Below are 72089 nucleotides of genomic sequence, written 5' to 3' on the forward strand. Positions count from 1 at the left end.
AGGATTATGATGCACTGATTCAGTGTATTTTTGTGCTTGAATATTTAATGAGAGAGAGAGAGAGAAGTGCCCATTTGATTCGTGGGAATTGGGGTTTGGAATCATAATTGGAATAATTGATCATTGGGTGGAATCGAAATCCCTTTCCCAGTGGATTCAGTGAAATGATATTCTCTCATTTGAAGGAATAGCCATTCCCTCCCCTCATTTTGGAATGAAATCCCATTCCAATTGAATTTAATTCTGACCCCAATTTCTGTATGAACCAAACAGACCATAGAAGGTGCAGAAGATGACAGGTGGGTGATGTCATTTATATTACCTATGGAAAGGTAGAGATGGGTTGAAGGAAACCCTTTGATAAAACCAAGTAAATTCCTTCTTCAGCCTATGGAGAGTAATTAAAAGGCGAAGATATTATTGAGTATCAACCAAGTGCATTCAGATTTAGGCCCTGTTTGGTTTGCGGGAATAGGGGTCTGTAATCAGAATTAGAATGGCTTCAACTGTCTGGTTGGGTAGAATTGGAATCTTATTCCTATTCTTGGTGGAATGGTGTTCCTCCATTTGAGGGAATGGTCATTCCCTCTCCTTCCCTTGGAAATGAAATTTTATTCCTGCTGATTTTAATTTTCATTTACATTCCAATTCCAACTACAAACCAAACAAACCATAAAATACTGTAAATTTTGAAATACACCAAAATCTAGTGTTTCATAACAGACAACCTAGAGCACTCAGCAAACATTAATTTAGTATATTTTAACAAAATCCTCTACAGTTCAAATTTCAATGATTTTGGAACACACCACACCAAAGATGTAAACAAGTCAAGTTATCCCTGAGCCACTCAAGTTAAACTCATTGAATACTCGAATTCGCATTGTACATAATCGAGTTCAAGTGAATAATCGAGTTGAGGTCGAGTATCATAATATACTCAGTTCAAACAATTCATATGTCTAGTATTTTACATAATAAAATATTAATTTTATAATATATTTTATTTATAATATTGATCAATATATTATGTTATTTAATATTTTAAGATTCTTTTTACCTAGGGTTGCCTATACAAGTCGAGTCAAGTACAAAATTGACTTACTCACTCCTAGTGTTTAAAAATTACCTTAAAATATCCCTAAGTTGTTTGACAATTTCCTAATTCCCTAATGTTAGCATCTGTTAATGGAGAGATGAAAAAGACTATTTTACTGTCATTTTTCTTTAAAATTTTAAAATGCAACATTTGAATATAAACTTGTTGTTAACCAAAATGCAAGCATCAAACCTCCCAGTGTCTCAGTGCTCCTGGCTACTAGCGATGACAATTGCTTCTCCCACCGTCAACCAAATCCAGTGGTTCCCTCTTCAACTCTTTCTCTCTCATATGTTATTTCTTCAAACCCTGAATCTCATCTTTTACTAGTTGTTTAGTTTCTTACATTTGTTTTGATTTGTTCTATGTAAAACGAGTTTTAACTCAATCCATCTTAATGACGTTCATTTATTAATTACCGTGTAACTCTGGACTCATCTTCCCACCTCCATATTTATTATGTTTCATGTTGCCTGATTTGTTGTTTAATTATATTTAGGTTCAGGTTTCTGTAAAATTTGATCTGGTTGTTTATTGGGTTTTGTCTTTGCCTTCTATTCGTAGCGCAGCGAACATGTTGAAGCATTTCATTGCGATTTCTTAGTATAAATAAAGCATATTGACTATTTAGTTTCATTGTCTAGAATATTGATCAATTCTGATTATCAACGTCGGAGATTGTTGAGTAGTGGCAGTGGTGGGGCATCTCACGGTCTTGTGTCCTCGAAGGAAAAAGAGGAATTCATGGTGTACTCCATTTTATTTAAGCTTCCAGAGTTCAGTCCATTTGAGCTCCATTTTCTCGGAGAACAAAAAATGGTGTTTCAATTCCACAGGTTTAGCACCATTTTTCCCATAAAATGATGGGATGCTCCCACAACGATGCCAATCACTTATAATTTAAAATCAAACATTATCTTCAATTTTGAGCGTTTGTAGTCTATAAAGTGGAAACACCTAATTTGCGCAACACAAGAAACGTTACTTTCGTCTTTCCATACTTTTTGAGGACCAAAGTGGCACTAGACCCAAAGGACTGTGTATTAATTGTGAATTTTTCCTAAGGTTGTATTTGAAAACGATGCAAATGGAGTGTAAGTCTCGGTTTAGGATAAAATTGCACTCTGCTTCACTTTTGCTTGTGTTTTGTAAGATTACATTTATGTATGGGCAAATGACAGACCAATGCATATTTATATTGATAATAAGATGTAAAAATATATCAATAAAATAGAAATAAATTTGCATTTAAATCGACTTTTGATAAAAAAAAATATATTCTTTATTAAAATTCATATTTGCATTCATTACAGCTAAAAGTCTATTTAATAAAAAGATAAATTTATCTGTGCAAAACTAACTAATTTTACAATTTATATAACCATTTTACACACTACACATTTACATTCACACTTACATCGTCTCACAATTATTTGCATCATTTTCAAACGGAGCCTAAAATTAAATTTTTATCAACCAAAATATTTTTTTGAGCATTGAAGTCAAATTGTTACAGTGAAACGGTTCCGTTTGCGGATCGTTTTTTGAAACATTAAGTTACTGACTCTATGCCTCACCGGTTTGCTGGTGGCGAGCCAGGTGGGTCCCAGCGTTGGGGTTCTTAAATTCATGCGTCGAACTTTAACTAAACCCATTCAATAGTTTCAATCCTTTTGACTTTTTGAACCTTCAGGCTCTCGCTCTTAGGATCTAGCCATCTAGGTAGGAACCTAGCACCTAGCTCATGTTAGCGTGCATCCTTTCTGAGCTTTGACCACACTTCCGACAATACGGCTAGTTGGCTACAAGTAGCAATTCGTGAATCGTGATTTAAGAGCATCATAATTGTAATTATTGGCAACTAACTGCAATAGTCGGTTTTCTGGGCTTGACTTCGAAACCTTGACCCGACAGATAATTCGGGTTTTTGTCGGATCCGGCAGACACTCGTCAACCTCAACTCATTGGAGTAAGCCCTACGGTCGTGCATTGGATTTTGATTCAACGACATATTGAAATCTCAACACCTATCCAAAAAAATGTGCTAGACGAAAGAGATGTAGGGATTCAGAGAAATGACAGATCCAATTGGAAATCCACCTTAAGCCAAATGCAATACTCTTGGTGAATTGCACTGGGTTAACAATTATAGTATTGGGGCCTGATGAAGGAAGATTTCGCCGAATTGACCCTTGTAACAGTTCGGGGTAGACTTCGCCGAACTGCCACCTTGTAACAGCTCGGGACATATTTCGCCGAACTGACCCACCTTGTTACAGTTCGGGATACTTTCGAGCTCAAGACCGCCTCGCTCAGCACTTCGCATCATCTTCTAGGCACCAAAGCCAAACAAGTCGTACCATGCCTGGCACCAGGGAAGTCCGTGCCCGAGGGCGCCACGCCTGACTGACTTGGGATCTGACGTTTTGGCAGCAGCACTCTAAACGGCCACCTGCCACCGCCACTGACGCCGCCATCTCCAGTTAGACGGTTAGGTAGTGACGGTTCTGTCTCAGTAGAAGGGACGACGGCCAAGTTGACAAGCGCAAGGGTAATCATACCCGATCTGACAAGGGCCTCGGGACGAGTATGCGAGCGACCATAAGAGCCCCCTGCCCCCCGACAACGGAGGTATGCAAACTTTGCGCTATCTGGTATTACCTTGCTTTTGAAAGATTCTAACTTGAGCTTCGGAGCCTCTACACCGGGTTCCCCCCGGAGCCTTCCCATCTCTCCCGTTTCAGAATCCCTACTACCCCATTCGAAAGCAAGGCAGCGGACAGCTAAGACCAGCCGGATTGCACTCCATCAAGGCCCTACCACGTATTGGACGTTGAGAGAATAGTAGCCTCTTAATAGACGAGTCTCATTTCAAGTGTCTAAACTCTAAATATACAAAAGAACATTGATCACATAGAATAATAGCCTATGTTTTGTCCATTTATTTGAAAATACAAAAACAAAAGTTCACATGCAAATATTGTTTTTTTGTAAATCAAACAAATGAGATATTATTATTCAAAAGCTGACCTTTGGCTCTATTAGGCCGTATTGAATAATGAATTTGAGCTGATTATGAATTCTTTGTCGAATTTGATCTTTTCAACTCCAATATAAGTCATTTCAGAGATGAAATTTGACTTCAAACTCCAAAATAGGAATTAGTCCGTGTTTTCTTTTCTTGTATGTGCAAACTTAAAAAGTGATTATTGACAGTAAGCAGAAATAGGTATTGCAAAGCACTACAAATTCCTTTAATGAAACCAGGTACCATTTTAATTTTTGGCAAAATTTATGGTGCATCTGTTTTGTATTGTACAACAAAAAAGATAATTGGTTGAAAGTATATTTTGTAAGATGTAATTCAATAAAAAGTAAACGAATTTTAATATGATTAATTGAGACGTAGATTTAATTCCTGCAGCCACCAACCACCAACTTCAAAAAGATAATTGGTGCTGCTTAATTTATTCCCAATGTACAGTGTCGTTTTCGACTCTCTGTACAACCGCACTTCGCAAAAGCAATTTTGACCCGATGGACCAGACCCGACCTACTCTTTCCTTATCGTATCCCCCCACTGCTCAACAACCAATTGGCATATAGTCGGTGACTCGGTGGGGAGCTTCCTTCCCCAGTCAACGCGGGCGCAGAACAGCCAAATTAATGCCTTTAATGGAGAAAACCAGATCAATCCACTTTCATCCATCTGTTTCTCTGTCATCTGCATGGGATCCATCTTCCTCTCTGTCGCCACCTTCCTCCTCTCCTGCTCAATTTTCTCTGGCTTCTCCTTCTCCGCCCCCGTCAACCAGGAGTTCATCTACCCAAACTTCACCGCCTCCAACTTCCTGTTCATCGACAGCAGCGGCGTTTTCTTAGCCTCTCGCAATGAATCCTTCCAAGCCATCATATCCCAATCAGGACAAAGCAAAAACAATTTTTACTTCTACGTCCTCCACGTACCCTCCAACACCATCATCTGGACCGCCAACCGCGACGCCCCCATCTCGGAGTCCGGCAAGCTGAGCCTTACCGTCAACGGTCTCACCATCGTCGGAGACAATGGCAGTCAAATATGGTCTACGCCGGCCTTGGGTTCACTCGTCACAGCCTTACAGCTGCTGGAGACAGGTAACCTGATCCTGCTTGATAAATCCAACCGTTCTCTCTGGCAGAGTTTCGATTATCCCACAGATACAATCGTCATCGGACAACGGTTCCCCGTCGGCAAATCGCTGTCCAGCGCAACATCCCAAGATGATTTGTCAACCGCTGATTACCGGTTTTCACTCACCTCCGCTGATGGGTTGCTGCAGTGGCATGGACTAATTTATTGGAGGCTGTCCATGGAGCCTAAGGCGTACAAAGATGTGAACTCTCCGGTGGCATATATGGCGATGAACGCCACCGGTCTATATCTGTTCGACGGCAATGGAGAGGTTGTGGTTCAGGTATCCCTATCTCAAGCGGATTTTCGAATTGCTAAGTTGGACTACGGAGGCCATTTTATTGTCCAGAGCTTTCTCAATGGCATGTGGAGCCCGGAACTCGAAGGGCCGGACAACGATTGTAAAATACCCTTCTTCTGCAAAAGACTTGGACTGTGTAGACAAACCTCTGGGTCGAGATCCAGTACCTGTTCATGTCCGCCGGGCTTTCGTGTCGATACCCAGACGAACCAAGGTTGCATCCCAAGTGACAGCCATCTTAGCCTACCTTCTACCTGTAATTCTACCGGAAATGGAAACAGTAGCCAATTGAATTCGTCAACAGCTTCATATATGAGTCTCGGCGCTGGTATAGACTACTTCGCCAATAGTTTCCTGGATCCATCAGCTTACGGCATCAATTTAACGGCCTGCAGAGATCTATGCACGGAGAACTGTTCTTGCTTGGGCTTATTCTATGACAGTTCTTCTAGTTACTGTTATTTGCTTAACGACCAACTTGGGTCTATTATATCGATCACTGGAGGACAAAATGATCGGTTGGGTTACATCAAGGCGCTAGCTGTATCTTTGCCGGATGATAACAGCCTTGACAATCAAAGGAAACAGATTCCGTTGGTTGCTTTGGTTTTGTTACCTTTTACTGGGTTTTCTCTGCTGGTAATGCTTCTGGTTCTGAGCTTCCTTTGGTGGAGAAGACGTGGTAAGCTTCCGAAAACTTCTGTGGTAAAATTAGGCAGCCTGAAATCCTCTCTTTCGGAGGACGAGCTTGAAGCACTTTCAATCCCAGGATTGCCGGTGAGGTTCGATTACGAAGAGATTGAAGCAGCAACTAATAATTTCAGCGAACAGATTGGGGCTGGCGGATTTGGAGCTGTATATAAGGGCGCCCTGCCCAATAAGACCCTCGTGGCTGTGAAGAAGATAACCAATTTAGGCGTCCAAGGGAAGAAAGAGTTCTGCACAGAGATTGCTACCATTGGAAACATCCACCATGTTAACTTGGTGAGGCTGAAAGGCTTCTGTGTCCAAGGCCGGCAGAGGCTGCTGGTGTACGAGTACATGAACCGAGGCTCACTGGACAGGATCCTCTTTGGTAATGGACCTGTCCTAGAATGGCAGGAAAGGGTTGATATAGCAGTCGGAGTGGCGCGTGGGCTGGCTTATTTACACAGTGGGTGTGATAACAAGATCATCCATTGCGACGTCAAGCCGGAGAACATTCTTCTGCATAGTCAGCTCCAGGTGAAGATCTCTGATTTTGGGCTTTCCAAGCTTCTCACCCCTGAGCAGTCTAGTCACTTCACCACAATGAGAGGGACACGGGGGTATCTCGCGCCTGAATGGCTGACAAGCTCTGCAATCACGGGCAAGACCGATGTGTATAGCTACGGCATGGTTCTGCTTGAAATTGTGAGGGGAAGGAAGAATTGCTTACTGAGAACAGGGAGTTCTAGCTTAGAAAATGGCAGTAGCAGCGGTGGTCAGCCATCTTCATCGTCCTCCGGCATTGAGGCTGTTTATTTCCCACTGTTCGCGTTGGAGATGCATGAGCAAGGGCGGTATTTGGATCTTGCAGATCCGAGGCTCGAGGGGCGAGTGACCAGTGAGGAGGTGGAGAAGCTTGTGCGCGTGGCCCTGTGCTGTGTGCAGGAGGAGCCAACTGTTAGGCCTAGCATGGTGAATGTGGTGAGCATGTTGGAAGGTGGGATGCCATTGGGTGAACCAAGGGTAGAGTCACTGAATTTCTTGCGGTTCTATGGGCGAAGATTTGTGGAGAGCTCGACAATTCAGGGGCAGAATACAGGGGCTGAGTTCATGCTTGACCCACAATCAAATGCTTCTGAGACAGGCACCGCCACTGCCTCAAATCATTTTTTATCTTACATGTCATCACAACAAGTCTCTGGTCCAAGATAGCAGAAGCGAAGGGTTTGGGTCATTGGGTGCGGCTTGTAAGTTTTGGTTGAGAGATGAGTGTATCTCAGAGTTTCACTGTTTTCATTATATTTTCTGTTGAATTGCATTAGAGGATTCTGTATAGAAAGGTTTTCTGGCTGTATGGGTGAGGACTGGCTCCAAAACAAGGTTTTCTGGCTGTTTGGGAAATCAATATGAGCCATTTTTGGCTCCAAAACAGCTATAAACCTGTCACTCCACAGATTATGATGGGTCTTTGATTGTAAATAATTCCTGTCCTAGTATACAAAGAATTAGTTAATTGGATACTTTGTTGGTGGTTATAATTGCATGACCAGATGTTCTTCATTTGTTTAATGAGTAACAATTAAGAATTCATCCACTCGTATGCATTTTAGCTTATATTGATTTCCCGCTTTCAGAAACTTGCTAATAATATTCAACCCGAAATTTATTATTCTGGGGCTCTCTCTCTCTGTCCTGATGACGTAGGTTTGGCCATCACAAGTCCATTTTCTGTCAGCGCTTGCTCGAAAGCTGAGATCTTAGTACTTGGAACTATGGGCTCCATGGATTGTTTTTGTTTTTAAATTTCTGTTTCAAGTTCCTCGTAATAATGTCTTGATTCTGCTTAATTTTATGGCTCCATGGATTCCTAAGACTTGTTTATTTACTTTAAGAAGCAGGATTTACTAGCCCACATTTACTTTAAGAAGCAGGATTTACTAGCCCACAGGCCCAAAGGCTGTGAGCCTGTGGGCCTGTGGTTGGCCCTTGGGTTGAAGAGAGATTTATTCGGTATTGAGTTGGAGCTCTTTCACATCAAGCGATTGAAATGGCAAAAGCCCTTAAACAGTTGAACCTTCTTACTTGTTGGGCTTGTGTGGATCAGGTTCATGGGTAGTGCCCTGGAAGGTTTGATTTATGCGGCCCAGTCAACAAGCCGTCCCGCCCAATTGCCCAAATAACACCGGTGAGTCAAGATGGCTCGTGCGGTCCAGTCATTTCTCGCGGGTTGGGACTCGGTAGAAATACGAGTTCGCTCGTTCCAAGTTCCAACCATGGAAATCTACCTTCTACCCAGAGATCGTTAACAAGGCAGTTAAGCTTTGAAGCAAATTGTTCTATTTGTGTTCTTTATGATCCTTCTCTGCATTCGCTTCCGTTTTGCCCTCTTACCGCTTGAATTTCCTCATCGGTGGAATCGCCTCATCACTTTTGCGAGAAGACAGATGCCCGGGCCAGCAGTCATTCTTCTCATTTGTGGCAAGCCTTTGTGGTTTCTGAGAATCATTACTTCTTCCGGCATTGTGGAATTGGATCCTGTTGGGATTGCTCGTGCCGTGTCATCATTCTCTGCTGGTGGAGGTGGAAGTACGATCATTCAACAGGTGAATACTTTCCCTACTCAGAGTCTTTTCTTAGGTACTATAAAGAAGTTAAGACTTTCCTGGATCTGCAACTAATCACTTGTCTTGAAAGATAGCTTTCTTAAACGTTGTCGGGTGTTTGATGTTATCCCAAACACAACAATTTACTACTTGGACTTCCTAGACCTGTACTTCCATTCTATTGGTATGAGAGCCAGATATAGCATATGGTTCTTGCTATAGAATGAATGGTTGGACCAAGTAACAAGCCACATGTCATGTAAGGTGGGTCTCACACTAGAGATAAAAGAGAAACAAGCGTAGAGAACACACATAGATTTACATGGTTCCACTTATATCTTACGCCCACGCGCAAAGGAGGAACAGAAATCTTCTATGAAATTGGCAATGGAGAAAAAATATAGATTTGTGCCTTCACAAAAACTCTAAGCCCCAAATACACCCAAGATCTTACACGTCTCTTACAAAACTAAGACTGTATATAAGAGAGAAAACCCCTGAAAATACATAATTCTTCATATTTGGTTTGGACTTATAAGATGAATATGGATCAGGTCCATATTACCATAAAAATTTGCCTTGTTTTTTGAACCAAGAAAGCAATGGTCTTCCCTCTCAACCAAAAGAAAAAATGATTCCTTACATATACAACTAATGAGTGAGGTCGTTTTCTTTCACCTTTAGTTCATCACCAACGAAACTAACCCAACAAAGAATGTCGCATTCATAGTGTGCCCACGGTATTTGCTTCTTAAAAGAGTGCAAGCGGTCTAAGGTGGGAGTACATACAACATCCCCAAGCATGGTCCTCACGGATTTGCTTCTGAGGTATTTTATTACATTTGTTATTTCCTGCTACTAATGTTATTGTAGCCTTTGCTGTTAAATCAATATCTTGAATTCTAAGATTGCAAGGATGCAATTGCTTAATCTACTACATTGAGGGTTAAGAATTCAAAATTCAGGTCTCGGCCCAGCCCGTGATCATACCTAATAATACACTGCTTGTTTGGCAGTTTGGTTGAAAGGATATTTTGGAATCACCAAACCCGGATGGAAATACTAATAGCTTTAAGTATGTCGCAAAACGCAAATAATTAGATTGTTCTTATTCTTAAGAAGAAATGGATAGGAATGTGGGTTAAAACCTATTGCTAGCCTGGTACCATAATGCTTTCAATACATGAATCCTTAAACTTGAAGTGTCAGGTTTTGATGGAGAAACATCTAGAATTGCAACATATATAAGCTAGAGAATTCTAAGCAAGAGAGACCTTGTTCGAACAACCAAGGGGGTTTTGATTTGACAATTTCTTTTATTTAAATAAACAAAAAGAAAAATGCTTATTGGCAGCTACCTGTTTCCAAATGACTACGTTTTTTTTGCATTTTGATTAGAAAAAAGTTTTTTTTTTTGCTTGTTGGCTTATTGCATTCCAGGAAATGTGGCACCTATAAGCAGTTTATTAGGTATTACCACAAAAAATGTTTTCTTAGTACATTTCAGGATGTTGAATAACTTCTGATGTGGGCTAGCCAGGCCCAGCCCATTACAGGCTGAGAGGCCCGGCCCACTAACGCCTGACAGCACCAGCCATAGCAGAGGGGAGCCTTGCTGCCTTCGTATGGAGCCAATCATGGAGCAGTTAGGCGTATTCGCAAGGACCTGTCGCCTGGCTTCGTACGACTTTCATCTGGTGCGTTCATCTCCACTTGCCCCCTGCTCGCTCAAGTATAAATATGAGGTAGCTCTCCCTTGACAAGGGGCTAGATCCCACAATCCTGATCCAACTCCTGCATTTACTTCCAGTGCCTTCAATTAAATTCTTGCACATACTTTGCTTCATTAGCATTTACCCTTGGGAATTTATTGCACCCAAGGACTACTACTGAGACATCGTTTGCACCTTTCCTTGCCTTGCACCTCATATTAACTTGAGCGTCGGAGCCTCGGCCTTGGGTTTCCACCTGAGGCCTTTGACATCTCTTGTTTTGCACTACCTCAGATCTCCAAGAACCTTGTCTCCAAGCCGACGACCTACAGTTCTCAGTTTTTATTGTACTCAAAAGGGAGCATCCCACCTCAGCCTACAATCCTTGGCCTTGGCTTACCCTCTTCTGAATTCTCAAAGCTTTCGGCTTGCCTTCGGAACATGGAAGCGAGTTTACCTTGTTGCCCACGGCTAATCCAGGCAGCAACAATTGGCGCTATCTATGGGAAGCATTGCTGAGGCGATTCCCTAGAACTCACAAGAAGAAAAGTCTCTAAGTCCTCTTAGGTTCAAAAATTATGGTGCGAAGAACCAGGAACAACCAAAACCTGGCCAACTACGAGAAGTTTCAGGCAGTCCTTGATCATTTAGAATGCCTCACTCAGTGTGTAGAAGGTCTGCCCTCGAGCAGGTGGTCCCTCTCGAGGCGACCACCTCGTTGGGCGAGAATCAGTTGACCGAAAAATCAGAGTCAGGTAATAGTCAACACCTCAGTCCACCTCGAAGGCATGTCCGACTTCCCAGCTGAAGAGAAGAAGTGCCCACACAATCCAAAGACAGCCACGACCTTTGGAGCAACATCACCGCCATCAACGTATTCGCAAGGACTTGTTGCCTGGCTTCATACGACTTTCATCTGGTGCATTCATCTCCACTTGCCTCCTGCTCGCTCAAGTATAAATATGAGGTAGCTCTCCCTTGACAAGGGGCTAGATCCCATAATCCTGATCTAGCTCCCGCATTTACTTCCAGTGCCTTCAATTAAATTCTTGCACATACTTTGCTTCATTAGCATTTACCCTTGGGAATCTAGTGCACCCGAGGACAACTACTGAGACCACGTTTGCACCTTCCCCTACCTTGCACCTCGTATTAACTTGAGCGTCAGAGCCTCGGCCTTGGGTTTCCACCTGAGGCCTTTGATATCTCTTGTTTTGCAATACCTCGGATCTCCAAGAACCTTGTCACCAAGCTTACGGGCTACAGTTCTCAACTTCTATTGTACTCAAAAGGGAGCATCTCACCTCGGCCTACAATCCTTGGCCTTGGCTTACCCTCTTCTGAATTCTCAAAGCCTTCAGCTTTCCTTCGAAACTTGGAAGCAAGTTTACCTTGTTGCCCACGGCTAATCCAGGTAGCAACAATTGGCACTATCTATGGGAAGCATTGCTGAGGCAATTCCATAGAACTCATAAGAAGAAAAATCTCTAAGTGCTCTTAGGTTCGAAAGTTATGGTGCGAAGAACCAGGAACAACCAAAACCTGGCCACCTATGAGAAGTTTCAAGCAGCCCTTGATCATTTAGAATGCCTCACTCAGTGTGTAGAAGGTTTGCCCTCGAGCAGGTGGTCCCTCTCGAGGCGACCACCTTGTTGGGCGAGAATTAGTTGACCGAACAATCAGAGTCAAGCAATAGTCAACACCTTAGTCCACCTTGGAGGCATGTCCGAGCTCCCAGCCAAAGAGAAGAAGTGCCCACACGATCCAAAGATAGCCACGGCCTTCAGAGCAACATCATCGCCATCGAAGGGAGATCCCAAGGGATGGTGGCAGGTATCTCGACTGCCTGGAGTTTGCTCCCGCGGTGAGAGCTGGCATCGTGCCACTCTCCCTCCTATCTCAAGTCTTCGGGACATTTTGAATGATTGTTACACCTATGAGGAAGTGCACGGCTCGGCTTCAGAGTGCTCAGGAATCCAAGTTGATACCCACTAAGTCCCTAAGATGGAAGCAGGGCCCACGCCCCTGTCGATCCGAGTTTGCTAAACTGTGAGCCATGCTCGAGACCATCAGAGATGAGCTCCACCAAGTCAAGGAGAGCTGAACTAATGCCCCTACTAGTCACAACAATTCTCTTGGCCGCATGGATGCATTCACCCCAGAAATCATTTCGAAACCTCTCCTCCCGCACTTCAAGTCTCCTACTTTGGAGATGTACGATGGCTCCTTAGACCTCGACAACCACTTGGAAAGTTTTAGAGAGCTCATGATACTCTATGAGTATTTCGACGTCATGACGTGTTGGACTTTCCAGGCCGCCTTCAAGGGGGCAGCACGCCGCTGGTTCTCTAGCCTCCCCCTGAGGTCAATTAGTTTGTGGGAGCAATTCACCAACATGTTCCTCGCCTGCTTCATCAGCAATAGACGGTGCCAGAAGATCGTCGTCTTGCTCATGTCCATCAAATAGAAACCGGGTGAAAGCTTGCGGTCTTATATCGACCACTTCAAAAAGGAAGAGGTCGAGGTTAGGGACCTTGACCCTATGGTCTCAATGCATGCTACCATCAATGAGCTCGAAGATGGCTCTGCCCTCAAGTGCTCAGTCACCAAGACCCCGCCGAGGACATTGTTGGAGTTCCTAAAAAAGGCCACCTCTTTGGCCAGGGACCACCAGGAGAAGGAGACCGAGTGTAGCGGCGGGTCCTCAGGGAGGAAAAGGAAGAATGAAGACTGCCAAGCTGATGGCAGCAAAGATAGCAGGAAGCCATCAGCCCCAACCATGGCTTATAACCAATATATGCCACTCAACTTCTCCAGGACCCAAATCCTGATGCAGATAGGAAAGGAGAAGTTTGTGAAGTGGCCAAAGAAGATGAAGAGGAACCCCAAGAGGGGGAACCCTAAAAAGTACTACAAGTTTCACCACGGTGTTGCCCACGACACCGAGGACTGCTATGAGTTAAAGAACGAAATAGAGTCACTCATCCGTCATGGGCATTTGAAGCAATTCATCAGGGGCGAAGATGGTGCTTCATCCTCCTAACAGCAGCAACTGCAGTAACAACACCAACATGTTGCCAGAGTCATCAACGTCATCGTCAGGGGCTCGACCTTGGGTGGGGACTTGGCCTCGGCCTGCAAGGCCTACGCTAGGTAGTTGAACATCCAAGGGCCAACCCCCAAGAGGCCAAAGCAGTAGGAGGATCTCTCCTTTTCAGACGAGGACCTCAATGGGATCACAGTCCCCCATGACGATGCATTGGTGATTTTAGCCATAGTTGTAAACTTCCTAGTCAAGAGGATTCTTGTTGATAGTGGCTCCTTGGCAGACATCCTCTTCTATGAAGCTTTTGAAAAGATGAAGATAGTGTCAGAGCACCTCCAACATGCCAACGTCCCACTGGTTGACTTCTCTAGCAATGTAGTTAGGCCGGAAAAGGGAAGATCACCCTACTAGTCACAGTATGAACTGAAACTAGGTAGTTATGAGGATGATAGAATTCCTTTTCGTGAGGATTGACTCCCCCTACAATGCAATCATGGGGAGATTGACCCTTCACACATTGCGAGTCTCCATGTCCTCCTAACACCTCACCCTAAAATTTCCAATCGAGCACGACATCGTTGTTCAGGGAGATCAACATATCGCTCATCAGTGCTATGTGGCAGCGCTGAAGGGCAAGAGTAAAGAAGCAGTGCCACTTGAGGGCCTGAACCTTAGGGAGGAGCTAACGAGCCGAGACCAACCAGCCAAAAATCTCATCTTGATTTTCTTAGACGAGAACGAGCCTGATAAGACAGTCCGCGTTGGGTTCAACCTTCCCCTAGAGAGCCTATTCGAACTGGTAAGTTTCGTAAAACTAACGTCAACGTCTTTGCTTGGTCCACCGCTGACATGCCTAGAATTGACCCTTCGGTCATTACTCACAGGCTGAGCGTGGACCCTAGCTCTAGGCCAGTTTGACAGAATGAGGAGCTTTGCACCAGAGTGATGAAAGGACATATGAGAGGAAGTTGACAAGCTACTCGATGCTAGATTCGTCTACGAGGTATACTATCCTAACTAGTTTTTGAATGTGATTTTGGTTAAGAAATCTAATGGGAAATGGTGAATTTATATTGAATTCACAGACCTTAATTGAGCCTGCCCCAAAGACAGTTTTCCTTTGCCAAGAATAGACCACCTTGTCGATGCTACTATTTCAGCCAAGAAGCTTAGGCTATATTTCCAAGCTCACACCATCATAGTGTTGACAAATCATCCCCTCAGAGCTATCGTCACCAAGCCTGAGACCTCGGGGCATCTGATCAAATGGGCCATCGAGCTTTCTGAATTTGACATATGGTACCAACTCAGGCCCAGCATTCAAGCACAAGCCCTTGCCGACTTTGTGACAGAGTGCACCTTCAACCGAGTTTTCCCCTAGGCCCTAGAAGATGAACCAGGATAAGGGTGCCCAGATGGAGATACTTCTCCTGCTTGGAAGCATTTTGTGGATGGGTCATCCAATGTCAAAGGAAGTGGCACTGGTCTTATCATCCTCACCCCAAACAACTCAACCATTGAATATGCATTGAGGTTCAACTTCGCAGCATCCAACAACGAATTTGAGTACGAGACCCTCCTCGCCAGACTACAACTGGCCAAGGACCTCAGCTCATCACATGTTGAAGCCTTCAACAACTCTCAATTGTTGGTGAACTAGGTGAATGGCGAGTACTAAGCTAGAGAGCAAAGCATGTCCAAGTATCTTGCCAAAGTCCAAGGGCTAGCCTACCATTTCTAATGCTTTACCGTATAGCAAGTCCTATGAGCTGATAACGCGAGGGACAATGCCCTATCGAAGCTGGAAAGCACCTCGGCCATGGTCCTTGGTCACACAGTTCATGTGGAGAAGATACCTCAGCCATGGTCCTTGGTCACCCCATCATCAACTTCCTTCTGACGGAATAGCTTCCAGATGACAAGAACGAGTCCAGATGACTCCGACGTCATGCAGTTCACTACACCTTGCTTGAAGGAAAATTGTACAGAAGATCTTTCACCGTACCATACCTCTGATGCTTATGCCTCGAGGAAGGGAGTACATACTCAGAGAAATTCACGAAGGCATCTACGAAAATCACCTCGACGGCAGGTCTCTTACCTAAAAGACATTGAGACAGGGATATTTCTGGCCAACACTTCACAAAGATGCAGCTGAACTCATGTGAAGATGTGATCAGTGCTAGAGTCATGCCAACATATGTCGTCAACCTACAACAACCTTCTCAGCCCTCAACTGGCCCTGGCCCTAGTCCTTCGCTAAATGGGGAATGGACCTCCTCGGCCTTTTTCCATAAGCAACAGGGTGCAGGAAGTACCTCATCGTCGTCATGGGCTACTTCACCAAGTGGGTTGAGGCTAGGCCCTTAGCCACTATCACAGCTTGGGCAATCCAGAGCTTCTTTTAGAAAAACTTCATCTGTCGCTTCGGCCTCCCTCGCATGCTAGTCACCAACAGTGGGAAGTAGTTCGATGGTGCCAGATTTCAGGAGTGGTGTGCCTCCCTCAACATCAAATAGCAATACACCTCGGTGGGCTATCTGCAGACAAATGGTGTATCCAAGGTCACCAACAGAACCATCTTAGTTGGAATAAAGACAAGGTTAGACCAAACTAAAGGCTTATGGGACAACGAGCTGAACAACATACTCTGGGCTTACCGAACCACACCTTAAACAGTCACGGGAGAAACTCCCTTCAGATTGATGTATGGTACGAAAGTGGAAATCCTAGTAGAGATCAGCCAACCAATGATCCAAGTCAAAGCCTACAATGAAGCAGAGAACAGTGAAGCCCTTAGAGCTTATCTAGATCTGCTAGAAGAAGCTCGAAAGAAAGCGTAGATCAATGTAGCTGCCTACCAGCAACATGTGGCCTATTACTACAACTTGGAAGTAAAAGAAAGACACTTTTGAGAAGGAGACTTTGTCCTCAGAAAGGTAATGGTCCCCGAACCCGAAGTACGAAAGGTAGGCCCCAACTAGAAAGGCCCCTACAGAGTCAAACGCGCACTCATATCCAGAACCTTTCACTTAGAACACTTGGATGGAAGACCCATCCCTCGGACGTAGAACTCAGAGAACCTTTGAATGTATTTTCAATAAATGTAACTACCTGTGGCTAAGTGGTGAATGAATGAAACAAAAGTTCCTCTTCAGCTTAAATGTTGAATGAATGTGTGTCCTAAGTCCTCAAAAACCCTTGGCTTCCTGATCGGCCGGCGTGTGAAACCATCCTCTAGGGACGAGCACTTGGAACAAACTAATGTAGAAGACTATGACGACCCTTGGATGATCACCTCACCAGAAACATGCACGCCAGGGCAAATGAGGCCCTTCACACCTCATCACCTCCTCAGTGGACAGTGACAACCCCGATTGCCTTGGCAATTCACCTCAGCTCGAGCCCCTGACTTCGTTGGTGTGACACCTCGGCCTTCTCTAATGACACACTTGGTGGGAAACAAGCTAGGTGAGCTGTACCCCGATAGCGTTACTCCACCTAGGCTCCTCATGTACTCAGGTACCTCGGCCCACGACCTCGGCTATGGCACTAGGTCGCAACTACTTAAAGCAAGTGTGCAATGAACTAACTATGAGCTATGAACGAACTATATGTGTTTTTGTGTGTTGTGGTCTCATAGTTCGGAGGGGCAGGGACCTCTGAAAGAAATACAAAAAGAAAAAGAAAAAGAAAAGAAGAGAAGAAAGAAGAAGGAGAAGAACACAACATACTAAAGATAGATAGCATATACAAAAAATGGCTTCATTCATCGTTGTATTTCTATATTGCCTTTACAAAAAGTTTGGTGGCCCCTCAAGCCGATCACATGTACATCAATGCATAATGAAAAAAAAGGAAAAAGGAAGAAAACTCCATTAAGTCTTTCCACCCGCCAGGGGAGGGGCCCCGCTAGCCTCCTCAGGGGTATTCGAGATCACCTTTAACGATTCGACATCAAAGTCTGACAACATCACCTTGAGGACTTTCTTGGTGCCCTCAATCCTATCCAGGTACATCCCAGATGCATAGTCGGTGAGCTCCTCTGCCCACTTCTCTGCCACCTCGGCCCTCCTTAGCACCTCAATAGTATTTCCTTTAGCCTCAACCACTTTCTTATTGGCCTTGACTACCCACTTGAGTGCCTCAATGGTCTTCCCTTAAAGTTCAATGGCCCACTCTGTCGCTTGGTTGCCTTTGTTTCCACCTCGGCCACCCACCACTAGGCCTTGAGACAATGCTCTCAAGGTGAACCCTCTCCTCTTGTTCCTTGGATAGGCCCCTCTACGCCTCCTTCAGCTTCTTGGCTTTTAGCTGAAGTGCTTGCTCGTCCTTATGGTCCGCCCTGCACTTGGCGAGCTTCTCCTCAACAACGGTGGCAGTCTTCTGGAGCTTCTCCTTCTCCTCCTTCAGTGTCTCCTTCTCCTTCCCAAGTTTCTCCAAATGAGCCAAGTTAAGGCTTATCCTGTTGCCCAACCCGACGAAGTGAAGGCAGGCCTACATTGTGGATCGTTAGAAAAAGTTACAACAGAGAAAAAAAAGGAACACCACAGTCAATGCAGGAGCTTACCTTGGTCAAGTATTGTAGCTTCTCATTGTAGACCGCTCATGGTGAGCTATTCATCATTCAGAAGCGATGTCTGGAGAGAATCGCACCGCTCACAGGGCTCGACTGACCCCTTCTTCTGTGATGAAGGGTGCCCAGATGGAGATACTCCCCCTGCTTGGATGCTTTTTGTGAATGGGTCATCCAATGCCAAAGGAAGTGGCACTGGTCTTATCATCCTCACCCCAAACAACTCAACCATTGAATATGCATTAAGTTCAACTTCGCAGCATCCAACAACGAATCTGAGTATGAGACCCTCCTCGCCAAACTACAACTGGCTAAGGACCTCGGCTCCTCACATGTTGAAGCCTTCAACAACTCTCAATTGGTGGTGAACCAGGTGAATGGCGAGTACGAAGCTAGAGAGCAAAGCATGTCCAAGTATCTTGCCAAAGTCCAAGGGCTAGCCTACCATTTCTAATGCTTTGCCGTATAGCAAGTCCCGTGAGCTGATAACGCGAGGGAGAATGCCCTATCGAAGCTAGCAAGCACCTCGGCCATGGTCCTTGGTCACACAGTTCATGTGGAGAAGATACCTCGGCCATGGTCCTTGGTCACCCCATCATCAACTTCCTTCTGATGGAATAGCTTCCAGATGACAAGAATGAGTCCAGACGACTCTAGCGTCATGCAGTTCACTACACCTTGCTTGAAGGAAAATTGTATAGAAGATCTTTCACCGTACCATACCTATAATGCCTCTGCCTCGAGGAAGGGAGTACGTACCTAGAGAAATTCATGAAGGCATCTACGAAAACCACCTCGACAGCAGGTCTCTTACCTAAAAGACATTGAGACAGGGATATTTCTGACTAACACTTCACAAAGATGCAGCTGAACTCATGTGAAGATGTGATCAGTGCTAAAGTCATGCCAACATATGTCATCAACCTACAACAACCTTCTCAGCCCTCAATTGACCTTGGCCCTTCGCTAAATGGGGAATGGACCTCCTTGGCCCTTTTCCATAAGCAACAGGGTGCAGAAAGTACCTCGTCGTCATCATGGGCTACTTCACCAAGTGGGTTAAGGCTAGGCCCTTAGCCACTATCACAGCTTGGGCAATCCAGAGCTTCTTTTAGAAAAACTTCATCTGTCACTTCGGCCTCCCTCACACGCTAGTCACCGACAATGGGAAGTAGTTCGATGGTGCCAGATTTCAGGAGTGGTGTGCCTCCCTCTGCATTAAATAGCCATACACCTCGGTGGGCTATCCGCAGACAAATGGCGTATCCAAGGTCACCAATAGAACCATCTTAGACGGACTAAAGACAATGTCAGACCGAACTAAAGGCTTATGGGACGACAAGCTGAACAATGTACTCTAGGCTTACCGAACCACACCTTAAACGGTCACGGGAGAAACTCACTTCAGATTGACGTATGGTACGAAAGTGGTAATCCTAGTAGAGATCAGCCAACCAATGATCCGAGTCAAAGCCTACAATGAAGCAGAGAACAACGAAGCCCTCAGAGCCTATCTAGATCTGCTAGAAGAAGCCCGAAAGCAAGCGTAGATCAAGGTAGTTGCCTACCAGCAACATGTGGCCTGTTACTACAACTTGAAAGTAAAAGAAAGACAATTCTGAGAAGGAGACCTTGTCCTCAGAAAGGTCATGGTCCCCGAACCCGAAGTACAAAAGCTAGGCCCCAACTGGGAAGGCCCCTACAGAGTCAAACGTGTCCTCAGCTCCAGAACCTTTCACTTGGAACACTTGGATGGAAGACCCATCCCCCAGACGTAGAACTCGGAGAACCTTTGAATGTATTTTCAATAAATGTAACTACCTGTGGCTAAGTGATGAATGAATGAAGCAAAAGTTCATCTTCAGCTTAAATGTTGAATGAATGTGTGTCCTAAGTCCTCAAAAACCCTTGGCTTCGTGATTGGCTGGCGTGTGAAACCCTCCTCTAGGGGCAAGCGCTCAGAACAAGCTAATGTAGAAGACTATGACGACCCTTGGACGAGCACCTCGCCAGAAACATGCACGCCAGGGCAAATGAGGCCCTTCACACCTCATCACCTCCTCAGTGGACAGTGACAACCCCGATTGCCTTGGCGGTTCACCTCAGCTCGAGCCCCCGGCTTCGTTGGTGTGACACCTCGGCCTTCTCTAAGGACACACTTGGTGGGAAACAGGCCAGGTGAGCTGCACCCCGGTAGCGTTACTCCACCTAGGCTCCTCATGTACTCAGGTACCTCGACCCACGACCTCGGCTATGGCACCAGGTCGCAACTACTTAAAGCAAGTGTGCAGTGAACTAACTATGAGCTATGAGCAAACTATATGTGTTTTTGTGTGTTGTGGTCTCATAGTTCGAAGGGGCAGGGACCTCTCAAAGAAATACAAAAAGAAAAAGAAAAAGAAAAAGAAAAGAAGAATAGAAGAAAGAAGAAGGAGAAGAACACAACATACTAAAATGGATAGCATATACAAAAAATGGCTTCATTCATCATTGTATTTCGATATTGCCTTTACAAAAAGTTTGGTGGCCCCTCAAGCCGATCACATGTACATCAGAGCATAAAGAAAAAAGAGAAAAAAGGAAAAAAACTCCATTAAGTCTTTCCACCCGCCAGGGGAGGGGCCCCGCTAGCCTCCTCAGGGGTATTCGGGATCACCTTTAATGATTCAACATCAAAGTCCGACCACATCACCTTGAGGGCCTTCTTGGTGCCCTCTATCCTATCCAGGTACATCCCAGATGCATAGTCGTTGAGTTCCTCTACCCACTTCTCCGCCACCTCGGCCCTCCTTAGCACCTCAATAGTATTCCCTTTTGCCTCAACCATTTTCTTATTGGCCTCGACTACCCACTTGAGTGCCTCAATGGTCTTCCCTTAAAGTTCAACGGCCCACTCTGTCGCCTCGGCTGCCTTTGTTTCCACCTCGGCCACCCACTACTAGGCCTTGAGACAATGCTCTCAAGGTGAACCCTCTCCTCTTGTTCCTTGGATAGGCCCCTCTACGCCTCCTTCAGCTTCTTGGCTTTTAGCCGAAGTGCTTGCTTGTCTTTATGGTCCGCTCTGCACTTGGCGAGCTTCTCCTCAACAATGGCGGCAGTCTTCTGGAGCTTCTCCTTCTCCTCCTTCAGTGTCTCCTTCTCTTTCTCAAGTTTCTCCAAATGAGCCAAGTTAAGGCTTATCCTGTTACCCAACTCGACGAAGTGAAGGCAGGCCTACATCGTGGATCGTTAGCAAAAGTTACAACAGAGAAAAACAAAGGAACACCACAGTCAATGCAGGAGCTTACCTTGGTCAAGTACTGTAGCTTCTCATTGTAGACCGCTCATGGTGAGCTATTCATCATTCAGAAGCGATGTCTGGAGAGAATCGCACCGCTCACAGGGCTTGACTGACCCCTTCTTCTATGATGGAGTCCTCCTCACAGACCGACCATTGAGGGCAAAAGACCTTTGATGAAAGTTTGGCCCCATCGGTGGGCTCTTGCAGAGAGGTGGGGGTAGATGAGGGCACCATGTGGTGTTCCTTGGTGGGAAGCTCCCTCGTCATGGCTTCCCTAACAAGATGCTCACTTGAGGCCACCTCTTCAACAACTGTCCTCAGAGGGCCTCCTCAGCAGGCCTCTTCTTACTTGCCCTTGCCCCCTTGGCGGGCTCCTTTGCGGCTTCCTTCAGCTTCAAGCCCCCTAGGTTGACCCCCTCGCTTGGGTAGGAACCTGTGTGGATGTCCTCTTAGCTAGGACCTACGGAACTGTCCCCTTAGTCGAGACCTGTGAACCGCCTCCTTGGCGGGGACCTACTGTGAAGATGCCCCCTTGGCAAGGGCAGACGCCCACCTCTTCTGCATGGCGCGAGCACACTCTATCAATGTTTGCTTTGTAACTATCGGTGCCTTTGTAAGTAAAAGAAAGCAGATGAGTATTACAGAATGAGGATGAGGAAAACGTGTTAACATACTATATGGTCTCTCCTACCAAGGGGGGCAATGCGAATCTCAGCAAACACTAGGGGAATCTCTTCCTTCGTCTGTACTGTCCCATCACAAGCAAATGAGCCACGATGGCAGCCTCCTCATCCCAGAGCGGAGGGGGACATCTCTCTAGAACTACATAGGCCTCTCCCCATTTCGACCTGAACCTCCAACATTCAAAGCAGGAGATATAGAAAATTTGTCCTTCCACCCATGGATGGACAAAGGGTTGTACACTAGCTTCCCTCTCTAGGGATGGGAGTAATATAGCCTCGGAAGCGTGCTTCCTTGGCACAAACATGGCACGAAACATTTTCGATGTCAGCTCCACATCTCGAAGTTGAGCCCACACCAACATAGGGGAATCTCAACAAACACTAGGGGAATCTCTTCCTTCGTCTGTATTGTCCCATCACAAGCAAATGAGCCACGGTGGCAGCCTCCTCATCCCAGAGCGGAGGGGAACATCTCTCTAGAACTACACAGGCGTCTCCCCATTTTGACCTGAACCTCCAGCATTCAAAGCAGGAGATATAGAAAATTTGTCCTTCCACCCATGGATGGACAAAGGATTATACACCAGCTTCCCTCTCTAGGGATGGGAGTAGTATAGCCTCGAAAGCGTGCTTCCTTGGCACAAACATGGCACGAAACATTTTCGATGTCAGCTTCACATCTCAAAGTTGAGCCCACACCAACATAGGGGAATCTCAGCAAACACTAGGGGAATCTCGTCCTTCGTCTGTACTGTCCCATCACAAGCAAATGAGCCACGGTGGCAGCCATCTCATCCCAGAGCGGAGGACATCTCTCTAGAACTACACAGGCCTCTCCCCATTTCGACCTGAACCTCCAACATTCAAAGCAGGAGATATAGAAAATTTGTCCTTCCACCCATGGATGGACAAAGGGTTGTACACCAGCTTCCCTCTCTAGGGATGGGAGTAGTATAGCCTCGGAAGCGTGCTTCCTTGGCACAAACATGGCACGAAACATTTTCGATGTCAGCTCCACATCTCGAAGTTGAGCCCACACCAACATAGCTATCATAGTCCTAAGGGCATTGGGGACGAGTTGTCTGATAGTGATATCGTACCACTCAAGCAACTAAGAGATTGAAGAATGGAGGGGAAACCTAAGTCCAGACTCCAAAAAATGTTGGTATACGTAGATTTCCCCCTCGTCGGGTGTCCACGGCCACTTACTGACTCCTAGAACCCTTAGTGTGTACAACCAAGGTATGTGGAACGTTTTGGCTAAGGACCTAACCTGGTCTACCTCTAGGGAGCTATCGAACTTCGAGCGGGGAATGTTAGCTACCACCACCCCCCTTTGGGTAGTGCTCCCGTCTACGAGTCCTAGGACAGTCTCTGGGACCCCCTCCCCTCGGCCTAAGGGGACCCCTTGGTCTCCCTTGGGACACTAACGCAACTCTCTCACGGGGAGAGTCATTACCTCGGCGGCTGCCCTTGGCACCCCCAGAGGCTACTCTTTCCTTGAGCACCACTACCTCTTGCCGAAAGGGAACGACAGATAGGGGACCCAAGGAAGAGAGAGGGGAAGGGGTCCGAGGAGAGCTCTCCTTCAAACCTTTTGAAAGTTCATAACACTTGGGATCAGAATATGAGAAAGACATTGTGAGGAATTACCTAAAAGTTGTTGAATGATTGATGGTTTGGGAGTTGTTCACTCGATAACAAGGGCATCTAAGTTCAAATGACAAGGAAAGTCACCACTAAGGCCTTATTTAAAAGAAAATAGACAACCCGGATCTCATTGAACTCAACGGCTGAGCCACCTCAACTTCCACCATCCAACCACAATGCACCACTCAACACTTGCCCTCGCAAAACGAAATAACACCAAAGCAATGACTTAGATCACTATGAATCCAACAGTCACGGGGACCCTCCACTTCTATGAACTAGCTACACAGCACCTCCCAATGCGTGCCCTTGGAAGACGAAACGACGCTGGACGAATTGTGAGGCTCACCCGCCACAACCTGTCGGGTGAACTGCAGTGTCCGCCCATCGCCATCCATTGGGGGAACTGCTTAGCTCGACAAATGCACACCTAGCATATTTGGGTGACCATCCTCCTCACGGGGGCCCCCTGACTTGACTTGATCGTATGTGACACAGGACCATCCCCACTAACCTGAGGGATCTATAATACACGCATCTCCAAACCGATGAGGAAGGATGACGCATACAAAGTGAAAGTGATGCCATTGTAGAATACCCCTCGGCTGATGAACCCGAAGGCATAACAATCACTACTCCCGACAGCCGAAGCGAAAGCCTTACCTCGACTATCATCTCCATTACTAGCCGAAGCCAAGACTTCACCTTGGCCTTGGAAGTGGGGGGAAAGTGATGTGGGCTAGCCAAGCCCAGCCCATTATGGGCTGAGAGGCACGGCCCACTAATCCTGATAGCGCCAGCCACACCAGAGGGGAGTCTTGTTGCCTTTGTACGGAGCCAACCGTGTTGCAATTAGGAATACTCACTAGGACCTGTCGCATGACTTCATATGGCTCTCATCTGGTGCATTCATCTCCACCTGCTTCTTACTCTTTCAAGTACAAATATGAGGTAACTCTCACTTGACAGGGGGTCCAGATCCTAGAATCCTAATCTAGCTCTCGTGTTTACTTCCAGTGCCTAGAATTAAATTCTTGCACATACCTTGCTTTATTATCATTTACTCCTACACCCGAGGACTATCACCGAGACCTCGTCTACACCTTGCCCCACCTTACACCTCATACTAACTTGAGCGTCGGAGCCTCCGCCTCGAGTCTCTACCTGAGGCCTCTGACATCTCTTGTTTTGCACTATCTCAGATCACCAAGAACCTCGTCACCAAGATGATGACCTGTAGTCCTCGGCTTCTACCATACTGGAAGGGAGCATCTCGCCTCGGCCTATAGTCCTCGACCTCATCTTACCCTCCTCTGAATCCTCAAAGCCTTCGGCCTGCCTTCAGAACTTGGTAGCAAGTTTACCTTGTTGCCCTCAGCTAACCCAGGCAACAACAACTTCCGAAAACTCCAGTGGTTAATTCATTTTAGTATTTTACTACAAAAAAATAGAATACTAATGGTAGTAATTTAATTGACAGAAAGGGGACTGCTACTAAAATTACTAGTCTTTAGTGGTCATCTATTAAAACTGCTGCTAAATCGGCAGAGACCACTCAATTTTAGGGATGCAACTTGGGCGGGCCAGCCCGATCCCGAACCAGCTTAACCTATAATTTTACACGGGCTATGGTTTGATTTTTGGTCCTCAAGCTGGGCTCAGGCCCAAGAAGTTGGATTTTTTTTTTTCGGGTTGGGTAGCCTGAGCTTGACCCAATTATATACATTTATACATATATTTGTGCATATATGTAAATGTTGCATACATATTTACATACATACATACATAAATATATGAATATATATTGACATAATGCAGACATACATACATACATACATATATATATATATATATATAATTTTAGAGTGGGTTCATTGACCAACCCGAGCCTGACGTGGGCCTGAACCCAACCCAAGTACATCAAATTATAGGGTAGGCTGGGTTCGGGTTGGGAAAATCGGGCTTGACCTCAGTCTCAGGCTGGGCTTGGGACTTAAGCCCAAATTTTAGGGTCGGGCCCAGGTTGACCATAAAGCCGGCCCACCCACCCAACTTGCACCCCTACTCAAATTTCCTTCCCCGCATTTTCCTCAGCTCTTTCTCGTTTTTTCTTCTTCCTGCCCCCCCCCCCCCCCTCTCTCTCTCAGTCGACTTCTTACCAACCGGACGATGATCTAGGGAAGAAGTATGCCCTGCTATGATCTAGGGAAGACTAAGATCTACCTTTATATGTAAAACTATGTTTTTACTTTATTGTTAAGCTTTGCTGCAAGATCGGATCTACCAAGTGGAAATGCCAAGCATGCTTGAGTTTGTTGCTCTCTCTTTCTAATACTATTCCCATGTATCTTTTTCTAATGTCTTTGCATATTTCTCATAATACCTTGTTCTCTGAGGACCCCAGATAGATGGGATCGACATTGGTTAATGACATTTTTATTCTGTTTCTGTTCTCTCCAAACATGAAATATCCAAGTGTTCATAATTGTACAAATGCTCAGGAAGATGATGCTAATCTTTGTCTCCACTGTTCATACTCTTGTATGTCTACAATTGCAAGTTCTTCTTTTTCAAAATTTCCTTCTTAAATTTCCCATATGCAGGTGTGATGTCTGTGTTGGTAGGCCTCCAGAAATGCAGAATATATGGGAAGAGGCACATATTTTCATGCAGGTTCTTTCTGCTTTGTATGTAAGTATTTTTAATATGTGAATCATTTATTAGCATTTGGTTATTTGCTCATATTCACTCACAATAGTTCTTAAGTGTTGTTTCTGACCTGTTAAAAAATTTATAAGACTGTATCTTCTCCAGAAATGCAGAATCACGAGTATAGCTCTTTTGATGATCCAATATGTAGTGAATTTGGAGGGAGACTCATTGAGAGACCAGACTTCAGGATGGGGATCTGCAAAATAAGGGAACAGGTAGTTCTTGAATTTACTTTCAGTTTGCTCTATTATATTCTCATATCTCTTTGCATGAACTTGGAGGCAAGTATTATAAGGATAAGGGCCTTTCTGCCTGCAGTTTGCTTTTGGGAAAACTAGCCTCATGAACATATCTTCCCAATCCTCAATAAATAAACACTTCAGAAATCACCCTGGTCAATAATTCCCAACCGATGAACTGCTATTGGAACACTGGCCTCCAGGTGCTTTCCCCACTGCATGGTCATGAACAGCCCAAGCTTTATCCCAAGTATATGGGGTCGGCTACATGAATCCTGCCTCGCCATTCCATTCTGGTGTGTAAATTTAACTTTCTGACAAAACAACTATAGTGTTCTTAAAGCTCTTAATTACAGCATTGCTTCTGACTACATTATGGAAGACTTTCATGTCCAATGGTTAGAGTCAGAGATCAGGTGATTTGGGGGATGTGTATTGACCAAGGACAGGCCAAATAGGAATAATGTAAATGGTATCTATTTATTCCAATTCGAATTCAAATTTGATCCAGTTAAGGGTGTCCATATTTGATCCATTTATAATTAGATTGAATATGGATCTACCCCTATTCAATCAGATATAATCTGATTCAATTTGATTTCAATGTATATTCTTATATATTTTGTTCATGATCTACAATATAAAAGTCATTTTATTAATTATGTATAATACTTTGATAATTTTTATTACAATCTGAATTGATGTAAATTCGAATATAAATGAACCAAATTTGGTTCTACCTGATATCCAATTTCATCCAATTTTGCATTAAGTGCATAAAAATTAGCTTTGCTTGAGGCACTGGGAAATGTATTTCAATACCAGCAACCCAACATAACATGGCCCTAAAGCCAAGGGTGTGTTGGTGCAGTTAAAAAAAGGCAGGCAAGGTGAGGCAGTTCTGATTATTTTGTGTATGTCTTCCATATCTTGTATTCGGTTGACCCCAAATAGTTAGGTTAAGGCTGAGTTGAGTTGAGCCATGCCTTGTACTCATTGCTGAAAATCCATTTTCTTGACTTGGGGTGTTGTATGCAGGTTTTTCTTTCTTTTAATTAATACAATGTGCAAGGAGATGCCACTTGTTTTAGGCATCACAATATGCTGCCATTGTCTTTTGAATACATCTCTTATCTGTCTTTAAAATGATATAAGCTTAAGCACTTGTGCCATGCATCAACAAGGGCACTATTCACATGAAAATTTGAGCTTAATTTTACACTAGCTTGCATTTTTCTCAATCTATTCCTTGCTGTTTAATGATGGAAGTAAGATACTTGCAGATATGCTTTCAAGTGCCTTCTAAAATCAGAGGCTGGGAGAGACACAATCTGTCCTGTCAATGCAATTGCATTCCATTCTGAGTAAGTCTTTCCCTTTCACAGTGGGGGAACTATAGGACTGAGTGTAACATTTTACCCTTTCCCTTAATTTCTCTCTTCACTTGTAAACTTGTACGGGAAAGGTTTTAAGTTTTACTTTTATGCAGTACACAAAATACCATACAAGCTAGCATTGCAGCATTATCCTTCAGCAGAGATGGTCGTTTATTAGCAGTGGCCTCCGGTTATACATATGAAGGAGACAAGCCGTATGATACTGACCTAAAATAGAGATAAGTGCAACTGATTTGTAATATCGAAATGTAATAACAACTGAGTGCAGTAGTAGCTGAATAAGTTCAAATCTTGGTTGACATTTGAAGTTCTGGTGCAAATCTTTTTGTTGAATGACTGATTTTATTTTGAAGAAACAATAAAATATATACAAGTGGTTTCCTTGTACATATGAATGATACCACTGTTAACTCCATTATAGATGTATGACAAGAATAACTGAATTGTTTGGATAATATATGGACTAATGTGCAGAATAGAGTGTCATTTTTCATATGGGTTTGGGTGTGGTTTGGAAGCTATCCTAGTAATATACCAAGTCATATGTTATGTTTCTTGCATTTAGGAAATATTTGGTTTGCTTATATGTAGGATGCAAACTGGATGCTAGAATTCTCTTGAATAAATGCTCACAAGGAAATGGAACACTTTCTCAAAGATGATTAATGGATGGAAATACATAAGAGTCAAATCTGTAATCGTATTCTATTTTGGATGCCAGGTTTAGAACTCTTCTCCAGCTGTGTTTGAAAATCTAACTTACCTGATTGTGCAGATACCACTAACATCAAAATCGCCAAAGCTTGGTAGGCATAGGAGTTTACTTGTGGAAGGTTCTACAGGAAATAGCAGGCTTAGTAGGCATAAGTGCTTACTTGTGGAAGGTTTCGAAGGACGTAGCAGTCATAGCAGTAGAATAGGCATGCTGAGTCTTGATTTCAAAAGCTCCCAATGGCATTGTGAATGGAACATCTCTTGTACAAACCAAGAATTTATCAATTTGAAACTAAAGTGTATTTGACTCAAAAGTTTTGAATGGATAATAGATTTTTAAATTTTATTTGTAATTGATGTTTTGATTTTGTGTTTCATTTTAATTTAGATGAATGTAGAGAAAACATATTATTTTAAGAAAATTAGAAATAAATTAAAAAACAGCTTATATATATATAGAGTTAGCGGCAGTCGTCATTGCTGCTAAAGATGTCTTTGACTGCCGCTAATAGGCACTTATAGCGGTAGTTAGTTCATCTTTTATTGGTAGTTTTCTGTTCTTTACTGGCAGTTGAGAAAACTTCTGCTAGAACTTCTAGAGTTCTTTTAGCAGTTTTTTGGGGACCTCTAGTGGCAGTAAAGTTATTTTTCCCCTAATAGCCCTTTCCACCTAACAGGCAATCAACAAAGGTCTTTTGTTTTTAGGAGAACGATGATTCAGCCCAGGGTCAGAATTTTTAAGCCCAAACTATAGTTGGGATAGGTGCCAGCTCGAAATTGATGCCTACTCATGGGCGGGTATTGATGTATAGAGTGGGGATTTTGAGCTTTTAAATATTTATAGATTATAGTGGAATTCAGAAATCTGCATTGGACCTGTCCGTACTTCTCCGCTTATTTTTTCAATTTGCATAAGCTGTTTTACCATTTTGAATGAGTGGATGAATGCTCATAGTTATTTTTACTTTCTCTCTTCTAAGTATTTTGGTGGGTTTTGTAGGGCATCGGTTTATCTTCTCAACAGATAAGACCTCCCTTCTTATTTCCGTGTACCCTGTCATGCCTAGCTTTGTGGCGTAAGAGATGTATTTTTGAATGAAAACCATATTTTTACTAGAATTTCATAGAAGTTCATTTCTCATAATGTCCTTTTGCCAATATTTAATTAAATTAAACCATTTTTTTTTTTTATCTTATCATGGATTTAACTTCTAATGCAATTGGAGTCAAATCTCGTAAATTTCCAAGTACTGCTTGAGTCAAATCTAGTCCGATTAAGTCTATGAATAATCACTTCTTAATTTAAATAGTTTGTAGGTACAACGACTAATTGGTTTTTACCTTCATGGATTCTTGTGAGTTGTGAGTACTCCTGTGTATGTATAGAAATCGGTATAAATCCGTTTCAATGGATAATAGGCAGCAAATAAACTTGGTTTTGATCTGAATTGACTTGGATATGTTTTCCTAAATTTATGAGTATGGATAGATGTGGATCTATACTCATTTCATATTTAATCAGAAAATTTAAACAAAAATTAGTAATAAAAAAGTAAAATTTAATTGATAATTAAAGTTCAGCATGATCAAAGTTTATTATCTGAGTTTCTTAAAGCATATATTAGTATAGATGGATGGGTCCTAAATCTTGTTATATGCTTGTAGTGTTACCTTGGACTGCATAGGAGAGAAAACATATTGAAGGGTTATGATGTGTTTTTAATTTTTTTTATTTATAAAAAAATATTAAAAATTGTAATTTGAGGCAAAAAAAAAGTTTTTTTTTTGCAAAAATAGGAGAGCAAGGCACCTACGGCTCATTGGAACTCATAGATCTTGAAAAGTTACCCAAAAAAAAAAAAAGTCTTCCAATTAGACAACGGAATGCAAAGTTATAGCCTCCAAAAGCTTGCATACATTGAGTGTGCAAACTACGATCTAATGACCAGGTCGAATTGGTCAGCGGTTGAACTGGTCGGGTCAAACAATTCTTAACCAAATTAACGATTTTTGACCATTTGACAGATCTTGACTGAACCAGATCTGGAATCCTAACCGGGTGACAATTTGAACGGTTCAATTGATTGGGTCAACAACTGGTTGAAAACAATGGTATATATATAGGGCAATCCCTTTAGTCTCATAACCCTCAAAGCTAGTAGACATGCCTACTCACTCCAATGCATGAAAATCCTAAGAAGGTACCTCAAATCGTTATCCATAAATACTTTTTCCTTCATTGTTTCTCCCTTTTCTCCTTATCCTCTTCTCATTCATCATCGCTCAAGTTCTTTCACTACTTGTCTTTCTATTCCATAATATAATCCTTCACAATAAACACGGATGATAAAATTCAAAGTGAGGGACATATGTAATATTAGGCTTGATCATGGGCCGGGCCTAGGACGGCTTAGCATCAAAGTTACAGGCCTCAGTCTAGGCCCAAACCTGGCCCGGCACCCGGCACCCGTGCCTAATTTTCAAGCCCAGGCCCGGTCCTATTGGGCCTGGGCCTGGGCCTGGCTTCCGGGCTTTCCAAGCATAATGAAATTGGAATTGGGACTTTTTCTTCACTAACTTTGGATTCTCAAATGTGGTTGTAATCCATTTTCTCTTTTACACTAAAACTTACAAAATCAAACATGGATATAGAAACCATTTTGAAATATACATATATATGCATACAACATCGAGAGTGTTGAACATTGGCTGCATGAATAACCAAAAATTATTTGAAAGAAAAGGCCTAGAATGACATAACATGGAGACGGTTGAATATTTATATATGATTCTAGGCTGCACCAAGAATTATCAATTTATCATCCTAAGCAAATAGCTTCCATTAACAAACCAAACAGAAACAACATGAGTCTATGAGACTATGAGTCCTTACCTGAAAGCTGAAACTAAAACCAATTCGTCACCAACACAAAGCAGTAGGTTTATAAATCGAGAAATCCCCGTTGTCAGTCGCCAACTCAATCTCAGCGGGAAGCCAGAAACCAGAAGGCCAGAAACGGTCCTGAAAGTCTGAAACCGCAAGCAAGTGCTGAAGCAATGAATCCACCGTCTGCAGTGTGCACAATGTAGATTGCAGAGTAGAACTAGAAGCTAGAACCAAAAGGTCCAGAACCCAGAAGCGCAGGCACTGAAGTAGTGTTCCTTTGAACGAGCCAACAAGGGTTTTCGGTTTTGGTTTGGGTAATTGTCTAATTGATTGGGTTTGGGGTTTTGGGCCTTTTCCTTTTGGCTCTCGAGTCTCGATTAGATTAGACGATTACGAGAGTTACAATTTTACTTTAGTCTTGACTCCTTAGTCAATTAATAATTAGTAATAGTTGCTATATATATATATTTAAATATTTGGTCTGGGCCGGGCTTGAACCATAATACCCAGGCCCGCCCGCAAATTTCCAGGCTTAGTGCGTGCCTGGGCTGGGCCGGGCTCGAAATGATCAGCCCTATCTGGTATCTGTTTTGGCAAGGATAATTGGAACCTTAGTAAGTCCTTTAGTGTTTCTATTCAGGTGGATGGAACGATCAAATGTATCATTCCATCCAAGCCTCCAAGGTGGTTCAGTGGTCAGTGTCTCATCTTCTATTAACCTGACGATAATCTTTCTTTAGCAGGAGCAAATGGTGAGTACTTTGTATAGGTACTAAAAGAAAGATCTTAGTGAGGTAGCTGTGCAAGGCTCTTGTAGCAAATGAGGTTGAATTGGTTGATATAGATTGCATTAGGGGGATGCATGGGATTAATTCCCCAGTAATTGACACATTCGTATGGCTAATTTTTCTTGTTAAGGTTCCCATTAATGGGATATTTACATTACCAAATAAATGCACTTTGTGCAAATCCATTCATGAGTTGATGGGCCTTTTTTATCTTTTTCTAGAGACAAAATGAAGATACCATGCTTTATAAACATTAGGTACACCATTTTAGATTTCAGAAACTCTTGCCAATGCAATGACCTTAACGAATAATCAAACAAATAACACTGAATTGTCAACAAATTGCCATTTGCCAATGAAATACACCACTAATGAATAATCCATTGCTGCAAGATGTGGTAGAAAGCAGCCCAAGTCCTCCAAGTTTTAACCTCTCCTTCATTCTGCAAGTTGCAGCACAAAATCAGCTCAGACGTGCATTTTTCTACCTTGACACCTGTTCAATCTGTTCAATTTGGTTTTAATTTAGATTGGTTCTAACCCAAGTTTGGGTCATTGACACCTGTATTCTTACCTTCTATCAATAAATTGGATATTGATTCAATCCAACCCAATTCAATATAAATCTGTTATAGATGCACCAGGTCCAATCCAATTCAATAAATTCTTTAGAGTGGACTGGTCCAATTCAATATATCTAATTGATCCGCCCAATTCAGCATATTGATTTTGATTTGGATAGGGTGCAACAAAAGTGTGTATTCACTCCTAATTGGTCACACAACCAAGTTTATGCACTAATATTTCCACTTCTAGCAAATCAGGATTCACCTATTCGTCCATAGTTGGTAGTTTTGCTTTCATTTTAATTTCTAATAACAACGTCAATTTAGGCTGTGTTTGATTGCAGTGCAATTTTATTTGCATTAGTACAAATGTATGAAAGTGCAAATGAAAATAAATGTAAAATTTGATCAGATTTTATTTTGGATTTTACTTTAGGTCTTATTTTACTTTATTTGTACTGCAACAAAACAAACTAAGATAAAATTAAAAAAAAACAAAAATCAAATCAAAATTAACATCCAAAACATTTACAATGCCACAGTTTTGTATCAATGCAAATTTATTTGCACTGTAACAAAACACAGCCTTAGGAAAAAATATGTGAGGAAAACAATGAAGCTTAAACCCTATTAAAAGGAATCAGAGAAGCGAACGGCATCTGAATGACTTACTAGATCTTGACGAGTAAGCATTTCGACTCACCATTGCTTTCTAATATTGCAGCTCTTTTATAGCAATGTTTCATTTGCACACGCCTCATAATTTCTTGAGATTCATTATCAAATGCTCAGTTGGAAGGAGTACAAATATAAGATGTAGAGTACAAAACCTGGTATTTTGTATGTATTTACTATATACATATTTGTAATTGTACTTTATTGAAACTGTGCAAAAAGGACATATTATTATTTTCGGATAATCAAAAAGCATGTTTATTATTTGTCCATTGAATCCAATATATACCGACATCACCATCTAGCTAGGTGGATTGATCCATCCCTTTAACTATTATATTCCCAATATATAGTGTTGTAGTATCCTGTGGGCAGGTGTGGGTAGGACATCCAAATTCTTATTATACTCACGCTGGAAAGGAAGGGAAAACTATAAAAGAAGGAAAACCTCTTTCTCAATTGACTTTCTTTCCCATCTTTTTCTTTCAAACCAAACACAGCAGAAATGAAGGACAATCCCTGTTTAGTCCTCCTTAGATTTGATATATTTGAATTCAAGCATCTTTCCTTTTCACCCGAATCATGGTTGATCTAGATTTAACCTGAAAAGTGGAAACATAATTTACAATGTTGAGGCCGCCGCCTAAGGTGTTTCCAATTCCAGTTAAATGGACATGTGATCAGGGGTGGAGCTAGAAATTTTTATGAGGGGCCAAAACTTAGGGATGGGCCGCAGGTAAAGCCAACCATTGGATGATAAAAATGAATTTTGTACAAATTTCTGTACCATGGTCCTGTGTATGATTTAGAGATAAAAAAACTTTTATGCTCAAATTGATGCCATCACCATTGTGCAAGAATACCCAAATCCAAGAAGTTCAAATTCGTTTAATAATTAACATTTGAAAATTGAAAATAAGGTAGAACATATCAATTGAACCCTTCCTCTTCAATGAACATGCTCTGTTTTTCCTTGTGGAAATTTGGCTTGGGTGATCACCTTGCAGAAAGAAGTTTATGGCTCTGGCGTTGAATGTTCAAGTGGTGGCCAACAACTTGTAGAATCAACCTCTATCATGTCCTCTTCAATTCTTTTGCTACACTCTTCGTCAATACAATTCCAGATCGTCTCAAGAGTGCGGATGAGGTGCTCTTCATGTTCAGGGTTTTCTTCTTCGGAAACAATTTGCGCCCCGTTTTCATTAATAGAGGCAATAGTTGATTCTAAATAATTCCGACGCCTCTCGTTTATCAAATTTACGATCGCCTTTTTTTTCCTATCAAAATAACAAGAGCCATTAATATTATTTATTGGCAAATAAAATGGATTAACTTGAATATGAGAATATAACAAACAAAGTGCCTATCGCATAATCCATTTATAAATATTTACAACTTACAAGGATGCTAATTAATTAATTAATTATTTTTTTTTTAGGTAGAAAATTGTTAATTAACTAAAAGGAGTGACTTACTCATAGGGTTTATCTGCCTGGAGAATTTGCATCACTAGTTCTGTCATACAAATCAAACGAAATATTTTAGTAGAAATTAGTAAAGGAAAAGAATAATTAGAGATTAGTTGCTATTAAGTGTAAACGTACCGAATAAATGATGAAATGGTGAGACACAAGTACACACTCCACGCAAAGAACCGAAACCACATCTCTTCAAATCATTTGCTATCTTGTAAAATTGATTTTGAAAGTATGAAAGTTTGGTGCCAGCTGAACGAAAATAGACACGAGGTAACTGATGTAGTAGGTCATAATCCACAAGTAGTACCCTTCTCTGGAATGCCTTGGGCATATCAACTATACTTAGTCTTTGGAGTTGTTTCAGGTGTTGGGTCCCCACCGGTAATCCCTTCAACATGGGACAATTCCCTACATTTAGTTTTTGAAGCACAACAAGTGCACCCTCCTCTATCGTCACCGAATTCAACCTATCTAAGTTTGCAAGTTTAAGAAACTTAAGTTTGGGAAATCCTCGTGCCCCAAAATGTAGCTCCTCTCCGTCATATGCTCCATCCCATACTTGCAAATGCACCAAGTTAGGCAGTGATTCAAGTCGTCTAATTAGGGCATTGTTATCCCTCAACTTTGACCGCGTTAATCGTAGTTTGACTAGATTTACAACTGAAGGCATCCAGTCTGGTAACTTGTCTAAGCCTCCATCCAAATATAAACGTTGAAGCAGCTGCGGAGGTGATGTTATATGTTGTAAGTCTATCAGCTCCTCCTCCATTTCCACTGAATTAGTTTCCACAGCCAAGGAAAGGAGGTTAGACATCTTCTCGATGGATGCACACAAATCCCTCATAAATTCTCGTCTAATGTTCAAGACCGCAAATCTCCTCAGTGTGATTAACTTACCCAATTCCTTAACAAATAGCTGACCACCGCTGTGCTCCACATTTACTCCTGTTAGCTTTTGCAATGCCGTTAGACACGCTATATCCTTTGAAACCCTCAAACCCTGAAATGCAACCCCAGACCCAGTACATAACAGATGTCTTAGCTCTTTAAGGTTAGAAAACCGGATTGGCAAATCCACCGCATGGGTATATTTAAGGTCCAGGGTTTGTAGGTACCGTAGCTTCTCCATCGATTTAGGAATTTCCCTGATCTTTGTGTTCCTCAGGCTTAAATACCTCAAATGCACTAGATTTACAATTTCATTTGGAAAATTCTCCAAAGGTGTGTCTTGTAGATCCAATACTCTTAACAGTTTAAACTTGGCAAAGGATACATTCTCCAAGGAACCCGTTAGATGATTATCTGACAGAAACATGAACAATGAGCGGAGGAGATTGGATTGGGAAAATCTTTCTATTATTTTCCGAATATCAGTATTGCAACTGTTGGTATGACCTATCGACAGGCGACGCATTCTTACATCCCACTTATAATTTGATGAGCTCTGTTCTGCGTAAACATCACAAAATCTCTCTTCCTTGGCCTTGTAAAGAATGATCTCACGCAGGAGGTCATGCACCCTACAAATTCTTACCTGCCCAGAAACATTCCTTATTACCATTTGAACCAAATTCCTACGGATAAGCTCATTGAGGTAGTCTTCTGCTACTTCTTCCAATGTTTTTCCTTTCGTTTCTTCAATAAATCCTTCAGCAATCCAAAAGCGACAGAGTCTCATGGATGTAATGGCATAATCTTCAGGTAAAATGCTAAAATATAGAAAACAATGTTTTAGGTGGTATGGAAGATTGTTGTAGCTTAACAACAAGACTCTGTTGAATTTTTCTGTAAGGAAGGGATTAGCGTCCATCTCGGAACCAAGACTGTCATGCAATTTCTTCCATTCGTGTACAGTCTTGTTTTTCAATGATAGTAAAGAAGCTATGGTTACAATAGCAAGAGGCAAACCCTCACATCTCTTTAAAATTTTAAGGGACCATTCCTTCAATTCTAGAGGGCATTGACCTTTAAAATCATCAGAAGAAAAAGCATACTTGCAAAAGAGTTCCCATGCATCATCATTAGGTAGAGGTTTGAGGTTGCAAACATGAGCAGATGATCCTCTACTACAACAATAAGATGCTATCTCAGCATTCCGTGTTGTAACCAAGACCCTGCTACCATTATTGCTACGAGGTAGTGTATGTTGTATGGAATACCAAAGGTTAACATGCCAGACATCATCAAACACAACTACGTACCTCTTCGACTGTAAATAATTCCTCAGAATACCAATCAATTGGTCCTCTTCCATCATGTCGATTCCTTCTGGCACAATATCCCCTGTTATCTGATAGAATTTCTTGATCATAGTCTTCATGACTTCTGGAGCTCTGAAGGATTGGGATATAATGATCCAAGCACGACAATCGAAGTGTTTTTCCACCCTTTTGTCGTCAAAGACTTTCTTGACAAGTGTTGTCTTGCCAATTCCACCCATACCAACCACAGAAACCACTGTTCGTTGTGATTCCCCCTTCATCAGCCAGAAGAGTAATTTATTTTTAGGCCCATCTCTGCTCACAAAGTCTGTATCCTCAATGTAAAGAGAAGCCATCCGTGGATCAGGCAACACATCATTAGAGCTACTTGATGAGTCTCCTTTTGAGCTGCTGAATCGGTATCTCTCGCTCCTTTGCTGTATGTTATGAATCCTTGTTTTAATTTCTTGTAGGCGAGTGCACATCCGTTTCAATGGTAAAGCCTGTGGGGCTTTATGGATTGCTTTTCGAAGACAACCAAAGAGTCCATGGTGGTGATCGGATTGTTGTGTTTCAAGCACAAACTCATCAAGAATATCTTCGATGTCATAGGCTACGCTACGCACTTGTTCCACCCAGGCCTTCACTCCTTTCTCACTTTCCTGCCTTGAATCAGCTTCCTTTAGAAAGGCACGTATGCTATCCAATTCATCCCTGAGTTCCCTAAGATCACCTTTCACTCCTTTGAGTTGTTTCACTTGTTCTCTGAGGAGAGAATCAACCTTATTGAGACAAAAACTGACAACAGCCTCCGCCATAGTCTCTCTGCTCTCAGATCTGAAGCTTTTGATAGCAGTATTGTACTGTGTATTGTAAAAATGTGAGGAAGCCTCAGCTTATAGGAAGCTTTTTTATCAAAAAAAAAAAAAAAAGAAAATAGCTTATATGAAGCTTTTACCATCTAATATAATGTATGGCATATTCAACATATAATATATAGTTGACAGGTACAAATTTTTAATAATTTTACAGCACTTGGAAGGGTAATGATCTCGTGGGAAAGGTCACGCCTGAGTAAACCGTGTGAATCCAGCCTACTTGTTGAACAGCCATTTTTACCTGAAAGTCGAAGTGCTCGATTTTCTACTAAGAAACCATGAACACGGTAAGATCCCACTATATGTGGGGGAAAGGTCGACCATGGCTTGCTTTACCGAATTGTCTTCTCTGCTCACAGTAACCATGGAAGGTCGAGCAATCCGAAATGTGTCCCGCTTTGTATTAACATTTATCATTTGATTATTCCGAGATTCCAGCCATTATTCATAAAATTTGAGTGATTTCTTTATGCATCTGGGTGATATTGATTGTCAGAATACTTGGTCCAGTTGCCCCCATTACGCGCACTCTCAAGGATATTAATTAATAACTTCTTTTTCAAATATATATATATATTTTTTGACAGTTGAAATTAAAAAAAAAAAAAACATTTGAGAGCTTTCGTATCGAATTGATTTTTTCAGTTTTTTAAGTATAGTGGATTTGTGGGAGAACTGTCAGCATGTTGACTGCTGCCAACCTATGTGCTCTCCGGCGACTGTGCATCCAGCCAAACTAAAACCACATGTAATTAATAATCAATTATATTCTCAATTAATACAGGTATGCATCAGAAAATATATATGATAAACATTAAAAATTCAGGCCATTTCCAAACAAAAATTAAAATTCAGGCAGGCGTGCATTCAGCCAATCTAAAACCGATTAATGGCACAGATGAATCGTCTTTGGGATGAAATTCCCAACTGAATTTTTTATGCAAAATATATAATTACCATTTTAACAGAAAATTATATAACAGAGTTCTCTAGGAAGGAGGGGAATCCAGCCAAACCACCTATTAATAACTATTAGAGACCTGCTATAGAGTTCATGATGAAGTCCACCGCATGATATTTCTACCTACGATGAACTTAAACTAATCGTATCGCTTCCTTGTCCTGATAAACCCTATTTGATAGAGTTTTGTTGTAATTAAGTTAATTTGTTTACATAAATCAAACTCTAACAGTTGTATTATCAAGGTTTAATCAAATCAACATCCAACCATTCACCTAGACTCTCTCTGTAATCAGATCAATCTGAGTTTACATGGTATTAGAGCAACGGCACTCCTGGAAATCGGCTTTCATGGCTTCCGTTACTCCTACCACCTTGATGTCTCACACTCTATAAAACCAGAGATTGCTGGTTGATTCTTTCTGTCGCTTATTTATTGAGAAAACTCAAATATATATACATGGTTACAACCATCAATCTCCTAAGTTTATGGGGACTAATTCCTATCTGAACTATACATGCCAAGCAAAGGAGGAAAGGAGATAAGAAGATATACAAAGAAGATATGCACGGAATGGATTTCTAATTTCAGCATAATCCTAACACCCTTCCTCAAGTTGGAGTATGCAGATTGTGAATGCCCAATTTGCGGAGAAAATACTCAAATTCTCTGCGACCTAGTGCCTTTGTAAAAATGTCAGCCAGCTGAACGGTAATCGACACATAAACAGGACGAATAACATTTTGAATCTCATCATCTACAAAATGGAAATCAACTTCAATATGTTTCATACGCTCATGAAACACTGGGTTTGCTGCAATATGTAAGGCTGCCTGACTATCACAATATAATCGCATTGGGTTTGAATGCGTAACTCCAAGAGCCAATAGCAATCATTTCAGCCATTTTAATTCACACATGGTAGTGGCCATAGAACGATACTCTGCTTCCACTGAAGAACGAGCCACAGTGTGTTGTTTCTTAGTTTTCCAAGAAATGGGCAAGTTCCCAAGTAGAATAAACCATTCAGACAGAGAACGTCGGGACAAATGATAGCTCACCCAGTCTGAATCACACCATGCATATAACTGCAAGTCACAATCTGAACGCAAGAGAATTCCTTGACCAGGATTTCCTTTCAAGTAGCGCACCACCCGCAATGTAGCCTCCCAATGTCTTTCCTGTGGTTGCTGCAGAAATTGTGACAGAACATGCACACAATAAAACAACTCTGGACACGTTGCTGAGAGATAAAATAAACCTGCCCACCAAGCGCCTGTATCGCTCAGGATCAGATAAAAGAGGCCCATCTGTCAAGGCGAGATTGTGATTCTACTCTAAAGGAAAAGGAGCAAGTTTGGCACCAAGTAATCCAATGCCCACCAAGCGCCTAATGAGTTTCGGGCAACTTCAATGCCCAAAAAATATTTCAATGGTCTCAAGTCTTTCATATGAAAGTAGTCACTCAAATATTTTTTGAAGACTTGAATTGCTATACGATCATTACCTGACACGATAATGTCGTCCACATATACGAGAACAAGCACATGCACCTTGTCTCGACGAAAGGTGAAGAGGGAGTAATCCAAACATGATTGTTGAAATCCATATGTCTTCAAGGTTCCGGCTAATTTAGCAAACCAACATCTCGACGCTTGTTTCAAGCCATACAGAGATTTTCGCAATCAACACACCATGCCTGGTTTATCTGACTAAAACCAGGAGGCATTCGCATGTAGACTTCCTCATGAAGGTCACCATGCAAGAATGTGTTATGCACGTCCATTTGATGAAGCTCTCAATTTCTAGCTGCTGCAACTGCAAGAAAGGTGCAGACAGTAACCATTTTTGCAACTAGAGCAAAAGTTTCATTGTAATCAATTCCCTCAACCTGCTTGTTCCAAAAAATCACGAGACGGGCTTTGCATCTTTCCACTGTCCCATCAGCATTATACTTGACTCGATACACCCATTTGCATCCTAAGGCTCGTTTTCCGGATGGCAAAGGCTCCACAGTCCATGTCTGATTATTTTCAAGTGCCTGTATTTTTTTCTGCATTGCATCTCTCCATTTTTCATCCTTTATGGCCTCAGTAAAAGAAATAGATTCAACTCCTGCAGTAATAGCTGCCAAGAAAGCACGATGTCGACAAAAAAAATTGTTACAATTCACATAGTTATCTATGGGATAAGGACTACCTACAGAATGTGATTGGTCGGGTGAGCTTGCAAAGAGATGTAGAGAGGGACTCACTCACTGTGCGGTGTGAAGCACATAATCTTTCAACCTTTTGGATTGTTGTTTCTGTCGATGCCCACGCCCTTTGATGCCAAATATCATACGTCCTACTCTCTGTACTCTTCATTGCTCTTGCTGATGCAATGCTCCAGAAATAATAGAGTCCCTCTTGCTGCTCACCCGCTCCAATCAGCATCCTCATAGTGCGGTCCATATCAAATAGAATTTATTAGTGAACTGGACAATACAATTCGATTCCTTAATCAATTGTGATACAAAAATTAAATTGCAATTCAAACTAGGCACATATAAAACATTAGCCAATTTCAGATGATCGTCCAGTGCAACTGTGCCTTCTTTCTCTGCTATTTTCGCTTTCTCATCTGATAGCCCGACAGAGCATGGAATGACATTTTTTATGTCTCATCGACTCGAGGCTTCCTGTCATATGATGAGAGGCCCCTGTGTCTATTATCCACTCTGACAATTTTTGCTTACCACTTAGTCATTGACTCCCCTCTTTCTGTGTGTTCAAAAGGTTGAGTAACATGTTCCACTGCTCACTACTCAGTCCATTTAACCCAGTCTTGGCTGCATCAATTGATTCTCCTTGAGACGCATTGCCTTACGCAGAGACTTTGGTTGTATTGGTCTTGACTTGGCTGCCACGACCTTTTCCTCCTGCTCCTGCTCCTTGTTTTTGTCCACCACGCCCACGGCCTGCTCCACGAGCATTATTTTTTCGCCGATCACCCCACCATTCAGGGTAGCTGATCAGTTCGAAACAAGACTCTACATCGTGGCCTACCTTGTTGCAGTGAGTACATACCACGTTCTTGTCTCTGCCTTCGCTTTGCCACTTCCCTGCATGGGCTATGAAGACCACAGCTTCAGTTTTCTCTTCCGTTGCGTAGGTCATGGTTTGAACTTGCTCCTCCTGAATCACTATGGCAAAGGCTCGATTCAAACTTGGCAAAGGTTCTGTACTTAGTATATGCGAATGCACACCTCCATAGACCATGTCATCTAGCCCCATCAAAAATTGATGAAGTTTCTCTTAATCTCACTTCTTATCCCATGCCCCTTTGTTTGCAATTTGCAAGTGGGATATTGCTCATAATTTCCCAATTCCTCTCAAATCATCTTGAGTTTGCCATAGTAATTCAGAATCGTCATACCCCTTTGTTTGCAATTTGCCAGCTCGGATTTGAGTTGTTAAACTCGTGGTCCATTACCGATAGAGAATCGCTCCTTTATATCGTCCCAGAGTGTCTTCACAATCTCTATGTACATTACGGTTGAACGCAAATTAGGTTCAATCGTATTCAGAATCCATGACACTAGCATGGAATACACCATCCACCAATCTTCCAATTCTACTGAATCGTCTGAAGGTTGTTCACCAATCCATCGATGAAGCTGAATTTCTTCTTGGCTCGTAGCGCCGTTCTTATTGCTCGATCCCATTCATCATAGTTGTCACCTCTAAGCTGGATCTGTGTGATAATGCTACCTGGATTGTCATTGGTCGTTAAAAGGTAGGGCGAAATCACGTTCCTTTTCAATTGACCACTGCCCTATTCTTTTTCTCTGTTTTCAGCCATACCGACTACTATGTCTCAAAGCCCACCTCAGGAACTACATCGAGGGCAGCCCTACCTCCTATGGAAAAGAAGAATAGATAATTCCTAGGAAAAATGATGCACATTTTCCTTCTGTAATACCAACATTTATAATCATTAACGCACATCGCACATGGGCTATTATAACAAATCTGACAGGGGGTCCAGACTTGCCATTAAGGGGAGCTTTCTCAGCTGTTGCTCGAGCTGAGCTGGTTCTAGCCGTTGGAGTCTCGATGGGCTGATGTCGTACTTCACAAGTCTTGACATAAATCCAAATCCCAAAAAGACAAAAGGGAGTTGAATCCTCCTGTTGCGATTTCGACCGCTGGTAATAGATCACCGCCGCTGGAACGACTCCCGCCTCTTAATATTCGCTAAAGGGGAGAAACCGCCGCTTCCGCTGGTTGCCCAAAAATAGAAGGCGATCAACAGTTTCAGCCGAACGGAACTTCTGTAGAAGAAGAAGAAGACCGAAGAACTATGTAGAGTTCTTGTCTAATCTACGAAAAACGAAAATCAAAACGGAACTGCCGGTTGCAGCCTTGGTAGGACGAAGGCGAAGATCAAACTCTGTGGAAGACGGAGTGTTGAACTGAATCTGGAGTGCAAAGTCTATCCTTTGCCGGCACCGAACAACGTCACTGCCGCCAATGATCTCCAGAGGTCTTGGAACATAGACCTCTCACTTCCGTTTCGTGGCTCTAATACCATGTAAAACCAGAGCTTGCTGGTTGATTCTTTCTGTCGCTTATTCATTGAGAAAACTCAAATATGTATACATGGTTACAACCATCAAGAAGATAAGAAGACCTCCTAAGTTTATGGGAACTAATTCCTATCTAAACTATACATGCCAAGGAAAGGAGTTAAAAAGATAAGAAGATATACATGGAATGGATTCCTAATTTCAGCATATTCCTAATACACTCGAATATTGGCTGAGTCTACGACCGTCGACAACATTGACAGTTTGTTCTTCCTACACCACTTGAATAACCCAGGTACAGTACTGGTCACTGTTCCCATCACCGGTGACAACTACGTTACCTGGGAACACGCCATGATTATGGCCTTATCAGCCAAGAACAAGATGGGATTCGTTGATGGTTCTGTAACCAAGCCAGCACCAATAGGCCATCTACTTCTGTCCAAGGTTCGGGTGAACAGCATGGTATTGTTGTGGATCTTGAATTCACTGCACAAAGACCTTGCCCCTAGCATCATATATGCTAAATCTACATTTGCTGTCTGGAAGTATCTTCGGGAACACTTCTCCATCAGCAACAAACCTCGAATCTATCAGTTCCAATGTGCCATTGCTACCCATCACCAACATTCTCTATCTGTTGCAACTTAATACAATGCACTAAAATGCTATTGGGATGAGCTTACAACTCTCGCACTGACCCCGATCTGTTCCCGTGTGTCATCTAAAGACTTTAGCACTTACCAACAACAATCACATCTCATGGAGTTCCTCATGGGCCTCAATGAATTCTATGCCCATGTGTCATGGGGCTATGTGTTGGGGCCCATGTGGCACTCGCTAGTTGACGAGTAAGCCTATTTAGTCAATAAGAAATCAACAAAGCAACAACAAATGCACAAATTAGACAAAAGGCTCTTTGTATTGCATAGATCGGTGGCAAGCATAAGTAAACAGTTTAGTGTCGAGGGGACCTCGTGCTTAACCTTTACACGCTAATGATTCACTCGACTACCTACCTCCCCTCAAAGAGTACGTTAAGCTTTTGGGGGAAGTGGTAGAACAATACATCAAAATATTGAATATTCATACTACTATTTACATAATTTCCATTAGCATACCCCCCTTTACAAAAAGAGTACAATGACCCAACCCAAGACACATAAAGACACTTAGATGGCATGTTGATGGTGTGCTTGATGGTGATGATGGTGGCTGATCCGTCACAGTCTCCCCCACTCAATTCACTCTTCGTCCTCAAAGATTCTTCCTCAAGTACTCATCCAGTTTCATTGCGAATGGAAGGAGGTCTTTAGCAAGCTCCCAGGTGACTTCTTTTGCAGGTCCCTTCCACTTCACCAGGTACTCCCATTCTGATGTTTGGGAGGATTGGGCAACCTATGGTTGAGGATGGAGTCAAGGGATCAGTTCTTGGTTGGTTGGTAAGTTGGATGTGTGTGTTGGATTCGGTTTCGGAAGGTATCTTGGTTGTCAGCATGGTAGGGTTTAAGTTGGCTTACATGGAAGATGGGGTGGACTTTTAGCCAATGGGTACTTTGAGTCTATAGGCTTATGCACCTACTTTGGATAGGATTTCACAGGGTCCCTCATATTTTCTTACAAGCCTGGGGTGTACTCTTTGAAAAAACCTAAGGCAATGAGTATAGAGTGGAGTTTTACTAAGGTTAGGTCACCTACTTGGAAGTTCTCGGGTTGTCTACCCAAATCGCCCATTTCTTCATTCTTTTGGAGGCTTTCTCTAGTGAGGCTCTGGTAAGGTCAAGGTATTCTTTCCATTCCCTGGTGAAAGTGAAGGCTCGAGGGCTTCTTCCTTGATGGTTGTTGACGATGCTGTGCAGACAACTTGGTAATTGACCGGTGACGACTTCAAAAGGACTCTGATTGGCGAAGGAGCTCTTCTACATGTTGATGGAGAACTGTGTAATGTCCAGCAATCGTACCCAATTTTTCTGTGTAGCTGATACAAAATGGTGGAGATACTCTTCGAGGAGGGAGTTCATTCGCTCTGTCTGCCCATTTGACTCTGGATGGCTGCTGCTAGAGAAGTTCAAGTTTGAACCAAGAAGCTTGAATAGCTCTATCCAGAAAGCACTAGTAAATCGGGGATCCCGATCACTAACAATGTTCTGTGGGACTCCCTAATATTTCACAACGTGCTTGAAGAAAAGATATGTCGTGTCTTCAGCTAAGAGGTGCGTTGGTGCTAGGATGAAAGTGGCATACTTGGAAAATCGATCAATAACAACAACAATGGATGCATAGTCTCCCACCTTAGGAAGACCGTTGATGAAGTCCATGGAAAGACTCTCTCAAGGTTGTGAGGGTGTTGGAAGAGGTTGTAAGAGTCCAAGTGGTTTGGTGCGCTCAGGCTTGTTTTGTTGGCAAATCAGGCATATCCTTGTATATTCTCGAACATCTTCCTCCATACGAGGCCAATAGTAGGCATGTTGTAGAAGGGCCAAGGTATGCTGCCACCCAGGGTGTCCTGCCCATAATCTGTCATGACACTCATGTAGGAGAGTCTTCCTCAAGTCTTCAACTCTCGATACAAACATTCGCCTTCCCATTGTCAAAAGAAGGCCTTCATCAACCCAAAATTGCCTAGTCTTTCCTTCACAAGTTGCTGTCAATATACTTTGAGCAATGGGGTCCTTCTGGAATCCTTCCTTGATGCACTCAATGAGGTCCAGTCTGATTTGGCATCTAGAGGGACTTTCACCTGTGGATAAGGCTACAAGCACGGCCTTCCTGCTAAGTGCATCAGCAACCCTGTTCATTGGCCCTGGTTCGCACTCTAGAGTCATGTCAAACTCCGCTAAGAAATCTTGCGATCGAGCTTGCTTAGGGCTTAAGCTATTCTGTGATTGAAAGTAACTAGTAGCTATGTTGTCAATCCTGACCACAAACTTGGAGCCAAGCAGGTAGTGTTGCCATGTGCAGAGGTAGTGGACAATGGCAGTCATCTCCTTCTCTTGTACATTGTACATCCTCTCTGTATCATTCAATTTGCGGCTCTCATAGGCGATGGGATGCCCTTCTTGCATCAAGACCCCACTAAAGGCAAAGTCAGAAGAATCTGTGTATAGCTCATATGGCTGGCTAGGGTTTGACAAATCGAGGACAGGTTTGTATTGTGATAGGTTTCCTCTTGTGTAATCTCTAGGGGTTTCCCCTAGTCTGTTTGTACATCTCCTCATATACCTCTGTTCTCTTACTAAATTAATTCCCGTAAGGGCGTATTTGAAAGTCATTGGCTGATTGGCATGATAAGTACTAACTAATAGCCTGATACGAACAGATATTGACTGATATGTGTGAATACTTTAAACCTTGGGTTGGTTTCATTACTGAATTGCCTTCTATATGAAAGGTCCACAAATCCAAAACATGACCCACTTTCTATTGACATTTGTTATTTGATGGTTGTTGGGTTCCAAGTAATATTCATTAAAAAATTACTATTTAAATTATGATTCTAATTAACTAGTCTCATTTTTTTCCCTTTCATAATCTAACCCTTTTTCGTTACTATGTTCCTTTTTCCTACGTTTCATGTTGACTCATTCCGTCAAGTTGGGCGGCCATACGTCCAATCCTCAAATAATTGCCGTTGTTTCTTTTAAAATTTTTTCTCAGCAAAACAAAACACACCGCCCCCCTCAATTTTATAAAATCGATTTCTTTTCACCAAAATTATTTTATATTGATGGGCCTACTGAATTATTTCCCACCAGCCATATGATGATAACAATACTACTAAATTATTCATCTTCAGAATGTGCAGTGTGATGCAACGTCTTAGTTAGGGTAAAATATAAATAGATACTCTTTACTTTGGAGGTAGTGACAGAAAACTTTCAATTATAATATTTATGTACATAAAATTTTAAAAAATAGACACTTGGGTCCATTTATTAGTATTCCATCACTTAAATATTACATAATATTAAAAATATTTTTTGTGTAATTTTGAGATCATTCTACAGAGTAAAATTATTACCAGATAACGTCATTGTTAGAAAATTTGAATATGTAGTTTTTTGTCTATGTGAGAATGTCATGGTGGGGAGACATTCGGTTATTTGAGAATGATCTCAGATATACAATGAGAAGGGTGTTTTTGATATTATGTAATATTTAACTGACCGATATTTTTGAAAGTCCAGAATACTCAAGTGTTGTAATTGAAAGGTCAAGATACTTATATGTGACTACCCCAAAGTGTTGTAATTTATACGAAGTTAATTTGTTTTTGTTTTATTTATACAAAAATTTTTGGGGGAGAAAATCGAAAGACCCACAATTTTTTTGACATCTGTCTCCTATCCTACTGGTTTGGATTTCCTTCTCTCTTTTAAAAGAATTAATTAAGACTATGTTTGGTTTGAAGGAAAATGTAGGAAAACCAATACAAGATTTGTAAAGGTTTTGTTACCTTTTCCTTCCTTTTTCTACTATTTCCTTGAAACCAAACATAGCCTAAGGGTTTGCTATCATCATTTTTCAAAGTTCCAATTTCCAAATATAGCTTCCCAAAAACTGCATTTCAGCCATGAAAACTTCTCAATTTTCCCCAGAATTTGCACAGAGACCCTCAAAGGTCACAACAATGAATTTAGCTAGGAAAATGGGACACTTTGACTATTCTAAGGCCAAAAATACCCCTGAAATAATGCCCTTAAGACATCAAAATGCAGACTTATCACTGGCCTTCATTCATTGGCATTGAAGGACTCCATGAAAAAGTCGAGCTTGAGATCATTGCTTCAAATACATTTGTAGTGTTGAAAGCCATGGCTAGGTTACAAAGACTTGGCTTTGATACCAAGTTAGAGTTTAATGAAGAAAAAGATAATAATTCTAAAAGAATGGGTCGAACTTCATTAATATTGATTTAATTGTACAAGGGTATTATATACAATACAGTGGTGAACAAATATGGAAAATAATTATAAGAATAAAAACATGCAATCAAGGTAATTAGCCTAACTAAGAAACTCCCTAATGAAAAAGTTTCCTTTTCATTCTAGCTGGTCTCTCTTTAGTGACTATTCCATCTTTGATTGGAGCTCCTTCTAGAGTAACAACTCTCTTTTTGGTAGGAGGACTAGAGGTGGGCCCATCAATATCCTCAATAATTTGTTCATGTAACAACCAACAACTACCATAGTCGACCTCTATCACGTCTTCTTCAATACTGATGTAGCACTCCATATCAATATCATAACAGACCATTTGAATTGTGCGGAAAAGGTTCAGCTGAAATTCAGGTATTTCTTCTCCCCACATATGTACCCAATTTATACTGGTGCAGGCACGACATGCTTCAATATAATCCTGTCGCCTCTTCTGTATCAAACTTTTAGTGGTTTTTGTCTCTCTATTATAAGAAATCAAGAAGGATACAATATGAAATTTCATTAATATTGTTGCAAATGAAATATATATAGAATATGGTTATTAAAATATAAACGCAGTAATTGATTACATGTGCAACTAAAATATTAACTTACTCTTCCGGTTTGTCCGCACCAAGAATTTGCATTGTCAGTTCTGTCGTAACCAAATAACAGATTTAAGAGAAAATTGAAACAAAGGAAAAGGAAGAAAGAGTATTGGCTGCTATATATGGTTGGTTGGTACTTACCGAATAAATGATGAAATGGTGAGACACAAGTGCAGACTCTAGCGAAAGAACCAAAACCAGCATCCTTTAAATCAACCATTATGTTATAAAATTGACGAGCAGTATATGTTACCCATTTTTCTCGCTCCATAAAACCGAAACCGATAAGAGGTATTTGATTGAATAGGTTATGCAAATCCAGAAGTAGCACCCTCCTTTGAAAAGTCTTTGGCATTTTACTAAACATTAGATTTTGAAGTTGTGTGAGGTATTGGATCCCCATTGGTGATCTCTTTAACATTTGACAACCTGCTATACAGAAGTCTTGAATAACAGCCAATCCACCTTCCTGTATCGTCACAAAATTCAATCTCTCTAGATACATAAGGTACAGAAATCTAAGTTTGGGAAATGCTTGTGCCCCAAAATGTAGCTCCTCCCCATCATAAGCATCAAGAAGTTTGAGACACATTAGGTTGGGCAATGTCTCAAGTCCACGAAAGCCATCATCCCTCAACTTTGACCCAAATAGTTGTAGTTTGACTAGATTATCAAGTGAAGGAATCAAGCTGCTTGACAACTTCCCAAAGGGCCCATGCAAATACAGACGTTGAAGCAACTTGGGAAGTGAAGATATGCATTCTAATTCTATAAGCTGCTCTTCATTAGATTCTATACACAACGTCCGGAGGTGAGACATCTTCCCAATGGATGTACACAAATCCATCATATATTCCCGTCTCAGGTTTGAAACGCCCAACCTACGGAGTTGGCTTAACTCACCCAACTCCTTAACAAGCTCACTACCGCCCTGCTCCACGTTAACACTATAAAGGTCTTGCAGGGCCGTTAAACACCCTATACCCTTTGCCACCCGCACACCGTTAGACACAAACTTAGGCTCGTTACATAACAAATGTCTCAACTGTTTAAGATTTGAGAGCTGGATGGGCAAATCCACCACCTTGGTAAATTTAAGATCCAGAGTTTGTAGGTACCGTAGCTTCTCCAACGATTTGGGAATGGCCTTTATCTTTGTGTTCCTCAAGCATAAATATCTCAAATGAAGCAGATTTACAATTTCATTTGGAAAATTCTCCAAAGGTGCATCTCGTAGATCCAATACTCTTAACACTTTAAAATTGGCAAAAGACATATTTTCCAACGAGCCTGTTGGATGATTTTCAAACACAAACATGAATAAGGAGCGAAGATGGGATTGGGAATACCTTTCCATTAGTCTCTGAATGCCATGATTGCCATAGTTGATTTTAAGTATCGACAGGCGTCGCATTCTGCCATCCAAGTTACTTGAGCTCTGTTCTGCATAAACATCACAGAACCTCTCTTCCTTGGCCTTGTAAAGAATGATCTCACGTAAGAGGTCATGTACCCTACAAGTTCTTACCTGCCCTGAATCATTCCTTTTTACCACTTGAACCAAATTCCTACGGATAAGCTCATTTAGGTAGTCTTCTGCTACTTCTTCCAATGTTTTCCCTTTCTTTTCTTCAATAAATCCTTCAGCAATCCAAAGGCGACCCAGTCTCATGGATGTAATGGCATAATCTTCAGGTAGAATGCTAAAGTATAAAAAACAATGTTTTAGGTGGTATGGCATATTGTTGTAGCTCAACAACAATATTCTGTTCAGTTTTTCAGCAGAGATGGGATTAGTGACCAACTCCGAACCAAGACTATCATACAATTTCGTCCATTCTTGTACAGTCTTGTTTTTCAATGACAATAAAGAAGCTATGGTTACAATTGCAAGAGGCAAGCCTTCGCATCTCTTCAAAACTTGAACAGACAATTCCTTCAACTCTGTTGGGCATTGACCCTTCAAATCTTCAGAGGGAAAAGCGTTCTTGCAAAAGAGTTCCCAGGCATCATAATGAGGTAGAGGTTTGAGGTTGCAAACATGAGTCGATGACTCTCTACAACAGTAAGATGCTATATCAGCATCTCGTGTTGTAACCAAGACTCTGCTACCGTAATTGGTAGGAGGTAGTGCATGTTGTATGGAATCCCAAAAGTTCATACTCCACACATCATCAAACACAACTACGTACCTCTTTGGCCGTAAATAATTCCTCAGAATATCAATCAATTGCTCCTCTTCCATTGTGTCGATTCCTTCTGGCACAATATCCTTCTGGCACAATTTCCTGACCATAGTCTTCATGACATCCGAAACTCTGAAGGATTGGGATATGGTGATCCAAGCACAGCAATCGAAGTGTCTTTCCACCGTTTTGTCGTCGAAGACTTTCTTGACAAGTGTTGTCTTGCCAATTCCACCCATGCCAACAACAGAAATCACTGTTCGTTGTGATCCTCCCTTCACTAACCAGTCAATTAATTCATTTTTAGACCCATCTCTGCTCACGAATTCAGTGTCTTCAATGTAAAGAGAAGCCACCCGTGGATCATACGATGCATCCTTAGACCTTGAATCTCCCTTTGAGCTGCTGAACTGGTATCTCTCGCTCCTTTCTTTTATTTTAAGAATCCATGTTTTAATTTCTTGTAGGCGAGAGCAAATCCGTTCCCGTGTTGAAGTCCGTGGGCACGTGTAGATTGCTTTCTGCAGAGAACCAAAGAATCCGCCGTGGTGGTTGGATTGCTCTGTTTCAAGAAAAAACTCATCAAGAACATCTTCAATATCATATGCTACGTCACGCGTTTGTTCCACCCAGGCCTTCACTCCCTCGTCACTCTCCTGCCTTGAATCAGCACTCTTAAGAAAAGAACGCATGCTTTCTAGTTCATCCCTGAGTTCTCTAATATCTCCTTTCACTCCTTTCAGTTCTTTCTCTCGTTCTGTGAGGAAAGACTCCAGTTTATTGAGAAGGAAGCTGACCACTGCCTCCGCCATATTCTTTCAATGAAGAGGTGATAAGAATAATAGTGTGTTGGAACTTGGAAGCCTTTGCTCATAAATCCCCAAAGCTTTAATCAGTAGAACAAACATACAGAACACCAACTTACCAGGTTGTCAGCGATTATAATCCTACCGGCGGTGTTCATCATTCATATAATAATCATCCATTTAATGATTCATAAATACCTGCCCCAGTACGTATTGCCCGTTCCACACTCCCTCTCGACAACATAGTTCACGTCGCAGGATAGACCCGACGTCAAGCCGGTGTTAAGTAGGGAATCTCTCAAGGATATTAATTTAATAATTTGTCTTTAAAGTATTCTTTTTCGTAGTTGAAATTTTAAAATTATAAAAATTTATTAGATTTCAGTTTTTCTTTTTTTTTGGTAATAGATTTCACATGAGCGTGCTGAATCCATGGCTTTGGAGTTTGGAAGCAGTAGTTGACCAGAGAGAGAAGATAAGTTTTCGCTCCTTCCGCTTCGGACGGTTGATAAAAAGCCACGTCAACCACATTAATTAATAATTTAGTCTACAGATATACAATAATACCATTAAAAAATATTCTTTGAAAGTGTCTGAAATTTATTAGATTTCAGTTACACTCTCTTTGAAAATGTCACAGAATTCATAATTTTCTCGGAAATCTAAATCCATGGGCGCCCTTTGGAAGCAGTAGTCAACCAGAGAAGAAATAATTTTTCGCTCCTTCAGCTTCGGACGGTGAATAAAAAGCCACGTCAACCATATTAATAAACAATTTTAGATTTCAAATTTATAAAATTTAATAACTATTCATATTTTATATACTACTTTTAATAAAATTTTTATAATATAAAAATAATAATAATTAATTTCACTTAAGTTTATTCATTAAATCGATGAAATCGACCAACCCTATCAACTTAACTTGACCATATTTGATCAATTTTGCTTTGGCCATTTGTAAATCAACCAAAATCGGATGACTTGGCCATTGATATATATTAATATTTTATATTTTAAATATAATTTTTAATATGAAAAAGTGGGAAATTTCCCGTATTTCTTAGTCTAAATGTTTTATATCAAAAATTTCATTTTTATATTTAATTTTTAACAATTGCACTATTATTTTTAAAATTTAAATTTAATTTTCAAGTTTAAATCTTTGAACCAGCTGACCAAACCAAAAAATTGACCCAAATTGATGCAACTTCAATGGGTTGGTTTTCACAAATGGTCAGTTGGTTTCAATTGACCAGGTCAATTTGGTTGGGAAACAACCTATAACCGAACCGAACCAACTCAGGAACACTAATAATTTTAAATAAATTAATAGTCTCATCTTTGATAAATAATGATATTTTAATCTCAATATTTGTTGAAAATTTATAACGAAAATACACAATTATTAAAAAATATATTGATAATGAAAAAGATACAATAATTGCAAAAATACAATAAGCACTAAAAATATATTAAATTAGTCAATAAATAGTATAATCTCTAATAAATATTAATCAATATGTCATATAAAAAATTCAAAAAATACAATAAGTACAATAAACAAAATTTAAAAATTTCAATATAATAGTAGTTTAATCTCTAATAGTTATTGAAAGTTTTTTTATAAATAAAAAAACAAAATAAATTTATACATAATTATATTAAAAATACATTTATCACAAAAAAAATAAATAATTACATACAATAAATATTAATATTAGAATTATCTATAGCATCCCTTTTTGTATGTATCGGTCTGTATCGGCCGATACAACCTGATACAAGTCTCCTTCTCTCTCATTAATTTCATTAAATTATGTTTAGGGGTGAATTATCTCTTATTAATTTTGCATTTATTCCTATATCTAAGTGCAATTTCTCTCATTAATTAATTAATTATTCATATACTTAATTCACAATTTTAAATTTGAATTAAAATTTTAGCGCATAAGTGAAATTCTCTTCTCATTAATTTCGTTCATTAATAAATTTTTCCAATAATAATAATTTATATAGTGTTTGGTGATGAAAAATCTACAAGTTAGTTTTAATTAATGACATCCGGTTTAATTACATGGCCCAAGAATAGCTTATTTTATAAACATTAATTGCATCTGCTCCCTACACAGGAAGAGATAGAAGAAAACTTCAACAGCTATGAATTTATTAAGTATTGACCTCAAATTAATCCTTGGCGGGTTGACCATTTCCAACGATACATCATCTTTGATGAACAGTTTCGGTGTAACATATTCACTTGAAAGAGACAGAAGTCATCTCAATCGTAATTGAGTTGCATAATCTTTAAATGTCGGTAAGTTAGAAAATTTGCTTTGGGAGGATGACCAATTTCTGTGGTGAGAGTTTGTGTGGACGCTCCATACTTGTGTATTTAGAAGACTCATCAGTCCTGGTTAATTTGTAAATACAATCCTTAAGTTAACAAATTAAAATCTAGTTATGTTAAATATTTTGTTATTTAAAATATTTAATTACTTAACTACTAAAATAATATGTAAAATATTTAAGTTTTAAAATACTAATTATTTATTGAATTTAATAATCCATAAAATTATAATTTATACTATTATTACATAATATTATTATTAATTCTGCAATATGTTGAATTATTATTAATTTCAATATTATGCTATAATTATTTTTCTTCTTTTAAGAAGTTTTTTAAATTTATTACATAATATCATTATTTTAATTATTTAAAATCTAGTTATGTTAAATATTTAAATAGTTAGTAAAATATTGAAAATTTTTGTTATTTACTGAATTTAATAATTCACTAAATTATAATTTATACTATTAATACATAATTTCATTGTTACTTTTGTAAGATTTTAAATTATTATTAATTTCAATATTATGTTATTATTATTTTTCTACTTTTATGAAACTTTTTTAATTAATTACATATTTTCTTTATTTTAACTATTTAAAATATAGTTATGTTAAATATTTATAAAATATGTAAAATATTTAATTTTTTGTTATTTGAATTTTATTTATTTAAAGCTATTACATATTACTAAATATTTTTTTATATAGTTATTTATATATTTATAATATTTGTAATTTATGATATTTATTTATTGAAATAATAAAATTTAAATTGATAATCTGGTAAAACAGAATTTAAATTGTTAGTACATAATTTCGTGATATATTTTGTAAAAGTATAAAATTATCTTTTTGTGTTTTTAATAAATATTTTAAATTTATTATATAATTTTATTAGAATATGTAAATAATTCTTAAATTTTTTAATCCAAACTTTCTTTAGAAAGATATAGATAAAAAGTTGGGGAGAGGATAAATAGGAATTAGAGATAATTTTGGAGAAAGTGTGGGAGGTAGTTTAGGAGAAATTTTAGGAAAAGAGATTATTTAGGTTACTAGAAAAGTACATCTCATTGGTTGTTTCAAAAATTACATGGAATAAAAAATAAAAATTTCAAAAAAAGGAGAAAACTTATTGACCGCTTTGTTTTAATATATATATATATATATATATATATATATATATATATATATATATATATATATTTGTTATTAATTAATATTAAATTAATAAATCAAAATTTGTTGTTAATTAACTAAAAGTATTCAAAGTTATTGTCAATATCTAAAGTTTTAATAGTTGTATTTTTTATTTAATGTTGATTTATATAAAATAATTATTGTTAATTTAATATGAACAAATATTTCTTAATAAATTTAGTTTCATTAATAATTTGTAATAATCTTAATAATTGTTATCATTTTAAAATGAAATTTTGATTAATTTTAAATAAATAAAAATAATTACAAAAGATAATATCTTTATTAATTTCTCTAATAATTAACAATTATATAGGAATGGCAACGGTAGTACACTACATATCTTCTCAAGCAGAGTCATATGGGTCTAGCTAGACCACTATCCACACCTATGTTCGGATCTTGTAAATTTACCAAGTTTGATGGGTCTTCTCTATCCGACCCCAATGAGTACCGCAGTATCCTTGGAGCCTTACAGTACTTGAAAATCACAAGACCAGTTATTGCTTACAACGTAAACAAGGTTTGCCAGTTTCTCCACTCTCCAACCTCAAATCATTGGGCAATTATAAAACAAATACTATGGTACCTCAAAGGTATGATTGATCATGGGCTATTCTTCTACTCCTGCTTTGCTCCCTTGTCCCTTTAGGCCTTCTCTGATACCAACTGGGCAGGATGTCCGGATGATAGATGTTCCACTAGAGGTTTTGCTATCTATTTGGGAAACAATTTGGTGACATGGAGATTTAAGAAATAGAATACAGTCACCTGTTCCAGTATAGAGTCTGAACTCAGATCTTGTGTTAACACTGCCACAGAAGTTCTATGGTTACAATCTCTGCTAAGAAATCTCTATGTTCCACTTTGTCACTATCCAATTATTTGGTGTGATAACATTAGAGCAATGCATCTTGCATCCAATCCAATTTTCCGTGCTCGAACTTAACACGTTGAAGTTGGCTATCACTTTATTCAAGACATGGTACTAAATAAGTCTCTAGTGGTGCGCTTTATCTCTTCATAGGATCAAACGGCAGATATCTTCACCAAACCCATCAATGGCACACAGTTCCATCAACTCAGATCCAAGCTTCATGTCCATGCTAGACATTTCACTTGAGGGGGCATGATAGAGTTCTATTGCCAATTGTCAAAGACCTGCCATAGACTTCATGATAAAGTCCATCGCATGACCTCTTCATGCGATCAACTTTACCACCATTCCTTATCTTGATAGATAGACTTTTGGTATAACTTAAACTAATCTGTTAATCTTGAGTGTTGTACACAAACTCAAACTCTAACAGTTGTATTGTACTCGATCTTTATCTAGTCATCTATAAATAGATCAAGGTTTGATCAAGCTATTATCGAACCATTCACATCAGTCTATTTTTCTCTTATTTCTTCAACTTTGAGGAAGTAACTCTTCTTTTTGTGTAGAATTACTCTATCATTTGCTTCTTGATTCTCAATAGTAAATGACTTTGATACGGTGATCCAATCATGGCAATCAAAATGCTCTTCCACCTTGTTAAAGACCATTTTCACAAGGGTTGTTTTGCCTATTCCTCCCATGCCAACCACGGAGATCACTCTGAGTTTTGATTCTCCTTTTTCTAGCCATCCAATAAGTTGTTCACTGGGCCTATCGGTGCTTACTAGTTGAGCTTCTTCTTTGGATTGAGAAGACATTTCCTACTAAACCCAGCATCGTTGGAGTTTTCTCCTACTCTTGGGGTGTTAAACCTATATCTATCGTATCTTATTCCGCGGATCCTTTTATTAAGTTCTTTTAACTGAGTGCCAATTTGATGTCGGCATTTAATTTCCTTGGCATGTTGAACTATTTTCTGCAGAGAATGAATGAAACCACGGCCATGGAATTGTTTGATTCGAAGAACAAACTCATCAAGAACATCTTCGATGTCGTAAGATACATCCCATACTTGTTTCACCCATATTTTTATTATTTCATCAGTCTCTTTCCTTTTATCAGCTTCATTTAGAAAGGCATATATGAATTCCAGCTCAGACCACAATCCTTTGACTTCTTTCTCTAATTTAGGGGATGTTTGGAACTGTGTCTGTTTTTCTGAAAAATGGTGTCATGTCCGTTTTATGCATTAGTGGAATGTTGCCCCCAATAGTTGATTGATTGGTGATTACATGTATCCTATGTAGTGTTTACCTGTCATCACATACATGAAAAACAGTGATGAAAATCACCTTACCAAACAACATAATATTGTTCATTGCTTACGTGGCAAAAACACTCCCAAACAAAATCAAAACATTTTTTTTGTAAAAAAAGAGTCTTGAAAACATGAACATTTTTTCTTAAAAATCGGTCCAGAAAAACACCCATACTTTCAAGCACCATCTTAGTCAGCAATCCACTTCATTTGCAAACTTCTTGAGAAGATAACTAATGACAGCACCTGTGACATCACTGAGTCCTTTTCCATACAACTTCTCTTAAACGCTAGCTCTATCTTGCTATTGATTTTATGATTTAGTTGACTAGAAGCACATGGTATGTTGTATGTGATAAATGATAAGTCGACCACTATTTTTCTTTTTCTTTTTCTTTTTTGGGCAGATAAAAGGAAGCCAACCACTTGTGCTAATAGACAATTTCTAGCTCAGTTTGTGGGTCCATATAACCAATTGAAAATTCATTATTCGTTTACATTTGCTCGAGCACCAGTTCAAATAAAAAGTGGGTCCTTTCATCGTTAAAATAGTACTAGTGTGGACCCTTCCTTGCCCAAGTTGGCTCTCAGACTTTATTAAGAATGACCTGCTCGTAGTCTAATGTTTTTTTGGTCTTGTTTATGTGCTTTTCTCTATTATGTCTTACTTTTTCTTGGTGTTGATCGATCTGAGCTGTTTTGAATTAAGATTGCATGTCCTGTCAACTGGTGAAGCTAGGGTGGAAGGACGAAGTCGTGAACCAAGATTGTGAAATCAAGAACAATTGTTCCCTCAGTAGACACTCCAACGCTCGAGTTAATGGTATGAAAGATAGGTGGTCAGGCCGAGCAGTTGAGAATAATATTGGTCCAAGTAGAAAAGGCAAAGTTATAGTATCAACAGTCAAAAGTCCCTTACCTTAAGTGGTGGTTACCTATTTATAGTCGAAGATCCATGTCCAATTCGGATGAGGATTTTGAGGTTATCAGGATGAGGTATTCGAGATAAATCCTCTTCCCTGACGGAGTTGCCTTCCTTATCCATATGGGGCTCCTCTTTTTGGTCGTCATTATCCATCCTACGTGGTGCCCCAATGTGGCTGGGGAGATAAGACAACATGGAGGATGCCATGTGGCACCTAGGGTCAATTCAACCATAACCCAAACACCACTCTCCCAATTCCGAAGTCAAAGAGTGTAGTGCTCGGTCGTAGTGTGGCATAGAAGAGCTCTGTAGTTTTCGGCTAAGGAACTTGAACTTTGGTTGAGCATGCTTTCTAAGTTGAATGACCCAGGTAGAAGTTAGTTTTTGGGTGAACCGACCGGTTTGATGCCCATGCCATATCTAAGATGGGTCGACTGTTGCATCATTTCGTTTCCTCGAGGCTACGTGCCTACGAAGAGCGGATGTGTTGTTTCGTGTTCCTAAGATATCAGAGGGTGTCATTGAATCAACGCTATTGATCTATCTTGATATGAGTTGTTGGGAGTCCTATAAAAATTGGGTGAAGAGCATTTTCACTTTGTCATTTGCAAAGAGTGTTCTTTGGAGCTCAATAAGAAGTAGTCCCGACTGATGCTTTAGTTTTTCGCGGTTCCTCGTCCTCTGGTTCTTCCTATACATCTTGTTCTTTTGGTTCCAATAGTGAGTCTATGAGGTCGATGGCCAGAGGGTTGAGGTTAATGGATTTGAGGGTGAGGTCGTGGAGCTAGGAGAGGCTATGGTCTAGGGGGCCGAAGCCGACAAAGTCGAGGTTGAGGTAGTGTTTGAGGAGGGGCCCAACATCCCTCCGTGGCTTGATAGCTGCTTTTGTCCTACTCCATGCTATCTAGCTCTCGGGGGATCTGGTTCAAATCAGGGCCTTGTACTGCATTCCCAAGGAGTATGAGATGAGGTGCCCAAGTGCGGGTGAGTGAGTCACCTTGGCTCGACCGGGCAAGCTCTACGTCTATGAGCATAGCCTGATGGTCGGGCTGAGGTTTCCACTAAGTGAGGGTATAGCCACGGTATTAAGGTTGTACTACATCCAACCGATCCAATTGATGCCCAACTCCTTTAGGTACTTAGTCAGCCTTCTCTACTACTGCTCAGTCCACAACTTATAAGTTACCCTTGAAGGGATGAGAGATCCATCATATGGATGGCCGAACCCTACATGAAGGTAGGGCAAATTTTCAAAAATTTCTCTCTCCCATGTGGGAATCACATTCCGTATTTTTGAAAACTGCATTTTCAATGATCAATCTTGAACCTAAACTAGACCAATCTAAAACCAAAAGGGAATGGAGGGCTATACCTGATACGAAGTAATAGTAACCTCCAATGAAGGTTTTCACACCCAAGGATGAATCCAAAGACTGCTTCCACCGAAGATGACACGGTGCAGGATGAAGCAGAATCAGTAGGATGGCACTTCAGCAAGAATCTGATGGAGAGCGAGTTAGCACGACTTCAGATCACATTTTTCTACCAAAAGATGATATCAAGAACCCTTTCTTGATCGCTCCCAGAGTGGAGATCGAACTAGTTATGGCGGCAATAGCAGGAGAGAGCAAGAGCAGAAGATAGAGGTAGTCCAAATGTATGCTATCTTCTCTCTTGAATCAGTAGACTGAAAGATGAACTGGATGTTTGCCCTGCTCCTCTATTTATAGCTTTAAAGAGAGGTTCTCCTAATCCCATTAGGAGTTTCCTAATCCAAATCTTGTATTTGGATCTGGACTCTCTTTAAGAGATAAGGATAATCCCTTATCTTATCTGCAGATAAAGATCAACCCTCCTAATCTAATTAAAAGTTTCCTTATCCAAATCTCTATTTGGATTTGGACTCTCTGAGTGGATAGGGGCAATCCCTTATCCTATCTGCTAATCTAAATCCTAGAATCGCCCCTCTTTAATTAATCTTATTAAGCCAGTTCGAATTGGACTTTAGGCCCATTAAGTCTATGTGCTCACTTATCTTCTAAACTACAGCCCAGTTGGATGTCATTGTATTGCGTGGGACCCAAACATTGATATGCACATCAGCCACATGGTTTCAGCTCAGCCTCTGTTACAAGGCCTGGCCGAATTCACTGTAGGAGACAATGAACCTCTGAGCCCATCACCATTGACTCTTAATGGGCCCAACATTTATACTAAATGGTCTCTGGGTCAAGCCACCTTATAAAAACCCAATGATTGTGGGCAGATGCAAGATTAGCCCATCAAGTATTACCCTTAATGGTCTTACACTTAACCTCTCAGCCCATAATGATCAAACACTGCCCGACAAGAGAGGACCTCTCCCTCGACTGCAAGGTACAATGCTGCACTCTCTACTCACATAGATCCCGAGAATTAAAACCTTTTGCAAACATTTTGAAACCATAATATATATATATATATTGCAAAACAAATTTCAATGATTGAAATCGATTGTCGGCAATTTTGGTTTCCATTAGAGAGAGTGCATCCCCGATCATTCACTTTGTTCGACAAAGAGGTTGATCTTGTCACTATGATCACCCACTCAGATGAATTCTCAAACTATCCCAACATACCCAGGTTTTGACCCCCTCTAATGATCTTACTCATTGGCATATCAAAGACAGCCCAATCCAACACCTAGTATAGTATCATAATCGAGTCTAGGGGCAAGTGTAACATTCCAATTTTGCCCATCTATCTCTAAGATCCAGGGCAATACTGGAATTCTGGTTTGGTTTAGGGTTTCAAGAAAACCCACATTGCATGTACCTCAAATCTCACCCTGGTAGCTAAAACAAGCCACCACAACCAACTTGGCAGGATAAATCTCCCTAGATCTATCCAATGGCTGTGAAGATTCTAAACTAACACAAGTCTCATATGTGTCCAGTTTAAGGCTATTACACAGAAACACACCATAATAACATGAATCAAATATGTACTTTATTCATTTACATTAAATGTTATAATGCACATCATTCTGATTGGAGCTAAGGGCATACACTATCTAACAACCCTACCGATGTTTTTCCATTTTCTACAACTGAAAAAGCACCAGCAGGGCTACTACTATTTCTCGACTCGGCAACATAACAAGGTGCTTGTCAGGGCTCCATCTTCTGTAAAGTGCAGGAAGGAGAGATTCTTCTTCATGCGTTGCCCTATAGGCAGGTTACTGAGACTAAACTTTTTAAGGAGGAGTTGGCATCCATAAGGTAGATAGAGAGGATAGATGCTCTCGAGTACACATCATTCTCGATGTTGATCCATGTCAGGCTAATGAGCAGGATGACTAAGCAATACCATTTCGGTCTGTAGGTTATAAGGTTTTTTTCCTTGGTATTGATTTCACACTGGCTTGTACAAGTGCTAAAATGGCCGATTTTGAAGAAATGGCTCTACGCATGAGGGTCGTGGCAAAGAGGACGCGGTCAGGCGAGTTATGAGCCCTCCCATAAATGCCCCTCCTAGTGCCTTTTTTCTAGTCACCCATATACTCTTAATGCTAGCCATTCAAACTCTAATTGGAAATTGTAGATGCTTCCTACCTATTCTATCTTTGTGAGGTTCTCATCAAAACCTTAATAGCTAGAAGCCGCAAATTGGACACATAGTGCATCAATGAAGTCTAACTGAGAGATGGGGGTGCCCTTTCCAATACCAATAATACCAGAGATTGCATTTCCTTCCAAATGTATTGCTGCTAGCACCACTATATTTGGACCAAAGTTTTCACTATACTCAAAGTATCTTTTCACCCTATATATTCAAGGGATTGGGTCTCCCCGAAAGAAGATCAGAAAATTAACTTGGTAGTCCTTTCCAATGTCGAGCCTCTTCAACTACTTCCTTGGCTTCCTCTTTCTTGTGGTCGATTTCTCTGTCTTCGACTAATGGGTTCTATTCCTATCTACAGAAGATAGCAATCATGGTGTCCTTGATTTCTCTTACATCACTGGTGTTAAAGGTTAATCGCTTACATGCGATAGACTTCATGTTAAAGTCCATCACATAATCCTTACATGCAATAGACTTCTACTAAAACTCTAACTGCTCATTTATCTTGATAATACTCTATCATATAGAGTTATATTGTAACCTATAAATAGACCAAGGTTCGATCAACCTTGTCATCGAACCATCCTCTCGATTTCTGTCTTCCTGAATTCTATCTTAGTATCAAAGCCTACCCAAGATGGCCTCCAACAATTCGATTTTTGCTTCAGCCCATAATTCTTAGTCAAATGTATCCCCAACCAGAAGCTTGGCCCATTCTTCCATCTCCAACTCTTCTTACTACCTCCCCATCAAACCGAGTGGGGGCAACTATCTACTTTGGAAGACCCAACTTCTACCAGTTTTCTACATTCATAAAGTCATGGGTATCATAAACAATTTGATCAAATCTCCCCCAAAGGAAATTGATGATCCTAATGACTCTAATGGCAAGATACTAAACCCTGGGTATGCTAAATAATTTCAATAGGACCAGAAGATCCATAGCTGGATTATCTCTACGCTCACTTAAGGAATCTTCTCTCAAGTGGTAGGTCTTTGTTCATCTAATGAGGTACGGACTGCCCTTGCAAAATCCTTCTCTACTCATTCCGATTCTCGGATTCTTCAAATGCATAGATAGGTGCAAAGTTTAAAGAATGGAAATTTTTCTATTACAAAATATATTAACAAAGTTAAGTGTCTATCTAATAATCTACCTGTTGCTGCCAACCCAATTAGTTCTATAGACCTTGTTCTTTTTGTTTTAACGGGGCTAAGTCAATAATACGAATCAGTGGTAACTGGGATTTCAAATCATCTTGATTTTGATCAAGTCGGAATTAATGTCGTTCTAGGCATTCTCCTTAGTCATGAAGCCTGGTTAGAAGAACAACATCCTCTATCTATGGATAATCCACCATCAGAAAATCTCAACTCCTTTAAGAATAAAAATAAGTCAATTTGTTGTCTCAACAACAGCCCCGCAACGGTTCTTCTTCTTCTCATGACCATAACAATTCTGATGGACGATCTAGTGGAGGCCGTAGTCGAGGATGATCTACCGTCATATGTCAAGCATGTAACACCCAGAACATGGTGCTCTTAAATGTCGACGCCAGTATGATCTCAACTTCAATAATCTGCAAATCGAATAACCCGAGCCGACAGCCTTCCATGGAGGTGTCTCCTCCAACTTTGATCCAGCATGGTGTCCTGACTCTAGCGCCACGTAGAAGTGTTATTTGAAAGACATATTAAGTGTTTACAGTTTGAGTGGGAAGGAGAATATAAAGGACTATCGACTTTCCTCTACTCTGACTGTACAACTGCCACAAGTTTTCTTTCCGATCACTTCGTTACATCTTCCTCGGCTATAGCAGTTCTTACAAAGGCTATAAGTGTTTGCACCCTTTTTCTAGTCGGGTCTACATAGCCCGTCATGTTATCTCTACTGAAAGCAACTTTCCAGGTGTCTCCACTTCATCTCCTTCGACCTCAGCTCCCTCCACTAGCGTTACTATTTCTCTTCCACCAAAATTTTCTACCTCTCAGTCAACATCACTCACATCTCCTCAGCCGCATGATGACCTACCACCACCAGAGTTATCAGCTTCTCATTCACCATCAGTTATGTCTCCTTCGCCACATGCAGAACCCTTTGTCTCAACTAGCTCTTCTTCATCTACGGCTGCTCCTTCCTTACCAGTTGATAGTACCACCTCGCCATCACCCCCTCCTCCACAGGATACTCGGTGTGTTCAAGAATTACATGATACCACTCAACCGGTTTCGGCTCCCACACATACCATGCTCACTCACTCTCTCACAGGTTCTCTACCAGCTCAGTAACACACTATGGTTCATTACCCAATTCCATAAGCCCTTCTATATACTCTTTGTGATGATGTTTCCAAGCACAATTGCTTCTCTACGGCTGTTAAAGATCCTTGTTGGTGTAAGGCAATGTCTAAAGAATTCAATGCTCTCGTCACTAATGACACTTGGACTCTGGTACCTTATCAACCTCATATGCATGTGGTCAGTACCAAGTGGGTCTACAAAGTCAAACAACGAGTTGATGGTTCTGTTGAATGGTGTAAAGCATAGGTGGTTTCTCAAGGTTTTAATCAAGTTCTAGGAGTTAACTCCATTGATACCTTTAGTCTAGTTGTCAAACCCGTGACCATCTGTACAGTTATTGCTCTCTCCACTACTCTTAAGTGGCCTCTCTGACATTTGGACTTTGACAATGCTTTTCTCAATGGCTCTAAAGACATCTATGTTCGTCGACCTAAAGGTTTTGAGGATTCCACTATTCCTCACCATGTTTGCAAACTTCATAAGGCACTATATGGACCCCGTCAAGCTCCTTGAAACATACTGCCAATGATGGACTTCATTTCTACTCATCCACTACTCACACTCTTTAGGCATTTTTTTATGCTGGTTGGGCTAGGTGTCCGAATGATTGGAGATCCACCTGAGAATATCTCATTTACCTAGGCCATAACCTAGTTTCTTGGATCTCCAATAAACAACACACTATTGCTCGGTCATGCATAGAACCTGAATTCCAAGCCTGTGCCAATGCCACAGAACTACTTTGGGTTCATTCCTTACTTTTGGACCTAGGTCTCACAATGATAGAGGTACTTGTCATTTGGTGTGATAATATTGGTGCCACATATCTCGCTGCTAATCTGGTCTTTTGTGCTCGCACATGACACATTGAGGTCAACTTCCATTTTCATCAGGATCTAGTACTGAAACATACTCTCTCAATTCAGTTTATATCTTCTAGTGATCAAGTTGCAAATCTTCTCACCAAGCCCCTCAGCGGTACTCATTTCATTAATATTTGGTCTAAGCTTCATGTCCTGCCAGGACATATCACTTGAGGGGGTGTGTTAAAGGTTAATCGCATACATGCAATAGACTTCAAGTTAAACTCTATCTACCGAATGCTAGGTGAAGCTCAACCTCCACCTGATCAACTCAAGCCACCATTAATGTAGCTCTGATACTAGACTGCATGTTATTGTTAGGTGCTGCCTAATGTAGGGTTCATTTGATAGAACCAACCTCCTGAGGTAAAAGGAAAGAGGAAAGAGGAGAAAGAGAGAGATGAAGGATATTTAAATGAATTCAGTTCCCCACCTATCTTCTTCCTTCTTTTGGTATCTATTGTTCAAGTAAATTGTTACAAGTTTGTTATATCATTCTAGTGATACTTCCACTTGGTCTAACTGCTTGGTGGCGAGGCTTTCTTCTCTTGTAAACCTAATACATAGGCTAGCTATTCTCATACATGGGTCTTGGCTCGCCACAGACCTTGGCCTTAATAATTTCAGTTCTTATCAAACCATAGATTATATTTCTAATCTTGACTGGGACACCAATTTACAAATAAATATTCAGGGGATAGAACAAAAGGATAGTCATTAAATGTTGATATGCTGATATTGCAAAGAAGAGCATTGACAGGCTCTAAGGTGATCCGCCATCACTTGCTTTGATTGTTGAAGAATTTGAAATACCAATTCCGCCATCCTTAATTTCTCTTCACATGTAAAATATTGAATGAATCAACCTTAGTCAAACATCCATCCCTAGTAATCTACACTAAGGAAATGACTCAATTTGCACACCTATCTTTAAAGGACACCTATTTTTGGGATTATGTCTTATTTTACAACCGTTGAATTAACTTTAATCTAGTGGTTGGTGTGGTCCCTCTTTAGGTTAAAGAGATTTTACATATAAGAGCTTTCTTTTGTATGTAAAGTTAAGGTTTATTGGGAGAAAATGTGTGAGAGAAAAATACAGAGTGCTCTTGGTGTGAGAGTGAGTTTTTTCTCTTTTTTTTTTGTACTTCGATTTGAGAGGAAAGGGAGGATGGGTGTACAAGGGTAAGGGTTGGTTAGGGCTGCAAGTCGCAAGGTACTTGTATTGTTCTCAGTTTTCTTTCATAGTGAGGAATAGATTCGTCTCTCTCGTGGACATAGGTGATAAGGCCGAACCACATAAATCTTTGTCTTCTTTGTGGCATGTGATTTTGTCTTTTTTTGAATTTTATCATTTTTGCTTCCATTACATTTCTTATACTTGCTGTTTCAAATGCCTTGTTATTTTATACTGTGGGTGGTTGTTATGAGGCCCCAACAAAGTGGTATAAGAGCTCTTAAGTTAGTATTTGCAAGGTGTTTGTAAAATTGCTTGAGAGATAATGGCAGCAAAAGGTACAAGTTCTCAATTTTAGATTGAGAGGTCTGATGGTAGAGGTAGTTTTACCCTATGGCAAAGAAGGGTAAAGGACATCCTGGTTCAATAAGGCTTGGCTAGAGCATTGAAGGGAAAAGACGGGAAGCCAAAAGACATGAAGGATGCTGATTGGGAGGACATTGAGCCAAGGTGTGTTAGTACGATTCAATTGCTCTTAGATGATAACGTTATGTTTAATATTATGGAAGAAAATTCTGCACCAAAATTGTGGGATAAGCTGGAGAAGCTATATTTGGGAAAAAGCTTAATGATAAAGCTATATCTGAAGCAGTAGTTGTACAGGATGAAGATGGAAGAAGATGGGGATCTCTTTGAACAAATAAATGTGTTCAACAGTATCTTGGATCAACTAGGGAAAGTTGATATCAAGGTGGAGGAATAAGACAAGGCCCTTTTGCTTCTTACCTCACTTCCTAATTCGTATGAAAACTTGGTAACAACATTGTTGTATGGGAAAGATACAGTGAATCTGGAAGAAGTTATTGCATCTCTTCTATCAAATGAGGTTAGGAAGAAGCCCAAGTATGAGAGTAGGCAAGACTCTACATTGGTTACACTTGAAACGGATTAAAAAGGAAGGTCGTCTGACAAGGGTCTAAGAGCAGCAGGTCTAAATCCAAGGTCTAGGAAAAGGGCAAAAAAGGAAGGTCGTCTGACAAGGGTCTAAGAGTAGTAAGTCTAAATCCAAGGTCAAGGAAAAGGAAAAGGGCAAGATACAATGTTATAAATGCAAAGAATTTGGTCACATAAAGAGAGATTTTCCTACACAAAAAAAGGAGTGAGGATGAATCCAAAAGCATGGCAATTGTATCTGATGATGATGGAGACGCTCTTACAGTCTCCGAAGGTATGTACAATTTTTCTCCAAATGAGTGGGTTTTAGATTCTGAATGTTCTTTGCATATTTGCTCCATGAAGAAATATATTGATGCGTTCCAAGAGAGGAAGACAGATGTTGTCACTTTAGGTGATGAATCTATGTGTAACATCATGGGTGTTGGGACAATGAAAATAAAAATGTTTGATGGAGTGGTTTGCACCTTGGGTGGTGTGGTGTATGTCCCAAAAATGTGTAGGAATATAATATCACTTAGTCGGTTAGACTCCAAGGGATGCAAGGTTTTTGCTATAGGTGGAGCCATGAAAATCATACATGGCGGTATGGTCCTGATGAAGGGAGAAAATGCAATGGTTTGTATCATCTGGTAGGGAGTATAGTGGTTTCTAAGACCTCGATGGAATGTTGGAAATGAAATGCGCAAGGTAGTGTGGCCACACGGAGGGTCTCTTTTGTGGATAGAGCAGAGACAAGTTCTATAAGTTTCCAAGTTATAAATGATGGTGGGAGGAAGATTGTTGTTGGAAGAGAGGAATGATCGAGGTCCCTCTCTGGAATTAACTAGGATTGTTAGCTTGGATACAGTTACATAAGTACATTAGTTGTCTTGTTTAAATCAGGTAGAGTTAGGACCAAATGATTCAAGTTATGTGTAGCTGGTGGTGTTTACAAGCCCAATGGTAGTTTGTAGTATTTGCAAACAAGTGGAAGCACAAATAGTATATCTCTAAGATGGATGAAAAATAAGACAAGATGGAGATTGTGGGGATTGTGTCTTATTTTACAACCATTGGATTAATTTTAATCTAACGATTGGTGTGGTCCCTCTTTAGGTTAAAGAGGTTTTACATATAAAAGTTTTCTTTTGTATGTAGGGTTAAGGTTTTTTGAGAGAAAAGGTGTGAGAGAAAAATACAAAGTGCTTTTAGTATGAAAATGAGTTTTTTCTCTTGTTTTTGTTCTTCGAATTGAGAGGAAATGGAGAACAAGTGTACAAGGGTAAGGGTTAGTTTGGGCTGCAAGCCGCAAGGTACTTGTATTGTTCTTAGTTTTCTTTCATAGTGAAGAACAAATTTCGTCTCTCCCATGGATGTAGGCAGTAAGGCAGAACCAAGTAAAACTTTGTGTTTTTATTTGTCGTTGCTTTTTATCATTTTTACTTCAATTACATTTTTCATACTTTCTATTTGAAATACCTTGTTATTTTTTACTATGGGTGGTTGTTGTAAGGCCCCAACACGTACATAAGTATTGGACATTTTTTATGAAGGTTAGTCCATTTAAGGATGTTGTTATTATTGGAAGATTCATAAATCAAGAAAAACTTGGTGGATGGTGATTAACTTACTCTGTTCCTCTTAAAAATTCAACAAACCAAAATCTTGAAAGGAGAGTGATTGACTCATCTATTTAAATTATGTCTCCATAGTAAAACAGAATGATCAAGGTGGTTCTCACAGTGGGTACTTTTTTTTTATTCAATATCAACAAATACTTAGATTAATGTAAAATCTTATACCTAAATTAATAAGATCCTCACGTTACAACAAAAATTAGTTCCAAGAACTTGAAATTAAATAAACTAACAGTAGAAAAAAAAAACAAGAGAAAATAAAAGATATCAATAACTACTGAACCCCTTTCAATATGCCCGCTCTATTTGTTAGGAATTCAAACTATGGGGCCAGTTGGGCCATGATTTAGTTAGGAAGTTATCTTTCAAGTCCAATTAGTTTCAGCTTTCAGAGTTAGTTTTTGTCTTGTTACACATGTCATTTGTTTTTTTATTACTTGGTAGAAAATTCAACTAGATGTGTTGAACATGTTACCATGGAAGTTAATTAGCTTTAGTTCTGGGTCTATTTAAGGAGTTCTTTGTATTTGTTTATTGAGAGTGTGAAATACAAATTAAAGTTGCTCTCTATCAAAGTGGTATGGAAGATTGTTGTAGCTCAACAGTAAGACTTTGTTGAATTTTCCAAGGATGGGATTAATCTCCAACTCCGGTCCAAGACAGTCATGCAATTTCTTCTACTATTGTACATTCTTGTATTTCAATGACAATAAAGAAGCTATCGTAACAATAGCAAGAGGCAAACATTCACATCTCTTTAGAATTTTAAAGGGAAAATCCTCTAAATTTGGAGAGCACTAACTCTCAAAATTAAAGGATGGAAAAGCATTATTGTAAAAGAGTTTCCATGCATCATCATCAGATAGAGGTTTCAAGTCATAGACATGACTACTTGATTCTCTACAACAATAAGATGCTATATCAGCATCTCATGTTGTAACCAAATCTTGTTACCATAATTGGTATGAAGTAGTATGTGTTGTATGGAATCCCAAAAGTTCACATCCTAGACATCATCAAACACAACTACATACCTCTTTAATTGTAAATAATTCCTCAAAATATCAATCAACTGGTCCTCTTCCATTGTATTGACTCCTTCTAATAGCACAGTATCCTTTGTTGTCCTGTGGATTTTCTAGATCATAGCCTTCATAAGTTCTTTAGTTTTGAAAGATTGTGATACTGTAATCCATGCACGTCAATCAAAGTGTCCTACCCTTTTATCAACAAAGACTTTTCTAACAAGTGTCGTCTTGCCAATTCCGCCCATACCAACCACAGAAACTATTGTTCGTTGTAGTTCTCCATTCACTAGTCAGTTGATTAATTCGATTTTAGGCCCATCTCTGCTCACGAATTCAATATTCTCGATGTAAAGAGAAGCCCCCCGTGGATCATGCGATACATTGTTGGAACTTGAAACTCCCTTCAAGCTATTGAACTGGTATCTCTCGCTCCTTTCTTTTATCTTGGAAATTCTTGATTTAATTTCTTGTAGGTGAGCACAGATCCATTTCAAAGCGAAGTACATGGGGATTTGTGGATTTCATTATAGATAAACCCAAAGAATCCTCTACAGTACTCGGATTGTTATGTTTCAAGCACAAACTCATCAAGAACATCTTCGATATCATATGCCAAGTCACACACTTGTCCCACCCAGGTTTTCACTCCAATGTCACTCTCCTGCCTTGAATTAGCATCCATCAGGAAGGCTCGCAAGCTATCTAATTCATCCTTGAGGTCTTTGATATCTCCTTTTGCTCCTTTGAGTAGTCTTGCTTGTTCCGTCAGTAAAGAGTCCAGATTATTGAGAAGAAAGCTGATAACTGCCTCCGCCATGTTCTATCAATGAGAAGGTGATGATAAGAATGTTGTATTGGAAACTTATGATGAATCCCAAAGATTTAATTAGTAGAACAAACATATGGAACACCAACTCACCAGGTCATCAAATGTTATTTGATACTTCAATGGACAACAAAAAATTGAATAATAGTTGTTATGACTAATGATCTTGCGGAAGCAGTCACGCCTGAGTAAGCTCTATAAAATCCTACGTATGTATTTGTCACCCAAAGCAATCACGCCCTTGGTTGTATTGATTCTTAAAAATCTTGCCCAGGTTTGCCCATTCCACACAATCTCAATGATATTAATAATTTTTTTTCAATTATTTTCTTTTGTAATTGAAATTATAAAAATGTTGTTGGGGAGCTTTCGAATCAGATTGATTTTTCACAAAAGAGATTCCTCCTTCCCAATCAATTTCGTAATTGCATTGAACATGTCATAGCGATTCATAATTTTCAAAATCCATGGGCGCTTTGGAAAGTAAAAAGTGGTTGACGAGAAAAAAACAATAAACTTCCACTCCTTGAGCTTCAGACAATAGATGCATTGGTGTGTAGAGTGGGGTTTTTTGACATTTTTAATGTTTATAGTTTTGTAGTAGATATCAGAAATATGCATTAGGCTTGTCTGTACTTCTCGATAA

At 40.5% G+C, this 72089-nt stretch overlaps 2 protein-coding genes and 1 pseudogene across 3 annotated transcripts; 1 reads left to right on the plus strand and 2 right to left on the minus strand.

Moving 5' to 3' along the window:
* The first annotated feature begins 4624 nt into the window (after positions 1 to 4624).
* On the plus strand, positions 4625 to 7778 carry LOC148852140 (G-type lectin S-receptor-like serine/threonine-protein kinase At5g35370 pseudogene; annotated as a pseudogene). Its single transcript, XR_016099037.1, has one exon. The product of XR_016099037.1 is annotated as a G-type lectin S-receptor-like serine/threonine-protein kinase At5g35370 pseudogene (transcript).
* A 26870-nt stretch (positions 7779 to 34648) lies between these two features.
* On the minus strand, positions 34649 to 38352 carry LOC148852141 (disease resistance protein RPM1-like). The gene is made up of 3 exons (XM_088947162.1): positions 35391 to 38352; positions 35262 to 35301; positions 34649 to 35063 (listed from the first exon to the last, which is right to left on the minus strand). Exons 1-3 carry the CDS (start codon positions 38281 to 38283, stop codon positions 34802 to 34804), a joined length of 3195 nt encoding a protein of 1064 aa, XP_088803288.1. The 5' UTR covers positions 38284 to 38352; the 3' UTR covers positions 34649 to 34801.
* Positions 38353 to 48764: 10412 nt separating this feature from the next.
* On the minus strand, positions 48765 to 52611 carry LOC148852142 (disease resistance protein RPM1-like). The gene is made up of 3 exons (XM_088947350.1): positions 49544 to 52611; positions 49410 to 49449; positions 48765 to 49276 (listed from the first exon to the last, which is right to left on the minus strand). Exons 1-3 carry the CDS (start codon positions 52398 to 52400, stop codon positions 48898 to 48900), a joined length of 3276 nt encoding a protein of 1091 aa, XP_088803476.1. The 5' UTR covers positions 52401 to 52611; the 3' UTR covers positions 48765 to 48897.
* Positions 52612 to 72089: the final 19478 nt, after the last annotated feature.

Source organism: Nelumbo lutea, chromosome 5 (genome assembly GCF_056320005.1).
Source record: "Nelumbo lutea isolate HS-2025 chromosome 5, American lotus-T2T, whole genome shotgun sequence".
Taxonomy (NCBI): Eukaryota; Viridiplantae; Streptophyta; class Magnoliopsida; order Proteales; family Nelumbonaceae; genus Nelumbo; species Nelumbo lutea.

What these genes read in the sequence shown, in the direction of transcription:
- LOC148852141 (XM_088947162.1), bottom strand. Translation starts at nt 38,283, where the DNA reads ATGGCGGAGGCTGTTGTCAGTTTTTGTCTCAATAAGGTTGATTCTCTC. An exon ending in ACCATTTCATCATTTATTCG is followed by an intron (nt 35,302 to 35,390) that starts GTACGTTTACAC and finishes TTTGTATGACAG; the next exon opens with AACTAGTGATGCAAATTCTC. An exon ending in CAGGCAGATAAACCCTATGA is followed by an intron (nt 35,064 to 35,261) that starts GTAAGTCACTCC and finishes TTATTTTGATAG; the next exon opens with GAAAAAAAAGGCGATCGTAA.
- LOC148852142 (XM_088947350.1), bottom strand. Translation starts at nt 52,400, where the DNA reads ATGGCGGAGGCAGTGGTCAGCTTCCTTCTCAATAAACTGGAGTCTTTC. An exon ending in ACCATTTCATCATTTATTCG is followed by an intron (nt 49,450 to 49,543) that starts GTAAGTACCAAC and finishes TGGTTACGACAG; the next exon opens with AACTGACAATGCAAATTCTT. An exon ending in GGTGCGGACAAACCGGAAGA is followed by an intron (nt 49,277 to 49,409) that starts GTAAGTTAATAT and finishes TTCTTATAATAG; the next exon opens with AGAGACAAAAACCACTAAAA.